Source organism: Haliotis rufescens, unplaced genomic scaffold (assembly GCF_023055435.1).
Source record: "Haliotis rufescens isolate VD_foot unplaced genomic scaffold, xgHalRufe1.0.p SCAF_21, whole genome shotgun sequence".
NCBI lineage: Eukaryota > Metazoa > Mollusca > Gastropoda > Lepetellida > Haliotidae > Haliotis > Haliotis rufescens.
The window spans coordinates 13,372,977-13,433,924 of NW_025963902.1; the positions used below are offsets into that span (position 1 = coordinate 13,372,977).

The 60,948-nt window shown below is 40.9% G+C and overlaps 1 protein-coding gene and 2 long non-coding RNA genes across 6 annotated transcripts; 2 read left to right on the forward strand and 1 right to left on the reverse strand.

Moving 5' to 3' along the window:
• Window positions 1–12,948: 12,948 nt before the first annotated feature.
• On the reverse strand, window positions 12,949–56,802 carry LOC124153003. Its single transcript, XM_048401349.1, has 3 exons — window positions 56,770–56,802; window positions 13,694–13,858; window positions 12,949–13,518 (listed from the first exon to the last, which is right to left on the reverse strand). The coding sequence occupies exons 1-3, from the start codon at window positions 56,800–56,802 to the stop codon at window positions 13,393–13,395; spliced, it is 324 nt and encodes a 107-aa protein (XP_048257306.1). The 3' UTR covers window positions 12,949–13,392.
• LOC124152999 lies at window positions 15,364–25,947 on the forward strand. Of its 3 annotated transcripts, none has more exons than XR_007222612.1 (8): window positions 15,364–15,734; window positions 16,116–16,216; window positions 16,723–16,898; window positions 17,819–17,970; window positions 19,023–19,087; window positions 20,374–20,441; window positions 21,857–22,027; window positions 24,874–25,947. It is a non-coding gene; the product is annotated as an uncharacterized LOC124152999 (long non-coding RNA). The 3 variants fall into 3 exon arrangements; XR_007222611.1 differs by having other exon boundaries at window positions 15,364–15,730; window positions 19,023–19,610; XR_007222610.1 differs by having other exon boundaries at window positions 15,364–15,730.
• LOC125382927 lies at window positions 42,918–48,403 on the forward strand. Of its 2 annotated transcripts, XR_007222614.1 has the most exons (3): window positions 42,918–43,052; window positions 43,355–43,526; window positions 46,361–48,403. It is a non-coding gene; the product is annotated as an uncharacterized LOC125382927 (long non-coding RNA). The 2 variants fall into 2 exon arrangements; XR_007222613.1 differs by lacking the exon at window positions 42,918–43,052 and having other exon boundaries at window positions 43,063–43,526.
• Window positions 56,803–60,948: the final 4,146 nt, after the last annotated feature.

The following is a 60,948-nucleotide window of genomic DNA, read 5'->3' on the forward strand; positions in this document are numbered from 1 at the left end:
ATATCATTTACTGAGGCCTTTCAGGCATGTTCTCCCTGTTATATATCTGCTCTTTAAGTCTAATTTGGCACCAAAAAAACACTTGTCTACCAGCCCCCCTGCTGGAAAATCTGCTACTGGTGTGAAGGGGTACCTCCTGCTGATGTGAAGGGAAACCTCCTGCTGGTGTGAAGGGAAACCTCCTGCTGGTATGAAGGGAAACCTCCTAATGGTGTGAAGGGAAACCTCCTGCTGGTGTGAAGGGAAACCTCCTTCTGGTGTGAAGGGTAACCCCCTGCTGATCTCCTGGTAGAGTCAAGGGTGTTTTCTGTTTGCATAATCACCTATTAGGGTGTTGGATTGTTCTGCCTGAACAGGCTCCTGGTAGGGTAAGGGGCTTTCTGTCTGTATAGACTCTTGGGATGGAAAGGATGATGGGGTTACCTGTGTGTATAATTACCTGATAGTTTCTTTCAGTATCCATATCTATAAGTGTGTATAAATCAAGTAAATATATCATTCATTTAGGCATGTCAGCTACGTTCTCCCTGTTGTATGTGTCCTTTTCAAGCCCCCTGCTTGTCTGTTTGGCAAACTGCCTGGTAAATGTATCTTTTGTCACCTGTTTGCCAGGTCCCTGCTGGTGTAAAGGGAAACCTCCTGTTTCTGTGAAACTTCCTCCTGTGTGAAGGGAAACTTTCCGCTGGTGTGATGTTGCTGCCAAGGGTAACCTCCTGATGGTGTGAAGACCAACCTCCTTCTGGTGTAAAGGGTAACATCATGCTTGTGTGAAGAGTAACCTGCTCCTGGTGTGAAATTGAACATCCTGCTTGAGACAACGGTAACCTGACTGCTTGGGATCCTTCGTTGGGGGAATAGTATTGATTGCATTTCTTGGTGGTCTCTTGAATATGAAGTAGGATATCACAGCTGTTTGTTGAAGACTGTTGGGTGAAAGCATTCCCCATATTCTTATGTGTAATGGGGTGAATGCTCAACTAGTTTTCAAATGAACATAAGCGGAGCCACCTACAAGTATATTCTCCTTTTGCTAAAATTCTTCTTTTTGGTGGGTTAGTGTTTAATCTGCTGAAGGTGAGAGGGGAATCAAATATGTGGCTAATAGAAGTTATATGAGGTGGTGAGAGAATCTCCTGTTTGAAGGCTCAAGCTGCCGATGTGTCTTCTTCCTGTTTGCAAGGTCTTCTGTTGTAGTGAGGGTAGTCTTGCTTCTTGGTAATCTCGAGATGTTCAGGCGCTTATAGACCTTGTTGCCATATACGACCCCATGACAAGCATTATTTTTGTGTTCACCTCAAGTTGTAGGGATAGTCATATGCTCACAAATGCATGATCAAAGGGAAATAACTCCTAATTATTTAGAGTTTCTATATTATTTAGAGTTTCACATTAATGTGGTGTGATTATATATCCTAAGATTTAGTCTGTATCCTGAAAACGACTAATCAATTATTCTTTCTATATCCAAGTCACCATGCAGACAAAAGTAAGTAATTCACCAGGATTCTAACTCAGCATTATTAAATAGAATCTTATTTTTACATTCTTTCTTAATCATATGCACAGACATGTCTCGTTTGATATTCAGCAGCTGAAATGGTACGTAGTAATTGGTCGTGAATTTCAGTGCCCTATTCTCCCTGTTATATATCTGCTCTTCAAGTCCCCTACTTGTCTATTTGGCAAACTGCCTGACACATGTAATTGTTTTTTTATTGTTTGTTTATGAGGTTCCCTGCTGGTGTGAAGATAAACAACCTGCTTCTGTGAAGAGAAATCTGCTACTGGTGTGAAGTGAAACCTCCTGCTGGTATGAAGGTAAACATCCTGCTGCTGTGAAGGGAAACTCTTGGGGAAATGTTTCCATTTTCCTGGTATATGCTTGCAGTGTGAAAAGGGTACCCTGTGTGTACGGTTTCCTGGTAGGGTGAAGGGATTCCTTGTTTGCATAATCACCTGGTTGGATGAAGGATTATTCTTCCTGAACGGTCACCTGATAGGGTGTGGGTTCTTCTGCCTGTATAGTCACCCAGTAGGATGTAGGTATCTTCTATCTGTATAATCCCCTGGTAGGGTGAATGGATGTTCGGTTTGTACAGACTCCTGTTAAGGTGAAGGGGTCTTCTGCCTGAACAGTCTCCTGGTAGGGTGAAGGGGTCTTCTGCCTGAACAGTCTCCAGGTAGGATGAGAGGTCTTCTGTCTGTATTGCCACCTAGTAGGATGAGGGTTGTCTTCTATATGTATAATCCCCTGGTAGGGTGAATGAATGTTCAGTGTGTACAGTCTTGTGTTTGGGTGAAGGGGTCTTCTGCCTAAGGTAGGGTGAAGGGGTGTAAAACGCCTTCTGGTTGAATTATCTCCTGGAATGATGAATGCTTCTTTTGTCTGTCTCATATCTCTGTAGGGTGAGGAGATTACTGTCTGTATTGTCACCTAATATTTTGATTCGGTCTCTATATAATATGTGTACATAAATCAAGTAAATATATCATTTACTGAGGCCTTTCAGGCATGTTCTCCCTGTTATATATCTGCGCTTTAAGTCTAATTTCGCATATTTTTTTTCACTTGTCTACCAGCCCCCCTGCTGGAAAATCTGCTACTGGTGTGAAGGGGTACCTCTTGCTGGTGTGAAGGGAAACCTCCTAATGGTGTGAAGGGAAAACCCCTGCTGATCTCCTGGTAGAGTCAAGGGTGTTTCCTGTTTGCATAATCACCTACTAGGGTGATGGATTATTCTGCCTGAACAGGCTCCAGGTAGCTTAAGGGGATTTCTGTCTGTATAGACTCTTGTGATGGGTTGGATGATGCGGTTACCTGTGTGTATAATTACCTGATAGTTTCTTTCAGTCTCCATATCTTTAAGTGTGTATAAATCAAGTAAATATATCATTTATTTAGGCATGTCAGCTACGTTCTCCCTGTTGCATGTGTCCTTTTCAAGCCCCCTGCTTGTCTGTTTGGCAAACTGCCTGGTAAATGTATCTTTTGTCACCTGTTTGCCAGGTCCCTGCTGGTGTAAAGGGAAACCTCCTGTTTCTGTGAAACTTCCTCCTGTGTGAAGGGAAACTTTCCGCTGGTGTGATGTCGCTGCCAAGGGTAACATCATGCTTGTGTGAAGAGTAACCTGCTCCTGGTGTGAAATTGAACATCCTGCTTGAGCCCATGGTAACCTGACTGCTTGGGATCCTTCGTTGGGGGAATAGTATTGATTGCATTTCTGGGTGGTCTCTTGAATATGAAGTAGGATATCACAGCTGTTTGTTGAAGGCTGTTGGGTAAATGTATTCCTCATATTCTTATGTGTAATGGTGTAAATGCTCAACTAGTTTTCAAATGAACATAAGCGGAGCCACCTACTAGTATATTCTCCTTTTGCTAAAATTCTTCTTTTTGGTGGGTTAGTGTTTAATCTGCTGAAGGTGTGAGGGGAATCAAATATGTGGCTAATAGAACTTATATGAGGTGGTGAGAGAATATCCCATTTGAAGGCTCAAGCTGCCGATGTGTCTTTCATCTGTTTGCAAGGTCGTCTGTTGAAGTGCGGGGAGTCTTGTCTATTTGTAGCATCCTATTGTTCAGTCGTACATGTATATAGACCTTGTTGCCATATATGACCCCATGACAAGCTTTTTTTTATGTTCAATTCAAGTTGACGGGATAGTCACATGCACACAAATTCATGATCAAAGGGACATAAAATATTATTTAGAGTTTCACATTAGGGTGGTGTGATTATATATTCTAAGATTTATTCTGTCTCCTTAAAACGACTAATTAATTAACCTGAACTATCCAAGTCACCATGCAAACAAAAGTAAGTAATTCACCTTGGTTCTAACTGGGCATTATTCAATATAATCTTATTTTTACATTCTTTCTCAATCATATGCGCAGACATTTCTCGTTTGATATTCAGCAACTGAACATTATGCTTATCATAATTCAGCTCCTGGTAGTCTTAAGTAGTGTCTCATGTCTCTATAGACTCCTTGTAACCTGCAAGGAGGGTATCCTGCCTCTATAGTCCCCTGGTAGTCTGAAGGAGGGTCTCATGTCTCTATAGTCCCCTGGTAGTCTGAAGGATGGTCTCGTGCCTATAGTCCCCTGGTTGTCGGAGGGAGGGTATCCTGTCTCTATAGTCCCCTGGTAGTCCGAAGGAGGGTATCATGTCTCTATAGTCCCCTTGTAGTCTGAAGTAGGGTCTCTTGTCTCTATAGTCACCTTGTAGTCTGAAGGAGGGTATCATGTCTTTATAGTCCCCTGGTAGTCTAAAGGATGGCCTCATCTCTCTAGTCCCATGGTTGTCGGAACGAGGGTCTCATGTCTTTATTGTCCCCTGATAGTCTGAAAGATGGTCTCGTGCCTATAGTCCCCTGGTAGTCTAAAAGATGGCCTCATCTCTCTAGTCCCATGGTTGTCGGAACGAGGGTCTCATGTCTTTATTGTCCCCTGATAGTCTGAAAGATGGTCTCGTGCCTATAGTCCCCTGGTAGTCTAAAGGATGGCCTCATCTCTCTAGTCCCATGGTTGTCGGAGGGAGGGTCTCATGTCTTTATCGTCCCCTGGTAGTCTGAAGGGGGGGGGGTCTCATGCCTATAGTCCCCTGGTAGTCTGAAGGGGGGTCTCATGTCTCAAAAGGCCCCTGATAGTCTGAAGGATGGTCTCGTGCCTATAGTCCCCTAGTAGTCTGAAGGATGGCCTCATGTCCCTATAGTGCCATGGTTGTCGGAGGGAGGGTCTCATGTCTTTATCGTCCCCTGGTAGTCTGAAGGGGGGACACATGCCTATAGTCCCCTGGTAGTCTGAAGGGGGGTCTCATGTCTCAAAAGGCCCCTGGTAGTCCGAAGGAGGGTATCATGTCTCTATAGTCCCTGGTTGTCAGAGGGAGAGTCTCAAGTCTCTATAGTCCCCGGGATAATCTAAAGTAGGGTCTCGTCTCTCTATATTCTCCGGGTAGTCTAAAGGTTTCATGTCTTTATGGCGTCCTGATAATCCCAAAGAGGGCCTTCTGTCTCTATAGTCCCCGGGTTATCTGAAGGAGGACCTCTTTTCTATATAGTCCCCTGGTAGTCTAAATGAGAATCATCTTAAGTTTCAACAATCTCCTGGTAGTCTGACGTAGGGTCTCATTGCCCATTGTCTCCTGATAGTCTGACGGAGGGTCTCACGTCTCTGAAGTTTCCTGCTATTGCGAAAGAGGGTCTCATGTTTCTATAATCCCCTGGGAGTCTGACGGAGGGTATCATGCCTATAGCTCCATGGTAGCCTGAAGGAGTGCCTCATGTCTTTAAAGCCACCTGATATTGTGAAAGAGGGCCTTAATTATTGTGAGGGAGGGTCCCATGTATATATGGTGTCCGAGTGGTCTGAATTAGGTTCTGCCGTCTTTGAAGTCTTCTAGTAATCTAAAGAAGGGTCTCATGTCTCCATAGTGCCCTGGAAATCTAAAGAAGAGAAGCATGTCTCTATAGTGTATTGGTTGTCTGAAATGATTAACAGTAAATCAGTAAATGTGTTGATCACTAGAATACCAATGTCAGATACATTATGATAAGCCTGAATAATTTATATTTATATATATTTAAGAATGGCCGAAGGGGGATTATGTCGTGGCGCAGTCCGTCCGTCCGTCTGCCTGTCTGTCTGTCCGTCCGTCTGTCCGTCCCACAGAGGGCTCTCAGCTTGTGAAATCAACTCCTCCTCCAGCTTTAAGAGAATATCTCTGACACTCTACACACAAGATGTCGACAGGTTGATGATACGCATATTTCGACAAATATTGACAGGTTTACTGCCCCTGTTTTACGGAGTTCCATTTGCCTAATTGTGAGAGAGGTACTAAGCTTTTGAAATCAACTCGTTAAAAACATTCATGCGGTGGATGTTGTGTTCTCAGAGCACTCTTGTTCTTTATGTTGTGATTTAACAGTATTATATCTGATATACACATAAAATATGACACATTTAAGAAAATGGGTTTTCGATGCTTCAACAAATTTCAAATTACCTATAGCAACTTGAATATAATTTTGACCAATAAGCAGGTTTTGAAGCCTAGTGTATTTGATGTATATTGAACAGATTTTGTTTAAATATAGACATGTGTGAGTTTTCCGTTTGGACAGAATGAGCCTCTTGAGTTATCTTGGTGCTGCTGGATGATAGTGCTTGTTCACCACGCACGACTAGGAGAAGAGTACTGAAATGATGTACATGCCAATGTTTCTGAGAACATTTCTTCAAGTCTTGTAAGCTAGTGCTAATCTCTTGTTGGTCTGTCTATTTGGTCAGTTGGTGTAATTGAGCATTCTTGCCTTATTATGTTGCCATATCTAAAATATCTTTTTAACAAGCATCTGTGAGTTGCCCTCTGGCTTGATAAGGTTAAAGAACAGAGGGTCCATTATCCTCTCTTGACGCAGGGACAACCTGTTTTCATTTTCTCTGAGGCAAGTCCTCTTGGTGCTGTTTCATGTTAATGCCTTACACAACGTTCGGTGAGGGGAAGGGCACCGACTTGTAGGTTATGGCTTTTGTCCGAAGAGCGAGTCTACAGGTCTCGTAAGTTTGTGTTAATTTTCGAACAGCAAAGCCTAAATGCTAACCGAACTCTCGCGCATTAGTTTTAATTGATCTCAAATAATTCAACAAGCACTAAGATCTGAAGTTACGCTTTGGTACCTGATGTGTCTCTGACGAAAGTCATTTGTTGTCATTTCTAGGTGTGTATTAGTCATAAGACCACACAGGAGCCATCGGGTAGCCTAGAGATTAAAGCGTTCGCTCATCACACCAAAGACCCGAGTTCGATTCCTGACATGGGTACAATGTGTGAAGACCATTTCTGGTGTCCCCCGAGGTGATATTGCTGGAATATTGCTAAAAGCGGCGTAAAACCATACTCACTCACTCATAAGACCACCATCAACATACTTCAACGTACCACTCAAACTGCTGAGAAGTTAAAACGGTCAAAGGGAAGTAACTCCATGATACTTCAGTTGTGCTTGGTAAAGGTCGAAGTCATGGGGTAGTTCTGTTGTTATGTCATCTCGGAACTATCACACTGGCACAAGTTCTACAAACTATATTTAAACACACAGATTTAGGTTTACAATCACGAAGAAATACAACGAGTCAAGTAAGTGGCAGACGCAATAAATAACAGGAATGTTCACAATAATGCTACTGTTCAATGTCTTAAAGAGGCATGTATGCTTTCTAGAATCCAGAATAGTGTCAGAAGCTGGCAGGGGTTCGATGTTTCCAAAAAGGTATTGAAACAGCGCATAGTAAGTAAACCAGGCAGTCCAAGAAAGGCCCTGAATCGTCGCCCTTTTGTCAACAGTTAAAGAAACAAGTAAGACGAAAAAGGCCCCGTTTTCTTCTTTGACGTTATGAAAACATTCTATTTAGTGTTATTTTGATCGCAATTCAAGATTTATACATTCATTTCATAGTCATATTTCGTAGTATTTGAAGACACTAGTTCACGAAATGCATACTGGTTGCAGTATACAATGAGGTTAGGTGAGGTGAAATGGTGTTTAAAGTCGCATCCAAGATTATTGCACTTATATAGCGACGTGCATGCACGTGTGTGTGTGGCTGCTTGTACTAGCCCGGACTGATGCCGATTTCTAGTGCTAGCACACTGAGATACCATGCCGCAGTTTAACATGAATACCCCACTCAGACACAGTATACTGACTCCGAGCCGACCAGTCCTTGTTTTAGTCCTTTAATGCCGAGCGCCAGACAGGGTAACAACAAGTTCCATCTTTTAACGTCTTTTGGTATGACGCGGTCGGGGATCGAACCCCGGACCTTCCAGTCTCCGGGCGGACGCTCTACCACTAGACCACGGAGGCGGTCCGCAGTATGTAATGAACGCACTCAGAATGCATGAAGAGATGAAAGTTGACATTTTCCCTGTTTAGGCCCACTATAACTTCGAAACCAAATCGTGAGAGTAATCTACCTACAAGTGTAACTCTGCAACGCGATTAGGAGGCCCTGCCTGACCTAAATCTGCTAAGACCTGAAAGGATCTGAAATGACGAGCAAGAACGTGACAGCGCCATGTTATGTTGCACATATGGGGAAGATGTCCCATTATATGACGTTGTTAAACACTGGCATCGCCAGTTCAAGTGTGGTCGGACATCTGTGGAAACAGCTGCCATTCCTGGTCGCCCCCATTCAGCCATTGATGAGGACACTATACATCAAGTGGAGACGTATAACTGTACGCCAGTTAGCAAAAGATGTCAAGATCAGTGTAGGGTCTGTGGGAAAAATCATCCATGACAATTTGAACATGCATAAGGTGCACGATGGAATCCCAGGTTGCTCACACCTTTCCAAAAGCAGGAACGAGTCAATTGCTCAAAGGATCTCTGAAAAACAGGCAACTTTTTTGACAGACTTATCACACAGGATGAAACATGGGTCTACCACTACGATCCTGAGACTAAAGTTCAGTCATGCAATGGAAGCATGTGGAGTCACCACCCCCAAAGAAGGGACGTGTCCAACCCTCTGCAGGCAAGGTCATGCTCACGGTGTTTTGGGACCAGCACGGAGTAGTGATGATGGATTTCTTGGCAAACGGTACAACAATTACAGGAGCTTATTATGCTTCACTGCTGCTGAAATTGCTTAAGAGGCGTGGCATGCTGACTAAGGGTGTCCGTCTCCTGCAAGACAATGCTCCAGTACACAACTCTCATGTTGCCCAGACAGAAGCCCCGTCCTGTGGCTATGAAATCCTTCCACATCCTCCTTACTCTCCTGACCTTGCACCATCTGACTTCCACCTCTTTCCAACCATGAAGTTACTTTTGAAGGGAAAACGTTTCACAGATGATGAAACACTGATTTCTGAAGTCAAATCCTGGTTTGAGATGCAAAATGAGGGCTTTTACAAGCGAGGTCTCCATAGTTGCATAAAACGATGGGAGAAGTGTGTAACTCTTGGTGGTTCCTATGTGGAGAAAGACTAATACCTATGCCAAGTTTCATTCCACTTGGTCAATCGGAAGTGGATCAGGGGAAATCTTTAATGAACACCGCTCGCATGTGCCAACGAAAACGACTTATATGTTTATATTCTCCAGACGATGGCATGTACTGCAGCCTGATAATGACTTGAATAAGGATACAATATATGGATGAACAACTTATTTATTACAATTAGGAGCGACGTTTCATTGTAGGTTCTAACACTGTTATCCAGCAAAATGTGTTAGAACCTTCACCCAAACGTCGCACCTGGTTGTGTTAAAGAAGTTGTTTATCCAAATACATGTTTTTTTGTGGTTTAACGCCGCACTCAGCAATATTCCAGCTATATGACGGCGAATCGCGGCGCCTTAGACGACTGGGCCACCCATGTCCCCCCATCCCAGGATACAGTGGCCATAACTTTCTTCAGTGATCTTGACGATTTGAATTTCATTGTTGGTGGAGACGTGGTGCCATTCCATGGATTGAAGTTTTGACTCGGGATCATAGTGGTTTTATCACCCGTTAGTAATCTCCTTTTGAATTTGCCGTAATTCTCCTCAATTAGCTCTCAATTAGCTCTCTGACAACCCCTAGTTTAGGGTCTGGGCCATGAACATATCTATCATACTTCATGAATTACAGTCTTAGCCAATTTTCCAATTGCTTACTTTCTTATGGCTTGGGTCTGTAGGGAAGCCTGGATATACGGCGTTCAGGCTCAATTCCCAACATGGGTACAATGTGTGAAGCACATTTCTGGTGTCCCCTGCCGTAATGCTACACTCTCTCGCTCATTCTGGTATGACTCGTCTCTCTTTGTAAGTTGTTCTCCACATTCAAATTACTGACAATATAAGTACTGTATCTAAAATGTTAAAACAGTCCTACTTCAATAATATACTAAACAGTAACCGTCGCCAGAGCTGACCGTAGTGCCACCCACGACACTGAAATGCCTATTGACGTATACCAGCGAACCAAGGGGAGTAACTCCTACATCCCTTAGGCTTTAGCGCCAAGTGATACATGACCACAGACTATGCACTGACAGAAGGTGGCCCGCCTGTGCGGTACACAAGACGTTAGACGTTCGGAACACAGGACTTTACGTTTTGTGTCGCAGTTTACTGTTGAGGGTTTTCCATTCTCCTGATTTGTCATAAACTGTCTTAGATACCAGACCTCGATAACTTCCTACTGGATGCTCAGAAGGCATCCATGTTAAACTGCGGCATGGTATGTCAGTGGGCATGCACTATAAAACCGCCATTGGTACGGATTAGTACAAGCAGCCATACTCACATTTACACACACACTCACACACGCGCGAGCACCCGCACCCGCATGCTCACGCTCACACACAAATACACACACGATCAACCCCATTCGCCCTCAACTCACAGCCTCAGCGGGTTTTATTAGTCGAGCGTGGTAACCCCCTGACCCTCCTCCATTTTGTAATAGACACTAACAATGATCTCTCACACTCACACACGTCACCTTCTATCTTTTCCTGCTTGATATACGTAACTGAATCTGATTCGATTATTATGCTGGCAACGTAGTAGCACAACAAGCAAGTGCATCATACAGGACCTTCGTTAAGCTTTCGGGGTGTTTTGTGGTGGGTCTGTACGGGGTACTAAAAGCTGTGTCGGGCCGCGCCACCTGTTTATACTAAAAACGGACTGCAGAATATTAAAACGGAAAGTGCATATCGGGGTAAATATATATCGCAAGTGTCCACAATGGTATATTCAAGGTGTTCAAGTGTAGTTGTTCTACACTTACAATGAGTTATGTCAAGAACGTGATATCGATATATTTCTGCTATCACTGGCATAGATATATTGTAAGGCCTAGTCGTGTTCTCTCTGTGTGTGATAAACGTTATAAGTTTTTCAACGCCGTCATATGACTGGAATACTGTTTAAAGCGGCGTTAAACCCAACTCACTTACTAAAAGTGTTTCAGTAAGAAATGTACTGAAACATGTTTCCTTACATTTTAATTCCCCTTCCTGGTGTGCATTTTTTATATAATTACACACTCACCTGGCCATAAACTATGAGCGAAACACTTGTACTTTCGTTTCGTGACAAAATGTCTGTAATGTGTACATTACCTTATCTGTCAGGCATTTCACAAATTAAAAAACTAAATTAAACATATTTTGCCCTTATTTTGAAGCTCAGTTCGCAGGTCACGTGGATTTGTGTTTTGAGAACTCGTGTTCTAAATATAATACAGGTATTCCCACCATGACATTGCACAATCGCCATGTCGATAGTGTTGGTTGTATGTCACGAATGGCTTTGTGTGTAGCTTTGTTGTTACTTCTGCGGTTGTATTTCGTCAGCCTCACACACATTACAATGAATGAACAAATGGACGCAGAATCGCCGGGTACAAATGCTAAGCAGGTGGTTTTTTTAACATAGCACACGGTGGATAAGACATGCAAGTTTAATTGAAGTTACCGTCTTTCCTCTTAACGCACGCCAATACGCGCTCTGTCCATACAATAGAAGCCGGGCCTCTGTTAGACGCCGGGTTCATTATTTGATGAAATTAATGATCCCTTTCACATTAACTTACGGCATATAAGGATTAATCCCTTCACTTAATGATGACCGTTTCCTGCAAATGTACCTTTTGTATTACTGTAGAATTTGGGATTCGGTAAGGTAGTGAGTTGCAACTGTGCGAGCATTAAACAGAATAGGCGCCTCTAGCCAGCTTACGCTAAAACTATTGACGACACGGCGTCTAATAGAGGAAATACTCTATGAGGCGTTCTGGTAAAACGTATTATGAACAGGCCATTCAAATCAATTGATCATCTAAAGGGTAATGTTTTAGATCCAATAAACCAAACTGTAAACATTGCCTCAAAGATAATATTGGCAAAAATATTGGATGGTTCACTCAAACACACTCATGTGCGCTTTATAAACATTTCTTCATTGAAAATACGCCTTATTCGTCGATTATTTTAAGAATGATATAGTGATTATAACCTTCTTCTGTTTCCGCGTATTACACTTTATATTCCTAATATAGGCTATTAATGATCCATACTAAAGTTCACACTGCTAAGTTGATCTACCTCTCAACTGATTTTATCACACGTTTGAATTTCATTTGAAAATACCTTAGAGTTAGATTAAGTTATATTGTATCCAAAAATGAACTGCCATGGCACTTAGTCAGCACTCAAAGAATGCTTTCACTTTTTTCCTATTTTATAAAATATATAATTTTGTTTTCAACATTTCAAACCTGGTAGGGGTCATGTTGGTTGTTGGTTGGTTTGTTGTTTATCGCCGCACTCAGCAATATTCCAGCTATATTACGGCGGTCTGTAAATAATCGAGACTGGGCCAGACAATCCAGTGATTAATATCATCAGCATCGATAAACGCAATTGGGATCGATGACATGCATCAACCAAGTCAGCGAGCCTGACCGCCCGATCCCGTTAGTCGCCTTTTACGACAAGCATAGTCACCTTTTACGGCAAGCATGGGTTGTTGAAGACCTATTCTACCCCGGAGTCTCCACGGGTCGTAGGGGTCATGTCGCTGCGTGTTCAATTCTTACCTTGTCTTCATTGAACCAATCTATTTTTACACACAATTACCCAGCCACATATTACTTTTCACAAACTGTTACAGGAATGAATGGTGGTTAAAAAGACGTAATCAAATCATACAACAATCATTTCAATTTTCAGTTGCATAAAGCAAACTTTCTTTCGTCCCATAGTTTACAATTCTGCAAATCTTACCATACATTTCACCATAACTTAGTTGATAAATGAAATCAAGTGTGTATGGAGAGAAAAAGCGAAAAATCATTTTCTTACATGAACATCTTTGTTTATATAAAAACATTTCCAGAAAGACTACAAAACAATTATTAAAGACGTGTTGTACAATGCACAGGTAACAGGAAGACTTGGAATATCTTAGATGCACTTGAATGGTATAAGTTTACTGTACTGCACTTGTATGAGCAAACCGGGTTAGGCTCTCCACAATGGTTTACAACTGTAAACATTCCGAGGAGGCTCTAACACTCTTTCATAAGATAGCCTTAAAGAAATGTACATATTTCCTGAATGCTGTTTAACATGTACAATTGCACAATTGTCTGACTTGAGTTTTCTGACAAGTGTCTGGGGTATCAACACGACATGGTTTTGATGTTCCCAACCTGCTTCGCCGGATTGCTAAAGTCATGTATTCGTTCCAGTTGTATTAACCCAGACACTGCTACATATCTGTTCTTTCACTAAGTATTGCACACTATCTTCAGCACCGATGTTCCTTCATTCGTACACTCGCATTTCCTACAACATCGCATCCGCTGGCTGCTTACAGATCATCCAAGAACTTGTTCAGCGCTGTCCTAACGGTATCCAGTGCCTCCGTGATGCTCATCCCTGAGTACACACTATACTCAATGAACATCCGGAAGATCCGTTGCTGCTCCCTCAATGGCTGAATAATAAAGATAATTATTATTAAAAAAATGAAATGATGACCTAACTGTTCGTACTTGCATCCTCGTTATTTGGTGTACTGGGACCTAGTCTCTCTCGGAATCCACACAGGGTTTCATAAACACGTAATAGCACCATACACAAACATACAAAGAGTAAAATGTGAAACTTACATCTTGAGTTTGATACTGTATATTGGCTGGAAATGTTAGTGCCAACTGTGCCGCGTCTTGATTTCGGTCACAGATAACATTTCGGTACCGTTCTGGGTTGCGAAGGAGCAGGTTCTGGATGGCGGAGGTTTCTATGTATTCTTTAACCGCCAAGGCGTTTGCCACCTGTAACAACATGATTGTCTTCAAATGGTTATGTTAACTAGTATATACATTCACACAATTCAACGTTTTCAATAGTAACAGTTAACAATTGGAAGGCCATATAGAAAAATGTATAATTTGACTTAAGACTGTATTTCGAAGACATATTTACGTTTGAAAACTAAAATAAGTTCTATTTTTTGTAATCGTATTCAGTAACGCGATGGCCCCCGTCGTTTTATCGTACATCGTCTCGGATTGAACCTAAAAGGTTATGGTGGTAAGTTAAGTGAATGCCACTGGAATTGTTGGACGTTAACTGGCACAGGTAGGCTTCGTATCCTGATGAAAGATAGTTGTTATCCTGCCTGGCTTTTAGCAAGGAATGTCAGTTACACACACACACACACACACACACACACACACACACACACACACACACACACACACACACACACACACACACACACACACACACACACACACACACACACACACACACACACTCACTCACTCACTCACTCACTCACTCACTCACTCACTCACCCACCCACTCGAACACCTACTCACTCACTCACTCACTCACTCTCACTCACACACATACACAAACACGCACGAACTCACACACACACACACACACATACTCACACTCATACACACACACACACACACTCACACGCACACACACACTTACTCATTCAGGCACCCAATCACCCAATCACTCACGCACCCAATCACCCACTCACTCACTCTCACTCACATACACAAACACACTCGAACTGACACTCACACACAACAACACATACATATACTCACACACAACAACACACACACACACACACACACTCATAAACACACACTCATAAACACACACTCACACACACACTCACACATACACATGGACACACGTACGTATGGACACACACACGTGCATGCACGTCACTGTAATCGTGGCATAATCTTGAACCCCATTTCACCTCGTCTCTTTCCCATTTGTTTAGTCTCCCATCCGCCATACCCATCGAACGTTGGAGCTTATTTCTTTTAAAGTGGAACAGTTAATCGTAATTTAGCTGTTAAATGGGGGCCTTTAACATAATCAGGAATGAGAAGTGGAAAACAATGCAATGTTCATGTATTTAATTCCCCTGATCATTCGACAAGGTAAACTGTCCTCTGTTCAGTGTATCGTACATATGCAGGTCAACATGCATATAGTGTATAGTGTTCTGTGGGGTAGCTGTATCACGCATGCCTCTGTGAATGTTTATATCGTGTCTGCACAACAACTGATCGCGTCTGCCTTTCAAAATATAATTGATCGTGACTACCTTTTAAGTAGTTATCTATCATTATCCTTTCAGGAGGAAATACATCGTGCATACACTGAACTGGTTATCGTATGATGGAAAATGACAGAACGTACTTTCAGTTGTAAGTGTACAACCCAGGTGCGGCTGTTCGGAACATGTTGGAACATGTAGGTAATAAATATACCCCGATTACCTTGAACACCATCTAAGTCATAGATGTACATTGTACCGCGAAGCCCGGCGACGCCCTACGCTATGTATTGAAGTGTGAGGACGTCTTTCCTGGGAAATATTCGTCTCAATAGTTGGATCATTCTGTTTCTGGATATATAGCTACGGATACACTATATGGAACTACCCTTGTGTTTGTTAAGAGTTTAGTGCTGAAACATTGTGAAGTGGTGAACTGAAAACAATATCTTCTGAACTTGTGGCGTGGATATAATTTCTATTTTTCAAACACTACAGTAAACTACGGTTATAACGAACTCAAAGGGACCATTTATTTTAGTTCGTTATAATCGTAGTTCGTTATAAGCATATAAACAGCATAACGACAGGAAATAGTCGGAACAAAAAAGTAGGTTCGTTATATCCGTCAGTTCGTTATAAGCGTGTTCGTTATATCCGTAGTTTACTGTATTTCGATAAGGGACAAACTTGGATGTGTATAAATTATGTTTTGTTTATTCTTTTTTGTTAAATGTAATTCACAGAGTTTATTAAAACTATGTTTGTTCAACTACACTACTGCGTAATAAGCCACTACCCTTTTACGAAATAGGCTATGGTGTTTTGTGTAGATGTATGAAACACCATTCAATGTGTATATGAAGTTACATGAGTTTGTTTATGGGACAGACTATTGAATATTGGAAGTGAGGTGTGAGGGGTGGGATATGTTTGTGGACCAACATCACATTTCATTCATGTAATGTAACGAGTATCCTTTGTGTCTTCGTTAGAAAAATTGGAGACACTCAGCCTATCCCGGAATTTGTACAAAAATGTCCTTCTTTGGAATGGAAAGTTCTAGTTATCATTCCTTTGGATCTACACATTAAATGTAAGTACGTATGTTAAATGCTTGCTTTTGTGTTTGTTCTGTCTTTATTTTCTGTTTCTTCGGTATGACTTCCGGTAGTTATCCGTGTCACCAAGGTGCTATCTTGGACTTCCAATGAATTTACGTGTTGATATTGTAAATTCTACCAAATTCTCCACTTTTTGTTTCAATTATGTTCTAATTCTATTTATGTCTCATCACTGGTTACACATTCCATCACCAGACGGCGTTGACGCATTATCATAAGGTCACCTCCGTATGACCCGGAAATAGCTTACCACACACAATTGTGATATTCCTTATACCTATATAAACTTAATTAAATTACTTTTTTAACCTTTACGCAACACAAAACATATATTTTGCAATTAAAATATTATCACGTTTTACTTTGTTCCACGAGACAGTGTGTAGCATTAAATACCCTGTTGTAAATCAGCACATGGCTGTAATGGTGTCGCACGTATCGATGTTTCAAATTAGAAAATTCGCTTACTTCACGACAGATCTGCGGCTCTGACATTTCCATATTAAGAAGGATCCCAACGTAATTCCAACACCCAAATCCAACTCTGGCAAGACGTTTCAGAGCCGTGTACAGTGTAACTAATCCTGGCCTGCTGCAGTGTTGCCGCACCATCCGCACCGCAAATCTCGATTGCCCGAATGTCACAGGTCACAGGTAACAGGTCACATTGGATATTTTGGAACAAATATGCTTTACAGATTTTTACTTTATCTTTACGTTTCTTGCAGTTTTCAAATCACTTAAATGTTATCTTTACATGAAAATGAAAACATTTGTTAAAATGAAAATGATGTCACTCTTTCGTTCGGAAAGCGGACGCACATGCATACATGCGTATGAATATATGCAATTTGATTTGATCATGTTTTGTTTTATATGTTTGTGCTTGATTCGAAACACATTTGCGAGCTTGTTCTGGACTCAAACACATGTTCCATGACTTCTTGTCACTAGTTATACAAGATCCCAGGACTTAGTAGTGAGATTGATCGCGGGCCTATAAACATCGTTGAATTCCCCACTTCTATGACATGCCATTATTTTTTTATATATCACTTAATCATAATAATATTAATGAGCGTGTTTATTCTTTATCATTATTTTCTAATCACCTCTTCCGGATCAACACTGTACCCGAATGGGTTTTTTTTGGTTATGACGATGAAATACAGTACCATTTTCATTTTTATTGTATTTACTTGGTATAAGTTCCCCTTCGTCCTATGCATGAATATAAAAATGCCATATTAACACAACTGTACTTATTCAATCAATATGAATATTTAACCTGATCTTACTATAATCCCTTTTACGTCAGGTATATTTTATTACATAACTGTATATATGTTTTTGAAACAGTTACCCGGAATTTGGGATTGACAATATTATTTATCTTTGATTAAAGCACATTTTGACAGAACTGTCAAGACCACCACAGGTGTTTCATGTGGAACATTGCAATTAAAATAAAGTTAGCATAACATCCTTTTGCATGTCCTTCATCATCAGACCACAAAATCCTTTTTTCGGATACTCTTACACTCTATAATATTGTGTTTCATTCGCCATTTCAGATTACAGATGAAACCCGAAGGAACCGAATCTGAAAATTGCGATCAAAACTGACTTGTTTCTTGTCATGTTTTGAAATCACTTCATGCAATTAACAAAGGTCACTGCTGGTTGTCTTTTCATCTTATGTGAAGAAACAAGCAACAGCTCAGTCGTGAATGTCTTTTTGCATCTATTGTCATGTCACATATCAACAAAATATTTTTGTTTGTATTGTATCATTATCATGGCTGGTCTCGTGTCTCTATTGCCCCTACATATATATTTACCTAGGTTGTCTTCGAATAGGTAAAGGATGGTTACTGTTCGTATGGTGTGAAGAGGAGAGTCTTAGTATCTTGGTAGTGTAAAGGTGGCCTTCAGATCAGGAGACTATACTGACCCTTTTTCACACAAGCAGGATAAGGATATTCTAGCCTTTTTAGTCTTAGTAGTATGAAGAAGGATTTCTGCATATAGTGTGAAGTTGTCCTGTTCCTGCACATCCTCTTGGTTAGGAGAAGGGGCCTCCTATCTGTACAGTTCCCTTATAGGATCTTCTGTCTTTAAATATGTTTTTAGGGTGAGTGTACAGGCTCCTTCTAGGGTAAAGGGGCCGTCAGTCTTCTCTCTTTACAGACACTTTATAGGGTGAAGGGGTCTTCTGTCTATATGATTGTTTGGTAGAATGAAGAGAATCCCTGTCTGTATAATGAACTAATGATTTATTTCCGTCTGTTCTCCATGTCTTTAGGTGTGTACAAATGAAGTAGGTACATCATTTTGTGAGGCATATTGTGCCTGTTGTATATCTCCACTTCAAGTCCCCTTCTTGCCCTTCCCTAATGACACTATCACTCACTGGGGTGAGGGGGGCTTCTATCTGCACAGACACTTTGTAAGTTGAAGGGGTCTTCTGACTGTAAAGCCCCTTGGTAGTGTGAACAGGATATCCTGCTGGTACAGTTTCTTGTGTACAGTATAATCTCCTAGAAGGATGAAGCGATGCTCTGTCTGTATAACCTCTCGGTAGGGTAGGAAGGTTCCTGTCTGTGTTATCACCTAATAACTCCTTCAGTCTCTATATAATAGGTGTGCTTAAATCAAGTAAATATATCTTGAGGCATTTCAGCCATCTTCTCCCTGTTATATATCTGCTCTTCAAGTCCGCTGCTTGTCTTTTTTGCAAACTGCCTGATAAGTGTTTCTTCATCATATGTTTACCAGGTCCCCTGCTGGTGTGAAGTTAAACACCCTGCTTCTGTGAAGAGAAATCTGCTACTGATGTGAAGGTACATGCTTATAGTGTGAAAAGGGTATCCTGTGTGCACGGTCTCCTAGTAGGGTGAAGGGATTCCCTGTTTACATAACCACCTGATTGGATGAAGGATTATTCTTCCTGAACAATCTCCTGATAGGGTGAGGGTTTTTCTGCCTGTACAGTCGCCCAGTAGGATGAAGGTATCTTCTATCTGTAGGGTGAATGGATGTTCAGTTTGTACAGACTCCTGGTAGGGTGAAAGGGTCTTCTGTCTGTATTGTCACCTAGTTGGATGAAGGTATTCTTCCATCTGTATAATCCTCTGGAAGGGTGAATGGGTGTTCAGTGTGTACAGTCTTCTGTTTTGGTGAAGGGGTCTTCTGCCTGAACAGTCTCCAGGTAGGGTGAAGGAGTCGTCTGTCTATATACACTCTTGGGTGTAAAAGCTGCCTGACACATGTAATTGTTTCTTTATTGATTGTTTATGAGGTTTCCTGCTAGTGGGGAGGGAAACAACCTGCTTCTGTGAAGAGAAATCTGCTACTGGTGTGAAGGTAAACATCCTGCTGCTGTGAAGGGAAACTCTTGGGAAAATGTTTCCATTCTCCTGGTACATGCTTGCAGTGTGAAAGGGGTATCCTGTGTGTACGGTCTCCTGGTAGGGTGAAGGGATTCCCTGTTTGCATAATCACCTGGTTGGATGAAGGATTATTCTTCCTGAACAATCTCCTGATAGGGTGTGGGTTCTTCTGCCTGTTCAGTTTGTACAGACTCCTGTTAATGTGAAGGGGTCCTCTGCCTACTGGTAGGGTGAGGGGTCTTCTGCCTCAACAGTCGCTTGGTAGGGTGAGGGCTCTTCTGCCTGTATAGTCACCTAGCAAGATGAAGGTTGTTTTCTATCTGTATAATCCCCTGGTAGGGTGAAGGGGTCTTCTTTCTGTATTGCCACCTAGTAGGATGAGGGTTGTCTTCTATATGTATAATCCCCTGGTAGGGTGAATGAATGTTCAGTTTGTACAGTCTTGTGTTTTGGTAAAGGGGTCTTCTAACTTAAGGTAGGGTGAAAGGGTGTAAAACGCCTTCTGGTTGAATTATCTCCTGGAATGATGAATGCTTCTTTTGTCTGTCTCATATCTCTGTAGGGTGAGGAGGTTACTGTCTGTATTGTCACCTAATATTTTGATTCGGTCTCTATATAATATGTGTACATAAATCCTTTCAGACATGTTCTCCCTGTTAAATATCTGCTCTTTAAGTCTAATGTTTGTCTATTTGGCAAATTGCCTAAAAATTATTTCTTTTTCGCTTGTCTACCAGCCCCCCTGCTGGAAAATCTGCTACTGGTGTGAAGGGGTACTTCCTGCTGGTGTGAAGGGAAACCTCCTGTAAGTATTTTGGGGTCAGTATAATGTCTGGGTAGGGTGATCGGGTTACCTGTTTGTATAATTACCCATGTCTCCATATCTTTAAGTGTGTATAAATCAAGTAAATATATCATTTATTGAGACAAGTCAGCCATATTCTCTCTGTTGTATGACTTCTCGTCAAGTCCCCTGCTTGTCTATTGGGAAATCTCCTTCTGATGTGAAGGGTAACCTCCCGACTGGTGTGAAGGTAAACCTCCTGCTGGTGTGAAGGGAAACCTTCTGCTGGTGTGAAGGGTAACCTCCCGGCTGGTGTGAAGGGAAACCTCCTGCTCGTGTGAAGGAAAGCCTCCTGCTGGTGTGAAGGTGAACCTCCTGCTGGTGTGAAGTGAACCTTCTGCTGGTGTGAAGGGTAACCTCCCGGCTGGTGTGAAGGGAAACCTCCTGCTCGTGTGAAGGACAGCCTCCTGCTGGTGTGAAGGTGAACCTCCTGCTGGTGTGAAGTGAACCTCCTGCTGGTGTGAAGGGGAACCTCCTGTTGGTGTGAAGGGAAACCTCCTTCTGGTGTGAAGGGAAACCTCCTTCTGGTGTGAAGGGAAACCTCCTGCTGGTGTGAAGGGTAACCTCCTTCTGGTGTGAAGGGAAACCTCCTGCTGGTGTGAAGGGTAACCCGTTGCTGATCTCCTAATAGAGTGGACCGCCTCCGTGGTCTTGTGGTAGAGCGTCCGCCCGGAGAGCGGAAGGTCCAGGGTTCGATCCCGGGCCGCGTCATACAAAAAGACGTTAAAAGATTGTACTTGTTGTTACCCTGTCTGGCGCTCGGCATTAAGGGGCTAAAACAAGGACTGGTCGGCTCGGAGTCAGTATACTGTGTCTGAGTGAGGTATTCATGTTAAACTGCGGCATGGTATCTCAGTGAGCTAGCACTATAAATCGGCATCAGTCCGGACTAGTACAAGCAGCCACACACACACATACACGTGCATGCACGTCGCTATATAAGTGCAATAATCTTGGACGCGACGTTAAACCCAATTTCACCTCACCTCACCTAATAGAGTGAAGGGGGTTTCCTGTTTGCATCACCACCTACTGGGGCGAAGGATCATTCTGCCTGAACAGGCTCCTGGTAGGGTAAGGGGATTTCTGTTTGTATAGACTCTTGGCATGTGAACAGGTCTTCTGTCTGTATAATATCCTTGAAGTATGAAGGGGTCAGTATGATCGCTTGGTAAGATGATGGGGTAACCTGTGTGTATAATTGATAATAGTTTCTTTCAGTCTCTATATCTTCAAGTGTGTATAAATCAAGTAAATATATCATTCATTGAGGCATATCAGCTACGTTCTCCCTGTTGTATGTCTCCTTTTCAAGCCCCATGCTTGTCTGTTTGGCAAACTGCCTGGTAAATGTATCTTTGTCACTTGTTTGCCAGGTCCCTGCTGGTGTTAAGGGAAACCTCCTGTTTCTGTGAAACTTCCTCCTGTGTAAAGGGAAACTTTCTGATGGTGGGAAGGGGAAATTGTCGCTGCCAAGGGTAACCTTCTGCTGGTGTGAAGGTGAACCTACTCCTGATGTGAAATTGAACATCCTGCTTGAGCCAATGGTAACCTGACTGCTTGGGATCCTTCGTTAAGGGAATCATTTTGATTGTATTTCTGGATGGTTTCTTGATTATGAAGTAGGATTTCATAGCTGTTTGTTGAAGGCTACTGAGTGAATCTACTGATTGACTGAAAGTGGTTTTCTTAACTCTTTTTTGCATGACTAATATTTTAATAATAGGAATCCCCTTGTTGTTTGATGGCATATGGTTTGATAATTCGAATTGCCTGCTTGTTCTGCTTCCTGGTGCAAGTTCATTCTTCTGATGGTATCCATATTCGTATATGTAATGGTTTGAATGATGATCTTGTGTTCAAATGTGTTAGATTCTTCTTTTTGGTGAGTCTCTTGCATGTTTATAATATTCTGAAGGTGTGAGGGAAAACAAATATGTGTCGATGAGAGAATCTCCTGTTTGAAGGCTCAAACTTCCGATGTGTCTTTCATCTGTTTGCAAGGTCTTCTGTTGAAGTGTGGGGACTCTTGTCTCTTTGTAGCCTCCTATTGTTCAGGCGTATATAGACCTTGTTGCCATATATGACCCCATGACAAGCATAATTTTTCTGTTCACCTCAAGTTGTAGGGATAGTCACATGCACACAAATTCATGATCAAAGGGAAATAACTCTATATTATTTAGAGTTTCGCATTAGGGTGGTGTGATTATATATTCTAAGATTTATTCTGTCTCCTGAAAACGACTAATTAATTAACCTGAACTATCCCAGTCACTATGCAAACCAAAGTAAGTAATTCACCTTGATTCTAACTGGGCATTATTCAATATAATCTTATTTTTAATTCTTTCTCAGTCATATGCGCAGACATGTCTCGTTTGATATTCAGCAACTGAACATTATGCTTATCATAATTCAGTTCCTTGTAGTCTTAAGTAGTGTCTCATGTCTCTATAGACTCCTTGTAATCTGCAAGGAGAATATCCTGTCTCTATAGTCCCCTTGTAGTCTGAAGTAGGGTCTTATGTCTTTACGGTCCCCTGGTAGTCTGAAGGAGGGTCTCATGTCTCTATAGTCCCATGGTTGTCGGAGGGAGGGTCTCATGTCTTTATCATCCCCTAGTAGTCTGAAGTAGGGTCTCTTGTCTTTATAGTCCCCTTGTAGTCTGGAGGAGGGTATCATGTCTTTAAAATCCCCTGGTAGTTTGAAGGATGGTCTCGTGCCTATAGTCCCCTAGTAGTCTGAAGGATGGCCTCATGTCCCTATAGTCCCATGGTTGTCGGAGGGAGGGTCTCATGTCTTTATCGTCCCCTGGAAGTCTGAAGGGGGGACTCATGCCTATAGTCCCCTGGTAGCCTGAAGGGGGGTCTCATGTCTCAAAAGGCCCCTGGTAGCTCCGAAGGAGGGTATCATGTCTCTATAGTCCCTGGTTGTCAGAGGGAGAGTCTCAAGTCTCTGGGGCGGTCGGGTAGCCTAGTGGTTAAAGCGTTCGCTCGTCACGCCGAAGACCCGGGTTCGATTCCCGACATGGGTACAATGTGTGAAGCCCATTTGTGGTGTCCCCCGCCGTGATATTTCTGGAATATTGCTAAAAGCGGCGTAAAACCATACTCACTCACTCACTCAAGTCTCTATAGTCCCCGGGATAATCTAAAGTAGGATCTCGCCTCTCTATATTCTCCGGGTAGTCTAAAGGTTTCATGTCTCTATGGCGTCCTGATAATACCAAAGAGGGCCTTCTGTCTCTATAGTCCCAGGGTTATCTGAAGGAGGACCTCTTTTCTATATAGTCCCCTGGTAGTCTAAATGAGAATCATCTTAAGTTTCAACAATCTCCTGGTAGTCTGACGTAGGGTCTCATTGCCCATTGTCTCCTGATAGTCTGACGGAGGGTCTCACGTCTCTGAAGTTTCCTGCTATTGCGAAAAAGGGTTTCATGTTTCTATAATCCCCTGGGAGTCTGACGGAGGGTATCATGCCTCTAGTTCCATGGTAGCCTGAAGAAGTGCCTCATGTCTTTATAGCCACCTGATATTGTGAAAGAGGGCCTTAATTATTGTGAGGGAGGGTCCCATGTATATATGGTGTCCCAGTGGTCTGAATTAGGTTCTGCCGTCTTTGAAGTCTTCTAGTAATCATAAGAAGGGTCTCATGTCTCCATAGTGCCTTGGAATTCTAAAGAAGAGAAGCATGTCTCTATAGTGTATTGGTTGTCTGAAATGTTTAACAGTAAATCAGTAAATGTGTTGATCACTAGAATACCAATGTCAGATACATTATGATAAGCCTGAATAATTTATATTTATATATATTTAAGAATGGCCGAAGGGGGATTTTGTCGTGGCGCAGTCCGTCCGTCCGTCTGCCTGTCTGTCTGTCCGTCCGTCTGTCCGTCCCACAGAGGGCACTCAGCTTGTGAAATCAACTCCTCCTCCAGCTTTAAGAGAATATCCCTGACACTCTACACACAAGATGTCGACAGGTTGATGATACGCATATTTCGACAAATATTGACAGGTTTACTGCCCCTGTTTTACGGAGTTTCATTTGCCTAATTGTGAGAGAGGTACTAAGCTTTTGAAATCAACTCGTTAAAAACATTCATGCGGGGATGTTGTGTTCTCAGAGCACTCTTGTTCTTTATGTTGTGATTTAACAGTATTATATCTGATATATACATAAAATATGACACATTTAAGAAAATGGGTTGTCGATGCTTCAACAAATTCCAAATTACCTACAGCAACTTGAATATAATTTTGACCGATAAGCAGGTTTTGAAGCCTAGTGTATTTGATGTTTATTGAACAGATTTTGTTTAAATATAGACATGTGTGAGCTTTCCGTTTGGACAGAATGTCCATTGTACATGTATCTTTTCTTCTTTCAGGGAAAAGCCGTTTTCATTGTCTGAGCCTCTTGAGTTATCTTGGTGCTGCTGGATGATAGTGCTTGTTCACCACGCACGACTAGGAGAAGAGTACTGAAATGCTGTACATGCCAATGTTTCTGAGAACATTTCTTCAAGGTTTGTAAGCTAGTGCTAATCTCTTGTTGGTCTGTCTATTTGGTCAGTTGGTGTAATTGAGCATTCTTGCCTTATTATGTTGCCTTATCTAAAATATCTTTTTCACAAGCATTTGTGAGTTGCCCTCTGGCTTGATAAGGTTAAAGAACAGAGGGTCCATTATCCTCTCTTGACGCAGGGACAACCTGTTTTCATTTTCTCTGAGCCAAGTCCTCTTGGTGCTGTTTGACGTTAATGCCTTACACAACGTTCGGTGAGGGGAAGGGTACCGACTTGTAGGTTATGGCTGTTGTCCGAAGAGCGAGTCTACAGGTCTCGTAAGTTTGTGTTAATTTTGGAATAGCAAAGCCTCAATGCTAACCGGACTCTCGCGCATTAGTTTTAATTGATCTCAAATAATTCAACAAGCACTAAGATCTGAAGCTACGCTTTGGTACCTGATGTGTCTCTGACGGAAGTAATTTGTTGTTGTCATTTCTAGGTGTGTATTAGTCATAAGACCACACAGGGGCGGTCGGGTAGCCTAGTGGTTAAAGCGTTCGCTCGTCACGCCAAAGACCCGGGTTCGATTCCCGACATGGGTACAATGTGTGAAGCCCATTTCTGGTGTCCCCCGAGGTGATATTGCTGGAATATTGCTAAAAGCGGCGTAAAACCATACTCACTCACTCATAAGACCACCATCAACGTACCTCTCAAACTGCTGACAAGTTCAAAACGGTCAAAGGGAAGTAACTCCATGATACTTCAGTTGTGCTGGGTAAAGATCCATGTCATAGGGTAGTTCTGTTGTTATGTCATCTCCGAACTATCACTTTTAGTCACACTGACACAAGTTCAACAAATTATATTTAAACACACAGATTTAGGTTTACAATCAGAAAAGAAATACAACGAGTCAAGTAAGTGGCAGACGCAATAAATAACACGAATGTCCACAATATTGCTACTGTTGAATGTCTTAAAGAGGCATGTATCCTTTCTAGAATCCAGAATAGTGCTGGAAGCTGGCAGGGGTTCTGTGTTTCCGAAAAGGTATTGAAACAGCGCTTGGTATGTAAACCAGGCAGTCCAAGAAAGGCCCTGAATCGTCGCCCTTTTGTCAACAGTTATATAAACAAGGAAGACGAGAAAAACATGAAAACATTCTACTAAGTGTCATTATGATAGCAATTCAAGATTTTTATATTCATTTTATAGTCATATTTCGTAGTATTTGAAGACACGACGAGTTCACGAAATGTATACTGGTTGCAGTATGCAATGAACGCGCTCAGAATGCATGAAGAGATGAAAGTTGACATTTTCCCTGTTTAGGCCCTCTATAACTGCGAAACCAAACCGTGAGAGTAATCTACCTACAAGTGTAACTCTGCAACGCGATTAGGAGTCCCTGCCTGACCTAAATCTGCTAAGACCTGAAAGGATCTGAAACGACGTGCAAGAACGTGACAGCGCCATATTACATTGCACCATTTACAGCATCAGCATAATATAAACATCAAGATAAAACAACGGGTTATTTTCAGTGATCCGTTCACTATTTTGCCTTTTGCACCAAATGGAATGTGTTTCGGTAGATGGTTGGTTGGTTGTTTGTTGTTTAACGCCGCACTCAGCAATATTCCAGCTGTATGACGGCGGTCTGTAAATAATCGCGTCTGGACCAGACAATCCAGTGATTTACATCATGAGCATCGATCCACGCAATTGGGATACGAAGTCATGTTTCGGTAGATGATCGAGTTTTATGAACATATCGAACATAATATGAATCATGTCTCAATAAAATGATTATGCATGTATACATTTCTTGTTTTTATATCAAAGGCTTTATGTATTTTGAAATGGCATTTATCACCATACAAAGTTTACAGAGACATGAGATATTGTTGTAATTGAGATATAATGCGTATATATATGCCAACGAAAACGACTTATATTTATATTCTCTAGACGATGGCATGTACTGCAGCCTGATAATGCCTTGAATAAGGATACAATATATGGATGAACAACTTATTTATTACAATCAGGAGCGACGTTTCCTTGAAGGTTCTAACACCGTTATCAAGCAAAATGTGTTAGAACCATAACCCAAACGTCGCGCCTGGTTCTATTAAAGAAGTTGTTTATCCATGCATCTAGGCCTGAATAAGAACTCCAACTTCTAAATGTCTCTCAAGAAAAGAAACTAAAAATGACTTGCTTCAATTTACGTATGGTCTGTTTGGATATCCAATTGGTGGTTATGAGTAATAATTTAGGTTGAACTGTCAACGGTTTTGTTACTCATACACAGTCTATAATAGAGAATTTCGACTAAGATGTGTGAAATGAGGTTTAACGTCGTGTTCAAGATTATTGCACTAATGCCACGAGGTTCATGCACGTGTGTGTTTGTGTGTGTTGCTGTTAGTTTGTATTTTTCCGGACTAATGCTGGTATTATAGTGATAGCCCGCTGAGATACCATGCCGTAGTTGAATATCTATTATCCGCTCTGACAAAGTATACTGCCAGGCAGGGAAACTGCAAATACCACATTTTAAACAACAAATACCACATATTTTGTCATGACGCGTATTGGAGTTGAACCAGGTCTCTCTCCGCTCCCGGCACACTCCCTATCCACTGGAGCTTATGGAGGCGGTCATTCCGGGTAAGAATGTAGATACCAAGCAACCTCATGTGTTTCCAACGGACTCACGATTAAAACTAGTGTATCTACTGCACAGGACGTCGTTTTCAAGAAATATGAAGAAGATTGGGACAAGACAATAATCTGTCCTTGTAGCACAAATGGCAGGGGGAAAATAAACTCCCGAGTTTCCTGCACCTTTAAGACAGACTTTGGAGCTAAAGGCCACATTACAGACAGTACTCCACGCAGTCATAGTGGAGCACTGTCCGTGTTTAGGAGCAGGGTATCCCCTCCACATTTACTGCAAAACGCCACCTGAAGCTAGAGTAAGATTTCTTTGCACGACTGTTGTTGGGGATAAGATGTTCTGTATTTGACATTTGTTCAGTTTTAAACAACAAGTTCTCAAGTTTTACAGTTGGTGGAAAACGAGCTTTTTTATTGTCAAACGCAAATACGAGGATTTTCAAAAAGTCGAAAAGCCTAACATACAAAACCAACAATTGTGAAAGTGTTTTTAATTTTATTTTTCAAAATAACCTCCTTGCTTTTCAATAGTCTTCTCATATCGATAGTGAAGCTTTTCAATTCTAGTCAGGAGAACGTTTTCTGAAGCCAGCCTGAAAAACCCATTCACGGCAACTTTGAGGTCATCATTGTCATAGCGCTTTCCACGGAGTTGTTCTTTCAGTTTAGGAAACAGGTGGAAACAACTTGGTGCCAGGTCTGGCGAGTGTGGAGGGTGAGGAAGCTCTGCGAACCCGCATTGTCGTGCAGCAGCCTTTGCAAGTCAGGAGGTGTGAGAAGAGACATTGTCTTAACTCCAGCAGTCAGCATTCCTCGCCGCATTTGTTTGATAGAATCTCTCAGGTGATGAAGCAAATCAGGATAGAAGGCACTCCATGGATTGACGTTTTGACTCGGGATCATAGTGGTTTCATCACCTGTTAGTAATCTCCTTTTGAATTTGCTGTAATTCTCCTCAATTAGCTCTCAATTAGCTCTCTGACAACCCCTAGTTGAGGGTCTGGCCCATGAACTATATATATCATATAATAAAGAGAATATATGGATGTCAACTTCTTTATTATGAGGAACACAACGTTTCGGAGTATATGCTTACTCCTTCATCAGGTGACCTATATCTATCATACTTCATGAATTACAGTCTTAGCCAATTTTTGCCAATGAATTTTCTTATGATTTGGGTTTGTAGGGTAGCCTGGATATACAGAGTTGAGGTTCAATTCCCCACATGGGTACAATGTGTGAAACATATTTCTGGTGTCCCCTGCCCTGATGTTGCTGGGATATTGCCAAATGCGGCGTGGTGCTACACTCTGTCGCTCATTCTGGTATGACTCGTCTCTCTTTGTAAGTTGTTCTCTACATTCAAATTACTGACAATATAAGTACTGTATCTCAAATGTTAAAACAGTCCTACTTCAATAATATACAAAACAGTAACCGTCGCCAGAGCTGACCGTAGTGCCACCCACGACACTGAAATGCCTATTGACGAAAACCAGCGAGCCAAGGGGAGTAACTCCTATATCCCTTAGGCTTTAGCGCCAAGTGATAATCTATAGATGTGAATCCATTTGATGATACATCTGTGAGGTTTAAGTTGATTTTAACAGCCCGGGCCAGGTCGGACCGAACATTTCTGACTTGGATTTTTTAAAGAAAATACAGTAAAAATGCTTCACTTTAAGGGCGCAGATTTCTTTAAATGCGATACACCTGGACATTATAAATTGGTGTATAGGTAGATATAACACTAATCTATAGATTTAATCACATTTGAAGATACATCTGTGTGTTTAAAGTTGATTTTGACCGCCCGGGCCAAGTCGGACCCAACACAAGCCAAACACTTCTGATAGAGACTATGTTGAGAATGTAGAGGGAAAAGGGCTTCACTTTCGAGCCCCTTGTTGTCTATAAATACTGCAATCTGTGACATTATAAAGTGGTGTATAAGTAGATATAATACTAATCTATAGATTTAATCACATTTGAAGATACATCTGTGAGGTTTAAGTTGATTTTAACAGCCCGGGCCAGGTCGGACCGAACATTTCTGACTTGGATTTTTTAAAGAAAATACAGTAAAAATGCTTCACTTTAAGGGCGCAGATTTCTTTAAATGCGACACACCTGGACATTATAAATTGGTGTATAGGTAGATATAACACTAATCTATAGATTTAATCACATTTGAAGATACATCTGTGTGTTTAAAGTTGATTTTGACCGCCCGGGCCAAGTCGGACCCAACACAAGCCAAACACTTCTGATAGAGACTATGTTGAGAATGTAGAGGGAAAAGGGCTTCACTTTCGAGCCCCTTGTTGTCTATAAAGACTGCAATCTGTGACATTATAAATTGGTGTATAGGTAGATATAATACTAATCTATAGATGTGAATCCATTTGATGATACATCTGTGAGGTTTAAGTTGATTTTAACAGCCCGGGCCAGGTCGGACCGAACATTTCTGACTTGGATTTTTTAAAGAAAATACAGTAAAAATGCTTCACTTTAAGGGCGCAGATTTCTTTAAATGCGATACACCTGGACATTATAAATTGGTGTATAGGTAGATATAACACTAATCTATAGATTAAGTCACATTTGAAGATACATCTGTGTGTTTAAAGTTGATTTTGACCGCCCGGGCCAAGTCGGACCCAACACAAGCCAAACACTTCTGATAGAGACTATGTTGAGAATGTAGAGGGGAAAAGGGCTTCACTTTAAGCCCCATGTCTTCTATAAATACTGCGATCTGTGACATTATAAATTGGTGTATAGGTAGATATAACACTAATCTATAGATTTAGTCACATTTGAAGATACATCTGTGTGTTTAAAGTTGATTTTGACCGCCCGGGCCAAGTCGGACCCAACACAAGCCAAACACTTCTGATAGAGACTATGTTGAGAATGTAGAGGGAAAAGGGCTTCACTTTGAGTTCTGTGTTTTCTTTAACTACTGAAATATGAGACAATAAAGTGGTAAATAATTAGATAAAATACTAGTGTTTAGATATAAATAATGTTAGGAACTTTAGAAGTGCTTGGACAGTTATTAACACGTGTCGTGTCAGTCTTTTGACATTCGAGAATATCCATTTCCAGAAAACATCCTGTGTTGGTTTAACACGAATTAGTAAAGGTTAATTACCTAAACACGTTAATTAATGAAAGAAGAGTAGTCAAAACACTGTCGTTTCCTGCCCAGGACATCACACCCCTACACGCTAAGGTCGGTGAGAAGCATTCTAATCAAAGAATACACAGTCAAGACGCTGACTTTTCTACGAGACTCACGGTATGTAGTCATAATCATCAGTTAATTACATTGTTGAAGGTGCATTTTTATTCAAACTTAATTAAATGAGCAAAACTATACGTTTGTGGACATTTGAGATCTGCCTAGATATGCGCGTTTCGTTTTATTATTCTGCAATCCATTTTTAGTATTACCCGCTGGCCCGGCCCGGCCCGACTTTTCTTGGCCCGACTTTTAGGCAATCCCCACAGACTATGCACTGACAGAAGGTGGCTCGACTGTGCGGTACATAAGACGTTTAACGTTCGGAACACAGGACTTTACGTTTTGTGCCCCAGTTTACTGTTATGAGTTTTCCACTCTCCTGATAAGTAATAAACGGTCTGAGATACCAGACCTCGATAACTTCCTATTGGATGCTCAGAAGGCATCCATGTTAAACAGCGGCATGGTATGTCAGTGGGCATGCAATATAAAACCGCCATTGGTACGGATTAGTACAAGCAGCCATACACACATATACACACACACTCACACACGCGCGAGCACCCGCACCCGCATGCTCACGCTCACACAAGAACACACACACGATCAACCCCAACTCACAGCCTCAGTGGGTTTTATTAGTCGAGCGTGGTAACCCCCTGACCCTCCTCCATTTTGTAAAAGATACTAACAATGACACACACTCACACACGTCACCTTCTATCTTTTCCTGCTTGATTAACGTAACTGAATCTGATTCGATTATTATGCTGGCAACGTCTGCTGTTACGTAGCTCATATTAGCATGACAAGCAAGTGCAGCATACAGGACCTTCGTTAAGCTTTCGGAGTGTTTTGTGGTGGGCCTGTACGGGGTACTAAAAGCTGTGTCGGGCCGTGCCACTGGTTTATACTAAAAATGGACTGCAGAATATTAAAACGGAAAGTGCATATCTTGGTAAATATACCGCAAGAGTCCACAAAGGTATATTCAAGGTGTTCAAGTGTAGTTGTTCTACACTTACAATGAGTTATGTCAAGAACGTGATATCGATATATTTCTGCTATTACTGGAATAGATATATTGTAAGGCCTAGTCGTGTTCTCTTCGTGTGTGATAAACGTTATAATTTTTTCAACGCCGTCATATAACTGGAATAAAGCGGCGTTAAACCCAACTCACTTACTAAAAGTGTTTCGGTAAGAAATGTACTGTAACATGTTTACTTACATTTTAATTCCCCTTCCCGGTGTGCATTTTTCATATAATTACACACTCACCTGGCCCTAAACTATAGGCGAAACACTTGTACTTTCGTTTCGTGACAAAATGTGTGTAATGTGTATATTACCTTATCTGTCAGGCATTTCACAAATTACAAAACTAAATTAAACATATTTTGCCCTTATTTTGAAGCTCAGTTCGCAGGTCACGTGGGTTTGTGTTTTGAGAACTCGTGTTCTAAATATAATACAGGTATTCCCACCATTACATTGCACAGTCACCATGACATTGCACAGTCGCCATGTCGATAGTGTTGGTTGTATGTGAACGCAGAATCGCCGGGTACAAATGCTAAGCAGGTGTTATTTAAGATAGCACACGGTGGGCTAGACATGCAAGTGTAATTGAAGTTACCGTCTTTCCTCTTGACACACGCGAATACGCGCTCTGTCCATAAAATAGAAGCCGGGCCTCTGTTAGACGCCGGGTTCATAATTTTGATGAAATTGATGATCCCTTTCACATTAAGGATTACTCCCTTCACTTAATAATGACCGTTTCCTGCAAATGCAAATTTTGGATTCGATAAGGTAGTGAGTTGAAACTGTGCCCAGCATAAAACAGAATAGGCGCCTCTAGCCGGGTTGCGCGAAAATAATAGACGACAAGGCGTCTAATAGAGGAAATACTGTATGAGGCGTTCTTTTAAAACGTATTATGAACAGGCCATACAAATCAATTTATCATCTAAAGGGTAATGTTTTAGATGCAATAAACCAAACTGTAAACATAAAATTGGCCAAAATATTGGATGGTTTACTCAAACACACTCATGTGCGCTTTCTAAACATTTCTTCATTGAATTTACGCCTTATTCATCGATTATTTTACCCTCTTCTGTTTCCGCGTATTACACTTTATATTCCTAATATTGGCTATTAATGATCCATACTAAGATTCACACTCATTGAACCAATCTATTTTTACACACAATTACCCAGCCACATATTACTTTTCACAAACTGTTACAGAAATGAATGATGGTTAAATAGACGTAATTAAATCATACAACGGTCATTTTAATTTTCAGTTCTATAATTCAAACTTTCTTTCGCCCCATAGTTTACATTTCTGCAAATCTTACTGTTCTCTTAAAAAATCACACTGATACTTTTCAAATGTAAACAATTCCATCTTTGGATTTCTGTCTATTTGATTCTGTTTCGTGAGTATTTCATGTCATTTCATGTCATTTCATGTCATTTTATTTCATGATTGACTGCAAATAAAGCAAAAATACCATTACTCTAGGTTGTAAATACAAATAAACTGTAATGTAATTAATTCAAATACATAATATCACAATTATACATCCAAAACTAAAGATATTAGTAAAAATGCTGTTGTATTTACCTAGTTGTTGACCACTTCTATCAACTCATGTGGCTACCTAGCCAGCTGCCATGTGGCTCTGTGCATGCCTTACATGCCTTGATTACATGCATCTATAAATAAACTAGTGCAAAGCGCACCCTATTGGGCTTAAGAAAATGAAAATAGTCTACCTTGATACCCAACTGAAGCGTCATAATATGAAGACATCTTTTAAGTGTATGACCATTACACTTACCATATATTTCACCATAACTTAGTTGATAAATGAATCGAGTATGTATGGAGAGAGAAAAAAAGAAAAATAATTTTCTTACATGTACATCTTTGTTTATATAATTATTTTCTGAAAGAATACAAAATATTTATCAAAGACGTGTTGTACAATGCACAGGTAACAGGAAGACTTAGATGCACTTGAATGGTATAAGTTCACTGTACTGCACTTGTATGAGCAAACCGGGTTAGGCTCCACAATGGTTTACAACTGTAAACATTCCGAGGAGGCTATAACACTCTTTCGTAACATAGCCTTAAAGAAATGTACATATTTCCTGAATGCAGTTTAACATGTACAATTGCACAATTGTCTGACTTGAGTTTTCTCACAAGTGTCTGGTGTATCAATACGACATGGTTTTGATGTTCCCCACCTTCTTCGCCGGATTGCTAAAGTCATGTATTCGTTCCAGTTGTATTAACCCAGACACTGCTACATATCTGTTCTTTCCCTCAGCATTGCACACTATCTTCAGCACCGATGTTCCTTCATTCGTACTCTCGCATTTCCACCAATATCGCATCCACTGGCTGCTTAGAGATCATCCAAGAACTTGTTCAGCACTGTGTGAACGGTATCCAATGCTGCCGTGATGCTCATTCCACTATATTCCATGAAAAAGCGGAAGATCTGTTGTTGCTCCCTCAATGGCTGAATAAAAAAGATAATTATTATTTAAAAAAATGAAATGTTGACCTAACTGTTCGTACTTGCATCCTCGTTATTTGGGGTACTTGGACCTAGTCTCTCGGAATCCACACAGGGTTTCATAAACACGTAATATCACTTTTCACAAACATACAAAGAGTAAAATGTGAACACTTACATCTGGATTTTGATACTGAAGGTTGGCTGGCAATGTTAGTGCCAACTGTGCCGCGTCTTGATTTCGGTCACAGATAACATTTCTGTACCTTTCTGGGTTGCGAAGGAGCAGTTCCTGGAGCGCGGATGTTTCTATGTATTCCTTAACCGCCAAAGCTTTTGCTACCTGTAACAACATGATTATCTTCAAATGGTTATGTTAACTAGTATATACATTCACACAATTCAACGTTTTCAATAGTAACAGTTAACAATTGGAAGGGCCATATAGAAATATATATAATTTGACGAAAGACTGTATTTCGAAGTCATATTAAAATAAGTTCTATCTTTTGTAATCGTATTAAGTAAAGCGATGGCCACCCGTTGTTTTATCGTACGGCTGCACATAGTCTCAGATTGAAACCTGAAAGGTTATGGTTGTGAGGTATTGTAAGTGAATGCCACTGGAATTGTTGGATGTTAACTGGCACAGGTAGGCGTCGTATCCTCCTTTCAGTCGCGTCCCATTCGTGTTCTACAGATCAAACCAAATTACGATAAAAGACACTCACTCACTCACTCACTCACTCACTCACTCACTCACTCACTCACTCACTCACTCACTCACTCACTCACTCACTCACTCACTCACTCACTCACTCACTCACAAACAAACTCGGACCGCCTCCGTGGTCTAGTGGTAGAGCGTCCGCCCGCAGAGCGGAAGGTCCGGGGTTCGATCCCCGGCCGCGTCATACCAAAAGACGTTAAAAGATGTTACTTGTTGTTACCCTGTCTGGCGCTCGGAATTAAAGGACTAAAACAAGAACCGGTCGGCTCGGAGTCAGTATACTGTGTCTGAGTGGGGTATTCATGTTAAACTGCGGCATGGTATCTCAGTGTGCTAGCACTAGAAATCGGCATCAGTCCGGGCTAGTACAAGCAGCCACACACACACACGTACATGCACGTCGCTATAAAAGTGCAATAATCTTGGGTGCGACGTTAAACCCAATTTCACCTCACCTCACAAACAAACTCACACTCACACACACAAACTCAAATACACATACTCACACTCATACACACACACACACACACACACACACACACACACACACACACACACACACACACACACACACACACACACACACACACACACACACACACACACACACACATACACTCACTCACTCACACACACACAAATTCACACACACACTATCACATACACATGGACACAAGTACGTATGGACACACACACGTGCATGCACGTCACTATAATCGTGGCATAATCCTGAACCCCATTTCACCTCGTCTCTTTCCCATTTGTTTAGTCTTCTATCCACTCCTCTCGAACGTTGGAGCTTATTTCTTTTAAAGTGGGACAGTTAATCGTAATTTAGACGTTAAATGGAAGCCTTTAACATAATCAGGAATAAGTAGTGGAAAACAATTCAATGTTATGTTTTTAATTCCCCTGATCATTCGACAAGGTAAACTGTCCTCTGTTCAGTGTATCGTATATATGCAGGTAAACATGCATATAGTGTATAGTGTTCTGTGGGGTAGCTGTATCACGCATTCCTCTATGCTGTTATGAATGTTTATATCGTGACTGCACAACAACTGATCGCGTCTGCCTTTCAAAATGTAATTGATCGCGACTAAGTAGCTATCTATCATTATACTATCAGGAGGAAAAACATCGTGCACACACTGAACTGGTTATCGTATGATGGAAAATGACAGAACGTACTTTCAGTTGTAAGTGTACAACCGAGGTGCGGCTGTTCGGAACATGTTGGAACATGTAGGTGATAAATCTACCTTGAACACCATCCAAGTCATAGATGTACATTGTACCGCGAAGCCCGGCGACGCGCTACGCTATGTATTGAAGTGTGAGGACGTCTTTCCTGGGAAATATTCGTCTCAATTGTTGGATCATTCTGTTTCTGGATATAAAGCTACGGGTACACTATATGGAACTACCCTTGTGTTTGTTAAGAGTTTAGTGCTGAAACATTGTGAAGTGGTGAACTGAAAACAATATCTTCTGAACTTGTGGCGTGGATATAATTTCTATTTTTCAAACTACAGTAAACTACGGTTATAACGAACTCAAAGGGACCACTAATTTTAGTTCGTTATAACCGTAGTTCGTTATAAGCATATAAACAGCATAACGACAGCAAATAGTCGGGACAAAAAAGTAGGTTCGTTATATCCGTCTGTTCGTTATAAGCGTGTTCGTTATAAACGTAGTTTACTGTATTTCGATAAGGGACAAACTGGGATGTGTATAAATTATGTTTTGTTTATTCGTTTTTGTTAAATGTAAGTCACAGAGTTTATTAACACTATGTTTGTTCAACTATACTACTGTGTAATAAGCCACTACCCTTTTACGAAATAGGCAATGGTGTTTTGTGTAGATGTATGAAACACCATTCAATGTGTATATGAGGTTACATGAGTTGTATATGGGACAGACTATTGAATATTGGAAGTGAGGTGTTGGGGGTAGGATATGTTTTGTGGACCAACATCATATTTCATTCATGTAATGTAACGAGTATCCTTTGTGTCTTCGTCAGAAAAATTGGAGACACTCAGCCTATCCCGGAATTTGTACAAAAATGGCCTTCTTTGGAATGGAAAGTTCTAGTTATCATTCCTTTGGATCTACACATTAAATGTAAGTACATATGTTAAATGCTTGCTTTTGTGTTTGTTCTGTCTTTATTTTCTGTTTCTTCGGTATGACTTCCGGTAGTTATCCGTGTCACCAAGGTGCTATCTTGGACTTCCAATGAATTTACGTGTTGTTATTGTAAATTCTACCAAATTCTCCACTTTTTGTTTCAATTATGTTCTAATTCTATTTATATCTCATCACTGGTTACACCAGACGGCGTTGTCGTATTATCATGACGTCACTTCCGTAACTTCCGTATGATCGGAAAATAGTTTACCGTGCACAATTGCTAATTGTGATATTCCTTATACCTATATAAACTTAATTAAATTAATTTCTAAACCTTTAAGCAACACAAAACATATATTTTGCAGTTAAAATATTATCACGTTTTACTTTGTTCCACGAGACAGTGTGTAGCATTAAATACCCTGATGTGAATCAGCACATGGCTGTAATGGTGTCGCAGGTTTCGATGTTTCAAATTAGAAAATTCGCTTACTTGACGACAGATCAGCGGCTCTGGTATTTCCATATTAAGTAGGATCCCAACGTAATTCCAACACCCAAATCCAACTCTGGCAAGACGTTTCAGAACCGTGTACAGTGTAACTCAGCCTGGCCTGATGCAGTGTTGCATCACCATCCGCACCGCAAGTCTCGATTGTTCGAATGTCACAGGTCACAGGTCACATTGGATATTTTGGAACAAATATGCTTTACAGATTTTTACTTTATCTTTACGTTTCTTGCAGTTTTCAAATCACTAAATGTTATCTTTACATGAAAATGAAAACATTTGTTAAAATGAAAATGATGTCACTCTTTCGTTCGGAAAGCGGGCGCACGTGCATGCATGCGTATGAATATATGCAATTTGATTTTGCCCAGTACATTTTTTCATGTTTTGTTTTATATGTTTGTGGTTGATAGGAAACACATTTGCGAGCTTGTTCTGGACTCAAACACATGTTCCATGACCTTCTTGTCACTTGATATACAAGATCCCAGGACTTAGTAGTATATATATATATATATCACTTATATATATCATAATAATATTAATGAGTATGTTTATTCTTTTATCAATATTTTCTAATCACCTGTTTCAGATGAACACTGTACCCGATTTGGGTTTTTTAATTGGTTATGACGATGAAATAGAGTACCACCTGAGAGAGTTTCATTTTTATTGTATTTACTTGGTATAAGTTCCCCTTCATTTTATGCATGAATATACAAATGCCATAAAAAACACAAATGTACTTATTCAATCAATATGAATAATGAATATTTAACTTGATCTTACTATAGTCCCTTATACGTCAGGCCTATTTTATTACATAACTGTGTATATGTTTTTGAAACAGTTACCAGGAATTCGGGAGGGACAGTATTATTTATCTTTGATTAAAGAACATTTTGTCAGGACTGTCAAGTCCACCACAGGTGTTTCATGTGGAACATTATAATTACAATAAAGTAAACAAAACATCCATTTGCATGTCCTTACGTTTTCATCATCAGACCATAACATACTTTTCGGACACTCGTACACTCTATAATATTGTGTTTCATTCGCCATTTCAGATGACAGGTTGAAACCCGAAGGAGCCGAATCTGAAAATTGCGATCAAAACTGACTCTTGTTTCTTGTCATGTTTTGAAATCACTGCATGCAATTAACAAAGGTCACTGCTGGTTGTCTTTTCATCTCATGTGAAGAAACAAGCAACAGCTCACTCGTGAATGTTTTGTGCATCCATTGTCATGTCACATGTCAACAAACATATTTTTTGTTTGTATATCATTATCATGGCTGGTCTCGTTTCTCTATTGCCCCTGCATATCTATTTGCCTAGATTGTTTTCGAATAGGTAAAGGATGGTTACTGTTCGTATGGTGTGAAGAGAGTCTTAGTATCTTGGAAGTGTAAAGGTAAAGGTGGCCTTCTTGTCTGAATAGCTTAATGGAATTTCTGAAAAGGTTTCGTGTCCATAAAGTTTCTGACGTATCAGACTCAAATCCAAACAAATTAGCCACCAGGAGACTATCCTGACCCCTTTTCACACTACCAGCATAAGGGTATTCTTGTCTTTTTAGGCTTAGTAGTATAAAAGAAGGATTTCTGCATATAGTGTGAAGTTGTCCTATTCCTGCACATCCTCTTGGTAAGGAGAAGGGGCCTCCTATCTGTAAAGTTTCCTTATAGGGTCTTCTGTCTTTTAATATGTTTTTAGGGTGTATGTACAGGCTCCTTCTAGGGTAAAGGGGCCGTCAGTCTTCTCTCTTTACATACACTTTATAGGGGGAAGGGGTCTTCTGTCTGTATGATTGTTTGGTAGAATTAAGAGAATCCCTGTCTGTATAATCAACTAATGATTTATTTCAGTCTGTTCTTCATGTCTTTAGGTGTGTACATATCAAGAAACTACATTATTTATTGAGGCATGTCAGCCATGTTCTGCCTGTTGTATATCTCCACTTCAAGTCCCCTTCTTGCCTATTTGGTAAACAGCCTGATAATCGTCCCTGATACAGGTTTGTAGTGTGACAAGGTATCCTGTTTGTACAGATTTCTGATAGGGTGAGGGGGGGGGGGGGGGGGGGGGGGGGGGTGTCCCTATATGACATAATCACTCACTAGAGTGAGGGGGGCTTCTATCTGTACAGACACCTTGTAGGTTGAAGGGGTCTTCTGGCTGTAGAGACCCCTGGTAGTGTGAAAAGGGTATCCCGTTGGTACAGTTTCTCGTGTACAGTAAAATCACCTAGAAGAATGAAACGATATTCTGTCTGTATAATCTCTCGGTAGGGTGGGATGATTCCTGTCTGTATTATTACCTAATAATTTCTTTCAGTCTCTTTATTATAGGTGTACTTAAATCAAGTAAATAGATCATGTCTTGGGGCATTTCAGCCATGATCTCCCTGTTATATCTCTGCTCTTCAAGTCCCCTGCTTGTCTTTTGGGCAAACTGCCTGATACATGTTATTGTTTCTTTATTGTTTGTTTATGAGGTTCCCTGCTCGTGTGAAGGGAAACAACCTGCTTCTGAGAAGAGAAAACTGCTACTGGAGTGAAGGGAAACCTCCTGCTGCTGTGAAGGGAAACCTCCTGCTGCTGTGAAGGGAAACTCTCCTATGTTTACATTCTCCTGGTATATGCTTGTAGCGTGAAAAGGGTATCCTGTGTGTACGGTCTCCTGGTAGGGTGAAGGCATCTTCTATCTGTATAATCCCCTGGTAGGGTGAATGGATGTTTAGCATGTACAGCCTTCTGTTTGGGTGAAAGGGTCTTCTGTCTGAACAGTCTCCTGTTATGGTGAGGGGTCTCCTGCAGTATAATTTCTTGATAGGGTGATGGTATCTTCCATCTGCATAATCCCCTGGTAGAGCAAATGGATCGTCAGTATATACAGTCGTTTTCTTGGGTGAAGGAGTCTTCTGCCTGAACAGGCCTCTGGTAGGTTGAAGGGGTCTTCTGACTGTAGAGACCCCTGGTAGTGTGAAAAGGGTATCCCATTGGTACAGTTTCTCGTGTACAGTAAAATCACCTAGAAGAATGAAACGATATTCTGTCTGTATAATCTCTCAGTAGGATGGGATGATTCCTGTCTGTATTATTACCTAATAATTTCTTTCAGTCTCTTTATTATAGGTGTACTTAAATCAAGTAAATAGATCATGTCTTGGGGCATTTCAGCCATGTTCTCCCTGTTATATCTCTGCTCTTCAAGTCCCCTGCTTGTCTTTTGAGCAAACTGCCTGATACATGTTATTGTTTCTTTATTGTTTGTTTACGAGGTTCCCTGCTCGTGTGAAGGGAAACAACCTGCTTCTGTGAAGAGAAAACTGCTACTGGAGTAAAGGGAAACCTCCTGCTGCTGTGAAGGGAAACTCTCCTATGTTTACATTCTCCTGGTATATGCTTGTAGCGTGAAAAGGGTATCCTGTGTGTACGGTCTCCTGATAGGGTGAAGGCATCTTCTATCTGTATAATCCCCTGGTAGGGTGAATGGATGTTTAGCATGTACAGCCTTCTGTTTGGGTGAAAGGGTCTTCTGTCTGAACAGTTTCCTGTTATGGTGAGGGGTCTCCTGCAGTATAATTTCTTGATAGGGTGATGGTATCTTCCATCTGCATAATCCCCTGGTAGAGCAAATGGATCGTCAGTATATACAGTCGTTTTTTTTGGGTGAAGGAGTCTTCTGCCTGAACAGGCCTCTGGTAGGGGAGGGGTCTTCTGTCTGTATAGGTTCATGGGGAAAGGTCCTCTTCTTTCTGTATATTCTCCTGGAAGGATGAAGCGGCATTCTGTATATATAATCTCTTGGTCGGGTGAGAAGGTTTCTGTCTATATTGTCACCTAATTGTTTCTTCCAGTCTCTATCTGTCCATGTCTTTGGCATTTCAGCCATGTTCTCCCTGTTATATATCTGCTCTTCAAGTCCCTTGCTAGTCTATTTGGCAAACTGCCTGATAAGTGTTCTTTTCTGTATCATATGTTTACCAGGTCCCCCGCTCAACCTCCTCCTGGTGTGAAGGTTAACCTTCTGCTGCTTTGAAGGGAAACTCGCCTATGTTTACATTCTCCTGGTACATGCTTGTAATGTGAAAAAGGTATCATGTGTGTACTGTCTCCTGGTAGGGTGAAGGAATTCCCTGTTTACATAATCATCAGATTGGATGAAGGATTATTCTTCCTGGACAGTCTCCTGGAAGGGTGAGGGTTCTTCTGCCTGAAAATCACCCATTAGATGAAGGTATCTTGTATCTGTATAATCCCCTGGTAGGATGAATGGATGTTCAGTTTGTACAGACTCCTGTTAGGGTGAAGGGTTCTTCTGCCTGAACAGACTCCTGGTAGGGTGAAGGGGTGTTCTGCCTGAACAGTCTCCTGGTAGGGTGAGGGGTCTTCTGTCTATCTTGTCACCTAGTAGGATGAAGGTTGTCTTCTATCGGTATAATCCCCTGGGTGATTTGATGTTCAGTGTGTACAGTCATCTGTTTGGGTGAAGGGGTCTTCTGCCTAAACAGTCTCCAGGTAAGGTGAAGGGGTCGCCTGTCTGTAATACACTCTTGGGTGTAAAAACGCCTTCTGGTTCTATTATCTCCTGGAATGATGAAGGGTTCTTTTGTCTCTCTCATATCTCTGTAGGGTGAGGAGGTTACTGTCTGTATGATCACCTGATATTTTCATTCGGTCTCTATATAATATGTGTACATAAATCAAGTACATATGTCATTTATTGAGGCCTTTCAGCCATGTTCTCCCTGTTATATATCTGCTCTTCAAGCATAATGCTTGTATATTTGGCAAATTGCCTGATAATTATTTCTTTATCGCTTGTCTATCAGCCCCCTGCTGGGAAATTTGCTACTGGTGTGAAGGGGTACCTCCTTCTGGTGTGAAGGGTATCCTCCCGGCTGGTATGAAGGGAAACCTCCTGCTGGTGTGAAGGGAAACCTCCCAGCTGGTGCGAAGGGTAACCTCCCGGCTGGTGTGAAGGGAAACCTTCTGCTGGTGTGAAGGGAAACCTCCTTCTTGTGTGAAGGGAAACCTCACGGCTGGTGTGAAGGGAAACCTCCTTCTGGTGTGAAGGGTAACCCCTTGCTGATCTCCTGGTAGAGTGAAGGGCGTTTCTGTTTGCATAATCACCTACTAGGGTGAAGGATTCTTCTGACTGAACAGGGTCCTGGTAGGGTAAGGGGCTTTCTGTCTGTATAGACTCTTGGGATGTGAACAGGTCTTCTGTCTGTATAATCTCCTTGAAGTATGAAGGGGTCAGTATAATCGCTGGGTAAGATGATGGGGTAACCTGTGTGTATAATTGATAATAGTTTATTTCAGTCTCTATATCCTCAAGTGTGTATAAATCAAGTGAATATATCATTCATTGAGGCATGTAAGCCATGTTCTCCCTGTTGTATGTCTCCTTTTCAAGCCCCCTGCTTGTCTGTTTGGCAAACTACCTGGTAAATGTATCTTTGTCACTTGTTTGCCAGGTCCCTGCTGGTGTAAAGGGAAACCTCCTGTTTCTGTGAAACCACCTCCTGGTGTGAAGGGAAACTTTCTGCTTGTGTGAAGGGGAAATTGTCGCTGCCAAGGGTAACCTTCTGCTGGTGTGAAGGTGAACCTACTCCTGATGTGAAATTGAACATCCTGCTTGAGCCAATGGTAACCTGACTGCTTGGGATCCTTCGTTAAGGGAATCATTTTGATTGTATTTCTGGATGGTTTCTTGATTATGAAGTAGGATTTCATAGCTGTTTGTTGAAGGCTACTGAGTGAATCTACTGATTGACTGAAAGTGGTTTTCTTAACTCTTTTTTGCATGACTAATATTTTAAATGATAGGAATCCCCTTGTTGTCTGATGGCTTATGGTTTGATAATTCGAATTGCCTGCTTGCTCTGCTTCCTGGTGCAAGTTCATTCTTCTGATGGTATCCATATTCTTATATGTAATGGTGTGAATGATGATCTTGTGTGCAAATGGACAATAGGGGAGCCACCTACAAGCATATTCTCCCGTTTGTTAGATTCTTCTTTTTGGTGGGTTTCTTGCATGTTTGTAATAACAAATATGTGTCGATTAGAACTCTGTTTATATGAGGTGGTGAGAGAATCTCCTGTTTGAAGGCTCAAACTTCCGATGTGTCTTTCATCTGTTTGCAAGGTCTTCTGTTAAAGTGTGGGGAGTCTTGTCTCTTTGTAGCCTCCTATTGTTCAGGCGTACATAGACCTTGTTGCCATATACGACACCATGACAAGCTTTATTTTTCTGTTCACCTCAAGTTGTAGGGATAGTCACATGCACACAAATGCATGATCAAAGGGAAATAACTCTATATTATTTAGAGTTTCACATTAGGGTAGTGTGATTATATATTCTAAGATTTATTCTGTCTCCTGAAAACGACTAATTAATTAATATGAACTATCCAAGTCACCATGCAAACAAAAGTAAGTAATTCACCTTGATTCTAACTGGGAATAATTCAATATAATCTTATTTTTACGTTCTTTCTCAATCATACGTGCAGACATGTATCGTTTGATATTCAGCAACTGAACATTATGCTTATCATAATTCAGCTCCTGGTAGTCTTAAGTAGTGTCTCATGTCTCTATAGACTCCTTGTAATCTGCAAGGAGGGTATCCTGTCTCTTTAGTCCCGTTGTAGTCTGAAGTAGGGTCTTATGTCTCTATAGTGCCCTTGTAGTCTGAAGACGGGTCTTATGTCTCTTGAGCCCCTTGTAGTCTGAAGGAGGGTCTCATGTCTTTATCGTCCCCTGGTAGTCTGAAGGAGGGTCTCATGCCTATAGTCCCCTGGTAGTCTGAAGGGGGGTCTCATATCTCAAACGTCCCCTGGTAGTCTGAAGGAGGGTCTCATGCCTGTAGTCCCCTGGTTGTCGGAGGGAGAGTCTCAAGTCTATATAGTCCCCCGGATAAGTAGTAGGGTAGGGTAGGGTCTCGTCTCTCTATATTCTCCGGGTAGTCTAAAAGTTTTATGTCTCTATGGTGTCCTGGTAATCCAAAAGACGGCCTACTGTCTCTATAGTCCCCGGGTTATTTGAAGGAGGACCTTTTTACTATATAGTCCCCTGGTAGTCTAAATGAGAATCATCTGAAGTTTCAACAATCTCCTGGTAGTCTGACGTAGGGTCTCATGCCCATAGTCTCCTGATAGTCTGACGGAGGGTCTCACGTCTCTGAAGTTTCCTGCTATTGCGAAAGAGGGTCTCATGTTTCTATAGTCCCCTTGAAGTCTGACGGAGGGTATCATGCCTATAGTTCCCTGGTAGCCTGAAGGAGTGCCTCATGTCTTTATAGTCACCTGATATTGTGAAAGAGGGCCTTAAGTATTGTGAGGGAGGGTCCCATGTATATATGGTGTCCCGGTAGTTCTGCTGTCTTTGAAGTCGTCTGGTAATCTAAAGAAGGGTCTCATGTCTCTATAGTGTCCTGGAAATCTAAGAAAAAGTGTATTGGTTGTCTGAAATGTTTAACAGTAAATCAGTAAATGTGTTGACTAGAATACCAATGTCAGATACATTGATATTTTAGTCAACAATTTTACTGGTTTACTGTCATCTTTCTTTTCTAAGATAATTTATTTGAAACAAATATTAAATATGTTAGTGGATGGGAGTGCCCAGTTACCTTGATTGGTTCTAGTGAAACAGTGTTCACTTTAACCACCTATTTTGGATGTCTGTTTTTATCTCCCATCGGGCCAGAATGGCCGAAGGGGGATTATATCGAGGCGCAGTCCGTCCGTCTGTCTGTCTGTCTGTCTGTCTGTCTGTCTGTCTGTCTGTCTGTCCGTCCGTCTGTGAAATCAACTCCTCCTCCAGGTTTTAGAGAATATCCCTGACACTCTACACACAAGATGTCGACAGGTTGATGAAACGCATATCGCAGTCCCGTTTCATTTCGACAAATTTTTAACAGAGTTACTGCCCCTGTTTTACGGAGTTTCATTTGCCTAATTGTGAGAGATGTACTAAGCTTGTGAAATCAACTCCTCCTCTAGCTTTTAGAGAAAATCCCTGACACTCTACACACAAGATGTTGACATGTTGATTATACGCATATCGCAGTCCCGTTTCCTTTCGACAAATTTTGACAGAGTTACTGCCCCTGTTTTACGGAGCTTCATTTGCCTAATTGTGAGAGAAGGTACTAAGCTTTTGAAATCAACTCGTTAAAAACATTCATGCGGGGGATGTTGTGCTCTCAGAGCACTCTTGTTCTTTATGTTGTGATTTAACAGTATTTAATCTGATATACACATAACATATGACACTTTTTGAGAAAATGGGTTTTCGATGCTTCAACAAATTTCAAATTACCTATAGCAACTTGAATATCATTTTGACCAATAAGCAGGTTTTGAAGCCTAGTGTATTTGATGTATATTGAACAGATTTTGTTTAAATATAGACATGTGTGAGCTTTCCGTTTGGACAGAATGTTCACTGTTCATGTATCTTTTCTTCTTTCAGGGAAAAGCCGTTTTCATTGTCTGAGCCTCTTGAGTTATCTTGGTGCTGCTGGATGATAGTGCTTGTTCACCACGCACGACTAGGAGAAGAGTACTGAAATGATGTACATGCCAATGTTTCTGAGAACATTTCTTCAAGTCTTGTAAGCTAGTGCTAATGAACGATCTCTTGTTTGTCTGTCTATTTGGTCAATTTGTGTAATTGAGCATTCTTGCCTAATTATGTTGCCATATCTAAAATATCTTTTTAACAAGCATTTGTGAGTTGCCCTCTGGCCTGATAAGGTTAAAGAACAGAGTGTCCATTATCCTTTCTTGACGCAGGGACAACCTGTTTTCATTTTCTCTGAGCCAAGTCCTCTTGGTGCTGTTTGATGTTAATGCCTTACACAACGTTCGGTGAGGGGAAGGGTACTGACTTGTAGGTTATGGCTGTGTTCCGAAGAGCGAGTCTACAGGTCTCGTAAGTTTGTGTTAATTTTGGAACAGCAAAGCCTAAATGCTAACCGGACTCTCGAGCATTAGTTTTAATTGATCTCAAATAATTCAACACGCACTAAGATCTAAAATTACGGTTTGGTACCTGATGTGTCTCTGACGAAAGTAATATGTTGTTGTCATTTTTAGGTGTGTATAAGTCATAAGACCACACAGGGGCGGTCGGGTAGCCTAGTGGTTAAAGCGTTCGCTCGTCACGCCAAAGACCCGGGTTCGATTCCCGACATGGGTACAATGTGCGAAGCCAAATTTCTGGTGTCCCCCGAGGTGATATTGCTGGTATATTGCTAAAAGCGGCGTAAAACCATACTCACTGACTCATAAGACCACCATCAACATACTTCAACGTACCTCTCAAACTGCTGACAAGTTCAAAACGGTCAAAGGGAAGTAACTCCATGATACTTCAGTTGTGCTTGTTTAAGATCCATGTCATGGGGTAGTTCTGTTGTTATGTCATCTCGGAACTATCACTTTTAGTCACACTGACACAAGTTCAACAAATTATATTTAAACACACAGATTTAGGTTTACAATCAGAAAGCAATACAACGAGTCAAGTAAGTGGCAGACCCAATAAATAACAGGCCTAGAATTAATGTTAGTGCACTCACGAATGTCCAAAATATTTCTTCTGTTGAATGTCTTAAAGAGGCATGTATCCTTTCTAGAATCCAGAATAGTATTGGTAGCAGGGAAGAGTTCTGTTTTTCCGAAAAGGTATTGAAACAGCGCTTGCGAGTAAATTATAAACCAGGCAGTCCAAGAAAGGCACCGAATCGTCCTTTTGTCAACAGTTATAGAAACAAGGAAGACGAGAAAGGCCCCGTTTCTTTTATTTTTTTAGCCCCTTGAGTTTTCTTCTTTGACGTTATGAAAACATTCTACTTAGTGTCATTATGATCGCAATTCAAGATTTATACATTCATTTTATAGTCATATTTCGTAGTATTTGAAGACACGAGTTCACGAAATGCATACTGGTTGCAGTATGCAATGAACGTGCTCAGAATGCATGAAGAGATGAAAGTTGACATTTTCCCTGTTTAGGCCCTCTATAACTGCGAAACCAAACCGTGAGAGTAATCTACAAGTGTAACTCTGCTATGCGATTAGGAGTCCCTGCCTGACATAAATCTGCTAAGACCTGAAAGGATCTGAAATGACGTGCAAGAACGTGACAGCACCATGTTATATTGCACCATTTACAGCATCAGCATAATATAAACATCAAGATAAAACAACGGGTTATTTTCAGTGATCCGTTCATATCATTTCAATCACTATATTGCCTTTTGCACCAAATGGAATGTGTTTCGGTAGGTGGTTGGTTGGTTGTTTGTTGTTTAACGCCGCACTCAGCAATATTCCAGCTGTATGACGGCGGTCTGTAAATAATCGCGTCTGGACCAGACAATCCAGTGATTTACATCAAGAGCATCGATCCACGCAATTGGGATAAGAAGTCATGTTTCGGTAGATGATCAAGTTTTATGAACATATCGAACATAATATGAATCATGTCTCAATAAAATGATTATGCATGTTTACATTTCTTGTTTTTATATCAAAGGCTTTATGCATTTTGAGATGGCATTTATCACCATACAAAGTTTACAGTGATATGAGATATTGTTGTAATTGAGATATAATGCGTATATATGTGCCAACGAAAACGACATATATTTATATTCTCTAGACGATGGCATGTACTGCAGCCTGATAATGACTTGAATAAGGATACAATATATGGATGAACAACTTATTTATTACAATCAGGAGCGACGTTTCGTTGAAGGTTCTAACACCGTTATCAAGCAAAATGTGTTAGAACCTTAACCCAAACGTCGCGCCTAGTTCTATTAAAGAAGTTGTTTATCCATGCATCTAGGCCTGAATAAGAACTCCAACTTCTAAATGTCTCTCAAGAAAAGAAACTAAAAGTGACTTGCTTCAATTTACGTATGGTCTGTTTGGATATCCAATTGGTGGTTATGAGTAATAATTTAGGTTGAACTGTCAACGGTTTTGTCACTCATACACAGTGTATAATAGAGAATTTCGACTAAGATGTGTGAAATGAGGTTTAACGTCGTGTTCAAGATTATTGCACTAATGCCACGAGGTTCATGCACGTTTGTGTTTGTGTGTGTTGCTGTTAGTTTGTATTTTTCCGGACTAATGCTGGTATTATAGTGATAGCCCTCTGAGATACCATGCCGTAGTTGAATATCTATTATCCGCTCAGACAAAGTATACTGCCAGGCAGGGAAACTGCAAATACCACATTTTAAACAACAAATACCACATATTTTGTCATGACGCGTATTGGAGTTGAACCAGGTCTCTCTCCGCTCCCGGCACACTCCCTATCCACTGGAGCATATGGAGGCGGTCATTCCGGGTAATAATGTAGATCCCAAGCAACCTCATGTGTTTGATGTTTCCAACGGACTCAAGATTAAAACTAGTGTATCTACTGCACAGAACGTCGTTTTCAAGAAATAAGAAGAAGATTGGGACAAGACAATAATCTGTCCTTGTAGCACAAATGGCAGGGGGAAAATAAACTCCCGAGTTTCCTGCACCTTTAAGACAGACTTTGGAGCTAAAGGCCACATTACAGACAGTACGCCACGCAGTAACAGTGAAGCGCTTTCCGTGTTTAGGAGCAGGAGCAGGGTATTCACTCTATATGTACTGCAATACGCCTCCTGAATCTAGTGTAAGATTTATTTGCACAACTGATGTTGAGGATAAGATGTTCTGTATTTGACATATGTTCAGTTTAAAATAACAATTTCTCAAGTTTTACAGATGGTGAAGAACTAGCTCTTTTATTGTCAATCGCAAATACAAGGGATGGTCGAAAAGTCGGAAAGCCTAACAAACAAAACCAACAATTGTGAAAGTGTTTATAATTTTATTTTTCAACATAACCTCCCTGCTTTTTAATACACTTCTCATATCGATAGTGAAGCTTTTCAATTCTAGTCAGGAGAAAGTTTTCTGAAGCCACCTTGGAAAACCCATTCACGGCAGCTTTGAGATCATCGTTGTCATCATAGCGCTTTCAACGGAGTTGTTCATCCCGGAATAGTGAGTGAGTGAGTTGTGTTCAACGCCTCTTTTAACATATGGTGGAGGGAGTGTCATGGTTTGGGGAGGGATCTGTGGGCAGGTGAGGACACCGCTGGTCATCGTTGACGGGAACGTGACAGCTCAGCGTTAAATGGATCACATTTTTCGTCCAGTTGCCCTACCATTTCTCTAACAGCAGCCTCGTGGTGTCATTTATCAGCATGTCCACGCTAGAGCCCATACAGCCAGAATTGTCACGAACTTCCTCGAAGTCAACAACGTCAACGCCCTGCCGTGGCCTGCACGCTCACCCGACATATCCCCCATAGTACACCTCTGGGACTTGATGGATCGTCGTGTTCGACAACGACCACACTCTCCAGCCAACCGGCAAGAACTGATCTTGGCCCTCCAAGAAGAATGGCGTCAAATCCCACGTGACCTCATCAGACGACTGACTTTTTTTGTGCGTCGAAGAGTTTTTGCGTGTATTGCGGCATTTGGTGGTCACACACGCTACTAATGACTTGTTATTGAACGCGAGCGATTGTTTATGTACTCTGCCTATTGTCCATGTTTCTGAAAGCTCGAGTTTTGTACCACACCTAACTTTGGGGGGCTCTGACGTCATTCTCGGTCGCGGTATGATTGTCATTTTCAGTGTTGATTATGTTGATATATTGATTTTCTCAATACACTTTACTTCATGCATGTATGTGTTGTTGTTTTTTAGCAAGAGTGATTTCAAACTCTGGTAAAGCTTCTTTTGGACGTCAGTTTATTTTCAGAGACTAAGCGTTAGTCTAGCCGTGAGGTACAACTATCCAAAAGATCCCATGCATGTCTATATATCTTCAGACAGACTCTCCATGTTCCTATCGATATGTGTCAAAATACAAATGAATTAAATATTACAGCACTGGTGACTAGGTTATATGCGCATGTCAGCGTCGTTCCTACAATATCCTTTTGCGCAAAATACATATATACTGATGAATTAACGTAGTAATACTACGCAAATATATGTCCAGATGAATGCACATCAGTATCATCTTGTGATCTTTATTCGTGCTTTAAGCTCTTTTTCTACAGGAGATTATGGGGTGTTACAACACACCAGAAAGCCAGTTCCAAATTCAAGTCATAATTTCATGGTCTCTCTTATATGTTGGAAACCAATATCGCAATATGGCTGAATATTGTTAAACGTGGTATTAGCCCGATTACTCATATAATTATTCCATTTTCTTCATGCACGTTCTACAATCATCTACGAACACTATCTATAAGGAGGTGTATCTATATTCATCCTAATGTCCATACATATATCTCCAGATATATATGTATTAAACAAGTCGCCCTGCACTCTTCCTTAAAAGGTAAATGCATTTCCTCTGTATGTATTTATATATGTAAATATCGTTTCAATGTCAACGCTGATGTAGTGAACGTACCGCAGACCTGATGCTAGAATAACATCTAATCTCTGAAAGGAACATATTTGACAGAAAAAAAACAGTTATTAAACAATAGTTATAAAATATAATAAAAAGGAGCCGAGAGACCTTCTTCATTTTGCCAAATATTGGGCTGTATTGGACATATTTGTTTCGGGGTCTGTATGACAGACAAACCTGATGCATAGGGACGACCTCGAGCAGGATGTGCCGCTCGTAGGAAACGCCCTGAGGTGAGCTGGAGCTCCGCTCACCTCTTGTACGCCTGAGCTGGAAGGTCCGCTCATCGCTGTGTTTGTGTTGTCAGAGCAGGTATTCCGCTCATTGTGCAATTGTTGTTTATTGTTTACATGTTGTGCATAAAGCGTTCCGGGACAGTGATGTCGATGTTGTCCTTTATTCCCCCAAGAGCTAATTCCCCGTCAACACAAGCCTGTTGACATTATGAACAGGAGGTTTTTGAATTTGGTCTTTCTTTTGGTGTTTGGTCATATTCTCACAATTTTCTCGTCGGTTATCTGTACCTTTCTCCCGATACCGATTGCCATTTCGCTCTCACTTTCGGATGCGATTGTTCGGTCACTGCCTTTATCTACCTTCCCCAGCTACATCTCTTAGAAACAACACACTAGACAAATACCTCTCAAATATAAGGGCAAATTTACGACGTTTTCAAGTTGCGAGTGCATGTTCGAATCTCCATAAATGACGTCATGATAGAACAATATTTTATCGTGAAATAAATATCGCTTCATTCATTGTTCTTTGCGATTTATCGCGTTGCTATCTTATATCATCAAATATCAATTTCTCATTACTTTATCATGACGTATCCGTGTCATAGCTAATCATGTAGCAATGGCATACACAAATATCGTTGACTTTGATGTAGAATAGTGTCATGAAATATGATTATCCTTTGGTGTGCAATATTTCTGGTTGATGAATCTAACATATTCATACTTTTAAGAATAGCGACTATACATTATTATATCGCTTATCAGGTCTCTGTAACATTTGCAAAATAATACAAATTTAAAAATACAACTGAACCTAAATGTATGTATGTTGTAATATCCTTAAGTTGCTGCGTTTGGCATTAATCAACAAACAAACAAAACATAATATCTTTAAGAATTATGTTAACAATTCCTGTGCTAAAAATATCTTCCACAATCTCCATACCTCTTTCTCTATGTTTAATATGAAAACATAATAACTTTTTTTAATAATCTGAAGGAATAATAATGATAATAGCATAATAATATCATTATTTATGTTACTTATCCTCAACTGAAGTAGTCCTCCACACTATACATTCAGTGATGAAGCCCATGAACATATTAACTATGTAACATACATTAATGGAAATGAGATGAACAGTTGAAGTTAGCAAATGATATTATTCGGTCGAACGTCTATCAGCCAATACTACATTATTGAATTGTGAGTCTACGGTGATTTTTGAAAGGCTACTCTCATAAATGTCATGACGCATTTTAAGCCAGGGTTCTATACTCGCATTAATGTGCTGACTTATTATTGCGTTAATTTCATGATTTAATTATAACTATCGACTTGCTAAATATTTTTTATATTCATGCTAGCTCTAACGATCTATTAGTTTGATTTATTGTTATGGTATCCACAAAATAAGTAGGATTTTAATCGTTTTTATTGAAATAAAACTGAATTATATTTGCTGTTTACATATCAAAGTTTGCCAAATTGTTACAAAATGTTTGACCACAGCAAGGCACCACAACATATTGTGCTAGGCACGGTACAACTGGAATGAGGGAGGGCCGTATTCCTCTTTGTGGGTGACCTGCTTGGCAATATTGGACGGGTAAATTGCAGGTGGTGAGGGCACAGTTGATGGTACAGACAGATAAGAGAGATCATTGAAGAATTGTACAGCATAAAAATGGCTAAAAATGGGGAGAGTTGGGTATAGATGATTGTTTTAGAAACAAGTAAGGTCATCTTCAGCGGGACGGTATTCGCAGATGGATTAGCATATGAACTTTGATTCTCAAAATGAGGATCCACGATGTTCGACCTGGTAGAAGTGTGTAATCAAACCTCACAGCATTTGTTTTTGACTGACTGTGGCCTTATGGATAGTCACGGAGCCGTGAGTGCACAGGGTGTCATTACATAAAAGATAGAGTAATAATAGGATTACCAGAAAAACGGGAAGTAACACCCAAGCCAAAAAGCTTCGCTCAGGAACACCAGAGTAAGTCAGTACAAGATTGAAAACTGCCTCATAATTATGTACGACAGGCTTGTCGGGTATTGCTACATGTATATGTGAACACAAAGTTATTAAAATGAAGAGCAAAACTTGTGCAGCGTCAAACGCGGGCCTGTAATCTAACACGCGAGAACTGACAAATGAAATCTGAGAAGTAGAAATACCGGTAGACGCTGTTGCTTGATTGACAATGTCAATCAAGAAAGGGAGGAGCTTGATGATATCGTTCTCTCCCAGTAAATGCCGATGTCAAATAACGACGTTATTTGGACGGAAAAACGATGGTTTGAAAACGTCCAAATAACCATATACGAAAAAAAACGACGTTTTCGTGTTTGCAGTGACAATTGCACAATTGTCTGACTTGAGTTTTCTGACAAGTGTCTGGTGTATCAACACGACATGGTTTTGGTGTACCCCACCTGCCTCGCCGGATTGCTAAAGTCATGTATTCGTTCCAGTTGTGTTAACCCAGACACTGCTACATATCTGTTCTTTCACTAAGCATTGCACACTATCTTCGGCACCGATGTTCCTTCATTCGTGTCCTAGCATTTCCACCAACATCGCATCCGCTGGCTGCTGACAGATAAGCCAAGAACTTGTTCAGCGCTGTCTGTATCGTATCCAATGCTGCCGTGATGCTCATTCCTGAGTATAGACTATATTCAATGAACATGCGGAAGATCTGTTGTTGCTCCCTCAATGGCTGAATAAAAAAGATAATTATTATTTAAAAAAATGATATGTTGACCTAACTGTTCGTACTTGCATCCTCGTTATTTGGTGTACTGGGACCTAGTCTCTCTCGGAATCCACACAGGGTTTCATAAGCACGTAATATCACTTTTCACAAACATACAAAGAGTAAAATGTGAACACTTACACCTTGAGTTTGATACTGAAGGTTGGCTGGCAATGTTAGTGCCAACTGTGCCGCGTCTTGATTTCGGTCACAGATAACATTTCTGTACCGTTCGGGGTTGCGAAAGAGCAGTTCCTGGAGGGCGGAGGTTTCTATGTATTCTTTAAGCTCCAGGGCTTTTGCCAACTGTAACAAAATTATTATCTTCAAATGGTTATGTAAACTAATATATAAATTCACACAATTCAACGTTTTCAATAGTAACAGTTAACAATTGGAAGGGCCACATAGAAAAATATATAATTTGACTTAAGACTGTATTTCGAAGTCATATTTACGTTTGAAAACTAAAATTAGTTCTATGTTTTTTAATCGTATTCAGTAACGCGATGGCCCCCGTTGTTTTATCGTACGGCTGCACATCGTCTCGGATTGAACCTAAAAGGTATGGTGGTAAGGTATTGCAAGTGAATGCCACTGGAATTGTTGGACGTTAACTAGCACAGGTAGACTTCGTATCCTGCTTTCAGTCGCGTCCCACACGTGTTCTACAGGTCAAACTAATTACGATGAAAGATAGTTGTTACCCTGCCTGGCTCACTCACTCACTCACTCGATCACTCACTCACTCACTCACTCGCATACACACACACACAAACTCACACACACTCACACATACACACGTGCACGTACGTACGGACACACACACGTGAATGCACGTAACTATAATAATGGCATAACCTTGAACCCCATTTCACCTCATCTCTTTCCTATTTGTTTAGTCTCCTATCCGCCATACCCCTCGAACGTTGGAAGGGGCACGGGTGGCCCAGTCGTCTCAGGCGCCGCAATTCGCTGTGCAGAGTTGCGTCCCCTGGACACGCCAGAAACCTATGATTGTGGGTTCGAATCCCGGTTCACCCCGATTATGTTTCTAGGTTTGTCAGCACCATACTCGTGCTCGTGGGTTTCACCAAAGTGGTAAACGTCTGAGACCTGCATCACTTCGGGCTTTCCTCCCACATCAAGCTGACACGACGTGATATAACTGTAATAATGTTAAAAGCGGCGTTAAACCCAACTCACTCACTCGCTCACTCGAACGTTGGAGCTTATTTCTTTTAAAGTGGAACAGTTAATAATAATTTAGCCGTTAAATGGAGGCCTTTAACATAATCAGGAATAAGTAGTGGAATACAATTCAATGTTATGTATTTAATCCCCTGATCATTCAACGAGGTGGCGTGGATATAATTTTTATATTAACACTATTTCGATAAGGGACAAACTGGGATGTGTATAAATTATGTTTTGTTTATTATTTTTGTTAAATGTAATTCACAGAGTTCATTAAAACTATGTTTGTTCAACCACACCACTGCGTAATAATCCTCTACACTTTTCCGAAATAGGCTATGTCTTTAAACGTGTTGCGACTTGCTTGGTGTTTTGTATAGATGTATGAAACACCATATGTATTTATATATATATTAAGTTACATTAAATATTTACTTTGTATATTGGACAGACTATTGAATATTGGAAGTGAGGTGTGGGGTGGGTGGGATATGTTTTGTGGACCAACATCACATTTCATTCATGGCATGTAACGAGTATCCTTTGTGTCTTCGTTAGAAAAATTGGAGACACTCAGTCTATCCCGGAATTTGTACAAAAATGTCCTTCTTTTGATTGGAAAGTTCTAGTTATCATTCCTTTGGATCTACACATTAAATGTAAGTACATATGTGAAATGTTTGCTTTTGTGTTTGTTCTGTCTTTGTTTTCTGTTTCTTCGGTATGACTTCCGGTAGTTATCCGTGTCACCAAGGTGCTATCTGGGACTTCCAATGAATGTACGTGTTGTTATTGTAAATTCTACCAAATTCTCCACTTTTTGTTTCAATTATGTTCTAATTCTATTTATATCTCATCACTGGTTACACTTTCCATCACCAGACGGCGTTGTCGTATTATCATAACATCCCTTACGTAACTTCCGTATGATTCGGAAATAGTTTATCGTGCACAATTGCTAATTGTGATATTCCTTATACCTATATTAACTTAATTTAATTAATTTCTTAACCTTTAAGCAACACAAAACATACATTTTGCAATTAAAATATAATCACGTTTTACTTTGTTCCACGAGACAGTGTGTAGCATTAAATACCCTGATGTGAATCAGCACATGGCTGTAATGGTGTCGCACGTTTCAATGTTTCAAATTTGAAAAATTCGCTTACTTCACGACAGATCAGCGGCTCTGGCATTTCCATATTAAGCAGGATCCCAACGTAATTCCAACACCCAAATCCAACTCTGGCAAGACGTTTCAGAAACGTGTACAGTATAACTGAGCCTGGCCTGCTGCAGTGTTGCCGCACCATCCGCACCGCAAGTCTCCACATGCACGACCTCGCGTGCACGAATGTGTCTCATTGGACAATTTATAACAAATATAATAACATATTTTGACTTCATTTTTTATGTTTCTGTCAGTTTTCAAATCACTTAATGTAATCTTTATATGAAAATAAAAACATTTTTTTAACGAAAAAGATGGCACTCTTTCGTTCGGAAAGCGGGCACACGTGCATGCATGCGTATGAATATATGCAATTTGATTTTGTCAAGTACAGTTTTTCATGTTTTGTTTTGTATGTTCTGACGATGTTCTGACGATGAAATACAGTACCACATGAGAGAGATTCATTTTTATTGTATTTACTTGGTATAAGTTCTCCTTCATCTTATGCATGAATATACAAATGCCATAAAAAACACAATTGTACTTATTCAATCAATATGAATATTTAACCTGATATTACTATAGTCCCTTGTACGTCAGGCATATTTTATTAAATAACTGTATATATGTTTTTGAAACAGTTGCCAGGAATTTCATATCTCAATATCAATTCTCATATCTCTGAAGGGTGAGGAGGTTCCTGTCTGTATATTTTGATTCGGCCTCTTTATAATAGGTGTACATAAATCAAGTAAATATATCATTTATTGAGACATGTTCTCCCTGTTATATATCTGCTCTAACAAGCAACAGCTCAGTCGTGAATGTTTTGTGCATCCATTGTCATGTCACATGTCAACAAACATATTTTTTGTTTATATAGCATTGTCATGTCTGGTCTCATGTCTTTATAGCCCCTGCATATCTATTTTCCTAGGTTGTTTTCGAATAGGTAAAGGGTGGTTACTGTTCGTATGGTGTGAAGAGAATCTTAGTATCTTGGTAGTGTAAAGGTAAAGGTGGCCTTCTTGTCTGAAAATTTTAATGAAATTTCTGAAAAGGTTTTCTTGTCCATAAAGTTTCTGACGCATCAGACTCAAATCCAAACAAACTAGCCACCAGGAGACTATACTGACCCCTTTTCACACTACCAGCATGAGGGTATTCTTGTCTTTTTAGTCTTAGTAGTATGAAGAAGGATTTCTGCATATAGTGTGAAGTGGTCCTATTCCTGCACATCCTCTTGGTTAGGAGAAGGGGGCTCCTATCTGTACATTTTCCTTATAGAGTCTTCTGTCTTTAAATATGTTTTAGGGTGTATGTACAGGTTCCTTCTAGGGTAAAGGGGCCGTCAGTCTTCTTTCCTTACAGACACTTTATAGGGTGAAGGGGTCTTCTGCCTATATGATATTTTGGTAGAATGAAGAGGTTCCCTGTCTGTATAACCAGCTAATGATTTCTTTTGAATGTCCTCCATGTCTTTAGGTGTGTACAAATCAAGTAACTACATCATTTATTGTGGCATGTCAGCCATGTTCTGCCTGTTGTATATCTCCACTTCAAGTACCCTTCTTGCCTATTTGGTAAACAGCCTGATAATCGTCTCTGGTACAGGTTTGTAGTGTGACAAGGTATCCTGTTTGTACAGATTTCTGATAGGGTGAAGGGGGGGGGGGGGGAGGGTTGTCCCTATATGACATAATCTGGTGGGATGATTCCTGTCTGTATTATTACCTAATAATTTCCCTAATGGTCCCTAATGACATAATCAGGGGGGCTTCTATCTGTACATACACTTTGTAGGTTGAAGGGTCTTCTGACTGTAGAGACCCCTGGTAGTGTGAAAAGGGTATCCCGTTGGTACAGTTCCTCGTGTACAGTAAAATCTCCTAGGAGAATGAAGCGTTATTCTGTCTGTATGATCTCTCCCTCCTATGTATCTGCTCTTCAAGTCCCCTGCTTGACTATTGGGCAAACTGCCTGACACATGTACTTGTTTATTTATTGTTTGTTTGTATAATCCTCTGGTAGGGTGAATAGATGTTCAGTTTGTACAGACTCCTGGTAGGGTGAAGGGGTCTTCTGCCTGAACAGTCTCCTGGTAGGGGGAAAGGGTCTTTTGTCTGTATAGTCACCCTAGCATAATGAAGGGTTCTTTTGTCTGTCTCATATCTCTGTAGGGTGAGGAGGTTCCTGTCTGTATATTTTGATTCGGTCTCTATATAATATGTATACATAAATCAAGTAAATATATCATTTGTTGAGGCCTTTCAGACATGTTCTCCCTGCTATATATCTGCTCTTCAAGCATAATGCTTGTATATTTGGCAAATTGCCTGATAATTATTTCTTTATCGCTTGTCTACAAGCCCCCCCTGCTGGGACATCGGCTGCTGGTGTGGAGGAAAGCCTCCTGCTGGTGTGAAGGGTAACCTGTTGCTGATCTCCTGGTAGAGTGAAAGGGGTTGCCCGTTTGCATAATCACCTACTAGGGTGAAGGATTCTCCTGTCTGAATAGGCTCCTGGTAGGGTAATGGGGTTTTCTGTCTGTATAGACTCTTGGGATGTGAACAGGTCTTCTGTCTGTACAATCTCTTGGAAGTGTGAAGGGATCAGATGATGGGATTACCTGTGTGTATTATTACCTAATAGTTTCTTTCAGTCTCTATATCTTTAAGTGTGTATAAATCAAGTATATATATCATTCATTGAGGCATTTCAGTGCCATCTTCTTCCCGCTATATATCTGCTCTTCAAGTCTCCTACTTGTCTATTTGGCAAACTGCCTGAGACATGGTATTGTTTCTTTATTGTTTGTTTACGAAGTTCCCTGGTCGTGTAAAGTGAAACAACCTGCTTCTGTGAAGAGAAATCTGCTACTGGTCAGAAGGTAAACCTCCTGCTGGTATGAATGTAAACATCCTGCTTCTGTGAAGGGAAACTCTCCTATGTTTACTTTCTCCTGGTACATGCTTGTAGTGTGAAAAGGGTATCCTGTTTGTACGATCCCCTTGTAGGGTGACGGAATTCCCTGTTTGCATAAAAACCAGGTGGGTTCTTCTGCCTGAATAGTCACCCAGTAGGATGAAAGTATCTTCTATATGTATAATCCCCTGGTAGGATGAATGGATGTTCAGTTTGAACAGCCTCCTGGTAGTGTGAAGGGGTCTTCTGCCTGAACAGTCTCATGGAAGGGTGAACGGGTCTTCTGTCTGAACAGTCTCCTGGAAGGGCGAGGGGTTTTCTGTTTGTATAGTCACCTAGTAGGATGAAGGTTGTCTTCTATCTGTATAATCCCCTGGTAGGGTGAATAGATGTTCAGTTTGTACAGACTCCTGTTAGGGTGAAAGAGTCTTCTGCCTGAACAGTCTCCTGGTAGGGTGAAGGGGTCTTATGTCTGTTTAGTCACCCAGTAGGATGAGGGTATCTTCTATCTGTATAATCCCCTGGTAGGATGAATGGGTGTTCAGTTTGTACAGATTCATGTTACGGTGAAGGGGTCCTCTGCCTGAACAGTCTCCTGGTAGGGCGAGGGGTTTTCTGTCTGTATAGTCACCTAGTAGGATGTAGGTTGTCCTCTATCTGTATAATCCTGTGGTAGGATGAATGGGTGTTCAGTTTGCACAGACTCCTGTTAGGGTGAAGGGGTCTCTCTTGCCTGAACAGTCTCCTGGTAGGGCGAGGGGTCTTCTGTCTGTATAGTCACCTAGTAGGATGTAGGTTGTCCTCTATCTGTATAATCCTCTGGTAGGATGAATGGGTCTTCTGCCTGAACAGTCTCCTGGTGGGGTGAAGGGGTCTTCTCCCTGAACAGTCGTCTGGCAGGTTGAGGGTTCTTCTGCCTGTATAGTCACCTAGTAGGATGAAGGTTGTCTTCTATGTGTATAATCCCCTGGTAGGGTGAATAGATGTTCAGTTTGTACAGACTCCTGGTAGGGTGAAGGAGTCTTCTGCCTGAACTGGTTTCTGACAGGGTAATGGGGTTTCATATCTGTATTGACTCTTGGATGTGAACAGGTCTTCTGTCTGTATAATCTCCTGGAAGTGTGAAGGGATCAGTATAATCGCTGGGTAGGATGATGGGGTTACCTGTGTGTATTATTACCTAATAGTTTCTTTCAGTCTCTATATCTTTAAGTGTGTATAAATCAAGTAAATATATCATTATTTGAGG

Excerpts from the sequence above, each read along its gene's own strand:
- LOC124153003 (XM_048401349.1), bottom strand. The coding sequence starts at position 56,802 with ATGGAAATGCCAGAGCCGCTGATCTGTCGTGAA. Across the intron at positions 13,859-56,769 it reads AGCCGCTGATCTGTCGTGAA|GTGGCAAACGCCTTGGCGGT; the intron begins GTAAGCGAATTT and ends ATGTTGTTACAG. Across the intron at positions 13,519-13,693 it reads TACAGTATCAAACTCAAGAT|CCATTGAGGGAGCAGCAACG; the intron begins GTAAGTTTCACA and ends TTTATTATTCAG.